Here is a 72089-nt window from a genome sequence, read left to right on the forward strand (position 1 = left end):
TGGCCAACATGGCAAAAGCCCATCTCTACTAAAAATACAAACAATCAGCTGGGCATGGTGGTGCACACCTATAATCCCAGCTACTTGGGAGGCTGAGGCAGGAGGATCACTTGAACCTGGGAGGCAGGGGTTGCAGTGAGCCAGGATGGTGCCACTGCACTCCAGCCAGGGTGACAGAGAAAGGCTTTATCTCAAAATATTTTAAAAAGTAAAAAATAAATAAAAATTTAAAAAGCAATATAGCATCCTGGTTCTTAAGTTTTTTGGCCTGTCCCTACACCTGGGACTTCTCTTGCTCTAGAGATGTCCTTGCTTATCACTGCTCTCCTGAGCTGCCTCTGTTTTTCTCTGGACCCTCTCCTCTCAATCCCTTCCTGCTTCCCATCTCCGTGGCCCTGGCTTCCTTCTCACAAGTTTGCCACCCCCAACTCCAAGTTCCTGTCACTTTGTTGTAAACAAGCTACCTCTGTTTGTGTCTTGCCTTTTCCCACCAGGGAGGTATAGACATGGTTCAAGACACGACTTCTGGCACTGTAAGTCCTCCTTTTCACTCCCAGCTAGGCATTCTTCAAATCCTTCCTATCCCTATTTTATAGCTGACAAAACTGACTTCCGGGGGATTTGGTTTTGCTCAAGGACCCAGGGTCCTTCAGGGGTAGGTAGGAAGGATCTGGGACAACTCCCAGGCCTCTTCCAGGCAGAAGGAGAACTAGGTTGGAGAATGCTAGTTGAGGGCACCTGCAAAAGCTAAATCAAGCCTGCCTGAAGCTTAGGAGGAAGGAAATGTGTGTAGATTTAGTTCCTAGAGGGCTTATAAATAGGACCATTGCTCATTTGTCCTGAAAAGTCGCTGGGCAACCTTCCCGAGGTGAGGGGTGGGGGAGGGGCCACACGCCCTCCTGAGGTCATTTCTAGCTTGATGATTCACATGGCAAAATTCCAGCGTGGGTTCAGCGCCCCTCCCCCACCCCACCCCGTGTACTTTCATTTTGCATTATGATTTTTCACTCAAGCTGATGCGAACCCAAATTGATGTCATTTCCCTCCCAATAAGCTCTTGACCAGAAAACATCTAATTCTCCATCTAGCTGGGATTTTTTTTTTTTCACTGAGTTTCTATAAAATCATGCTGTAGTTTGCCTCGATATTTTCTTCTCTTTTAAAGATAGCATTTGTCAAGGCTTATCTTCTGGTCGTAAAACTAATATATATGCTCAGTGCAAAAGAATCTGGAACACAAGAGGCCTGAAAGAAGAAAATAAAAATTATATATAACGTCACACTCATAGACAAACAGGAAAGATCACAGTATGTTTTCTTTCTATCTTCCCCTTGTATATATATTTTTATCATAATTAGATCAAATGCTTTTAAAAAATCTATTTAAGAGCGAGAGGGAAGAATCATAGATTCTGGCTTCAGTAGAACATGTGTTTTAATAGGTTACATTTATTGAGGGCCGAAAATGTTCTAGGCACTTTACTCAGTGTGCATTGGTGGAATGTCAGCCATTTATGTTCATTGCTTTTTTAAATCCTCACAACAGCCACTGAGAAAGCTATTAATACCATGCCCATTTTACAGATGAGGATGCTGAGGCTCTGAGAAGTCCCAAGAACAGCTGGTTCATAAAGCAACTGGGATGAATTTTAATTAAAATCATCTTGCTTCCACAGGCTGGGCTATCAAACTCTTTATTTATTTACTTTTTATAGAGACAGGGTCTCACTGTGTTGCCCAGGCTGGTCTTGAACTCCCGGGCTCAAGCAATCCCCCCACCTCGGCCTCCAAAAGTGCTGAGATTACAAGCGTGAGCCACCACACCTGGCCAGCTATTAACCTTTATAGTATGTATAGAGTTTGTCACTCCTTAGGGATGAGTGCTTCAATTGGGAATGCCATGAAGGAAATACTGGCCTGCTTCTCATGTAACTGAGAATTTTTTTTTATTTTTGAGACAGGGTCTCACCCTGTCACCCAGGCTGGAGTTCAGTGATATAATCTCAGCTTACTGCAATCTCCACCTCCCAAGTTCAAGCAATTCTCGTGCCTTAGCCTCCCGAGTAGCTGAGACTACAGGCGTGCACCACCACACCTGGCTAATTTTTGTATTTTTTGGTAGAAACGGGGTTTCACCATGTTGGCCAGGCTGGTCTTGAACTCCTAACCTCAAGTGATCCACCCACCTCAGCCTCCCAAAGTGCTGGGATTACAGGCGTGAGCCACCTCACCGAGCCTGTAACTGGGAATATTTTAATCAAAGCACAACATATTCATGGAACAAAGATCATGCTCCATTCTGACCTTCTGCAACCCTTTGCTTTAAAGAATATATAGGGAGAAAGGAAACTGGAGGAAATGGTCATAAGTGTACTCACCAGTGCTACTACAAGTTTGCCCATGCTTTCCTATAAGTGTTGCTATTTTAGTGCTTGATGGACATCTAAAGTGTCCCTGGGCATGGGGGAGCTGACAGGTGCTGGGGCTCAGCACAGATTCTGTAAAGTGACTGCTCATTCTTTCTGTGGCCATTGATTGAGTACCTACTGTGTGTCTCTCAGGTACAGTGTTAAGCATATACTCCAAATGTAATCTGTATAAAACCAGCATGCCCATGGGGGCTTCAAAGTGGTGAAGTGATATCATAATGTATTAGTCATTCTCATAAAGTATGCTCATAAAGACATACCTAAGACTGGGCAATTTATAAAGGAAAGAGGTTTAATTGACTCACAGTTCCACATGGCTGGGGAGGCCTCACAGTCATGGTGGAAGGTGGATGAGCAGCAAAGTCACGTCTCACATGGTGGCAGGCAAGAGGGCTTGTGTAGGGAAACTTCCCTTTGTAAAACCATCAGATCAGGCTGGGTGCAGTGGCTCATACCTGTAATCCCAGCACTTTGGGAGGCTGAAACGGGCAGATCATTTGAGGTCAGGAGTTCAAGACCAGACTAGCCAACATGGTGAAACCCCATCTCTACCAAAGATACAAAAAATAAGCCAGATGTGGTGACGTATGCCTATAATCCTAGCTACTCGGGAGGCTGAGGCATAAAAATCGCTTGAACCCAGGAGGTTACAGTGAGCCAAGATCACATCACGGCACTCCAGCCTGGGTGACAGAGTGAGACACTGTCTCAACAAAAAAACAAAAACCAAACAAACAAAAAAACCATCAGATCTCGTGAGACTTGTTAATCACCATAAGAACAGTATGGGGGAATCGCCCCCAATGATTCAATTATCGCTACCTGGCCCCACCCTTGACACATGGGGATACAGAGACACAGACAAACCATATCACATAATTCATACAACACACATACACACCACACACACAGTGTATCTGGAAATGAAACATTATTTCAAAATAGCTCAAAATATTATACTGGCTATATCTGTGAGGGTGCTTTGATTGCAAGCAACAGAAACTGCCTCCGCTGATCTAGGCAGAACGGGAATTTCTTGGAAGGATATTAGAGAGCATGCTAGAGCAAAGGAATGGCTAAAGAGTCAGGCTTGGAGCCATTAGGCACCCACCATCTCCAGAAGGTTCTTGGCAGCAGAAAATGCTCAACAATCTCACTGAGCTGCTGTGGCTGGAATGAGAACACTCCAAATGTTCTCTGCTTTGGGCCTGAATCCATGATTGAGATTTCAGGGAGGGAGCCCCCACTGGCCTTGCTGGCAGTCATGTGCTGGGGAGGGAGGGCTGGCCTGGCTAACCATTCCACTAGACAATTTGGAGAGCTAGTAGCAGAAGATGGACCAGCAGCTGGGCAGATGACAAACAACAAAGGTCTTTGCATTTCTTGAGAATGATGACAGCCAACTACTGAGGCTATGACAACACTTATAAAAAAATCCCCCTTTCTCTTCTATCCATTTCTCTCACACGCTGAAGCTGCTCCACAGAATCTGTCTCTACAGTTATATGCAAACCTCACCCAGCATCCACTCTTTTATACCCCGGCTGTGCAAAATGTATTCTGAGGACCAGCAACATTTATAATCTCCAAATGTAATCTGTATAAAACCAGCATGCCCATGGGTTCAGCTTCAATGTGGTGAAATGGTATCATAATGTATTAGTCCATTCCTTACACTGCTAATAAAGACATACCTGAGACTGGGTAATTTATAAAGAAAAGAGGTTTAATTGACTTCAACTAGCAAGTTGGGAGCTTGCTAGAAATGTAGAACCTCAAACCTCACCCCAGACCTACCAAATCAGAATCTGCGTTTTAACAATATCCCAGGTGGCTCTGATGCACGTGAAGTTTAAGAATCACTCATTGATACACTCTCCTCTCCTCCTCTCTCCATTTCTTTTTTTTTTTTTTTTTTTTTTTTTTGGAGACAGGGTCTCACTCCGTTGCCCAGGCTGTAGTGCAGTGGTGCAATCATGACTCACTGCAGCCTTGACCTCCCTGGGCTCAGGTGAATCCTCCCACCTCAGCCTCCTAAGTAGCTGGGACCACAGGCACACACCACCATACCTAGCTAATTTTTATATTTCTTGTAGAGATGGGGTTTCACCATGTTGCCCAGGCTGGTCTCAAACTCCTGGGCTCAAGTGATTTGCCTGCTTTGGTCTCCCAAAGTGCTGGGACTACAAGTGTGAGCTACCGTGCCGGCCTTCCATTTCTTTATTATACAGATCAATCTAGTCTCTCACCAGACTAAACAAATCCCTCCTCTTTAGCAAGAAGAAAGAGATGGGCTGTCAATGACAAGGTTGCCTCTGGTGGGGTAATAGAAGAAATATGAACATTTGTAGGCTCATAATTGTCTTGTAAACAAGGGTGAATCAGACACAGTCTGTGACCTCGGTGAACTCAGGTTCTGGAGGGAAAAAGCTGGTCGGCCAGTCCCAATGGATATTGAGGTCTTTCAAGGCAGTATGGCATGGTTCTCAGGGCTAAACTGGCTCTAGAACAGCTTGTTCTAAGGGAGGATACCAGGGACAGAGGGACAGAATGGGAAATTAAGTTTTATTGGGCTGCACAGATCAGTTTGGAGGTCCTGTGGTCCTTTGAGTCCTCTCTGAAATGCCATGCTAGACAACAGTGCCAGGGTACTCAGCATTGGTCTGTCTCCTCCTCCAAGAGAGCAAAGAGGGAGCCAGGCCTAGGCACTCACACAGAGGGGGCTCAGGAGCCAGTAAAATGAAAAACGTTGAATGTAGAGTTCCGAAGAGTCTGGAATCTAGGTATTAATCTGTTGGTCCGTCATCATATCGGTTTTTGCAACATACAAACAAAGCAAGCACGAGATTTCCCCCAAAGTTAGCAATCTCCTGTGAATCATTTCTCAGGAACTTGGTGGCAGCCACTTGGCTGAAGGCAGCTGTGAGGAGGAATGTCCATGGGGGGGTCGGGGACGGTGGTGGCCACAGTCACGGGAGAGGCTGTGTGGGTGTGACCGTAGCTGGGACTGCTGGGCTATGAAGCTGTGGCTGTGTCTGTAGCTGGGAGTGGGGCTGTGGCCATGGCCGTGGCCGCCAGCCTCACAGCAGTAGCTGTAACAAAAGGAGGAGCTGCTAACTGGCCTCATCTCAGTGACCACGTGGCATCACTCAAAGATTCGTGCTCCTGGTCCCTCTACGCCAGTAGAACTTTCGGCAGAGTCGGAGGAAACTGAGCCAAAGGCAGCGACAGGTTGTACCTACTTGGGCCATGGACCCTGAGGAGCCTGAAAAAAGATTAGGGAAGAGGTCTCCATCACACATCTTGGTGTTTTGTGGCTGCTGGTGGCAGTGGGGTCTGGCATGAGGGTGACCTGAAACCACATGTACCCAGCTCCTAGGTTCCTGGAGCTGACAGTGTCTGTAGCAGAGGGGCTTGATGTGAGGATGCCGTCCCCAACTCCTCTGGTCCTACCCAGCATTTTCCTGTAAGGTGGCCCTAACCAACCCCGCCCGCGTCATTCAAATACCTGCTTGAAGGGATGACACCATCTCACCCTCTTCCTCATTTTCTATCTTTCTCAGTCCTTGCTGTTCACAGAATAGTCTCCTCTCTTCATCAGCCAGAAACAAAATGCCTGTGTGAACTGACGCTGTGGTCTCACCAGCATGGTCCTTCCACAAACTCAGGGTTCAGTTTAGGTGCCTCCCCCGCTAGAACACTTTGTCTCAGTAGCCACCGAGTTAACAGTTGTGAAAGCTTTTAGAGAAAGATACATTCTTGTGCTCTTGAAAGAGTATGATTTACATTTCTTTGACATTCTCCAGTTTCAAAAGCCACTTGCAAATGCCAGTACTTCGGAGCTTTATTTCTGTACCTACAAAGAAAGGCATCTTTCATAAAAGAGCTTTTTAAACCATGGCACTCAAGAAGGGAGAACCTAAGATGCACAAAACCGTAATGATAAAGTAAACAAACAAATCAGTTTGTGAAGTAGCTCGGGCCATGGTCCCTACCATTCTAAGGCCTCTTCATCTATGCTGATGGCTGAGGTTTACTGAGCATTTATTTGGTGTCAGGTACTCTTCTAAGCACCTTACCTGAATCATCTCATGTGATACTTACAGGAACTCTAGAACTCTAGACCAGTGATTTTCCTTTCTTTCTTTCTTTCTTTCTTTTTTTTTTTTTTAAGAGACAGGGTTGCTCGCTCTGTCACCCAGCCTGGAGTCCAGTGGCGTGGTTGTGACTCACTGTAACCTCAAATTCTTGGACTCAAGTGATTCTCTTGCCTCAGCCTCCCAAGTAGCTAGGAGTACAGATGTGAGCCACCATGCCTGGCTAATTTTTAATTTTCACACAGAGACAAGATCTCCCTACGTTGCCCAGGCTGGCCTCAAGTGATCCTCCCACCTCAGCCTCCCAAGTCATTGGGATTATAGGCATGAGCCACTGTCCCAGACCAGAGATTTTCAATTAGGGGTTATTTTGCCTCTCACCCAGGGGACATTTGGCAATGTCTGGAGACATTTTTGTGTGTTACAACTAGGCGGGATGCTACTGGCATTTAGTGCGTAGTGGCCAGGGATGCTGCTAAATACCCTATGGTGCTTGGGACTGTCCCACAGCGAAGAATTATTCAGGCCCTACTGTCAATAGCACCCAGGATGAGAAGTCCCGCTCTCAGAGATAGGGATTATTATTCACCCCATTTTCCAGATGAAGAAACAGAAGTACACAGAGGTACTTCAAGATACTTAGGTTTATAAGCAAATATAATCAGCAAAAATGAGTTTTAGCAAAAGATTGAGAAAAGTTTGCCAATACATATATTTTTTAGTTTTTAGTTTTTTGAGACAGAGTCTCCCTGTCACCCAGTCTGGAGTGCAGCGGCCCGATCTCAGCTTACTGCAACCTCCACCTCCTGGGTTGATTCTTTGCCTTAGCCTCCCAAGTAGCTGGGATTACAGACGTGCACCACCCACACCCAACTAATTTTTGTATTTTTAGTAGAGACAGGGTTTCACTATATTGGCCAGACTGGTCTCAAACTCCTTACCTCAAGTGATCCACCCACCTTGGCTTCCCAAAGTGCTGGGATTACAGGCATGAAGCACCACACCTGGCCAAGTTTGCTAATATTTGGAATGAACTAAGAGGAGGAGGAAAAGAGAAGCCATTAGTTCTATCTCTGTCCTGTAATTTTCTGTTTTTGGATAACATTAATCTGTGGATCCTGAACCGACACACTGCAACAGCTCATGCGCAACGGGGAGCTGTCCGAGACGCTTGTAGTGGCTGTAGCGACACTGCTTTCTAAACTCATTGCTTGCCTCCTCTTGACTATCACTCTGTTTTCCAATTTCACTGCCGTACTCCTCATTCTCTTCTCAATTTGCAGCCTGTCCTTCCACTCTGTTAGGTCCATTTGTGATAGTTCAGTGTGTAAAGGAGGGAGGCCTCTGCCCTCTCGACCCAGCGCTTTCTCACATTAGATAGCCCGCAGCTGTCTGGGAGGTTGTGGCGGATGGGGTAGGTGACCAGCTGTCTCCAGGTCTCTCCTGGGTAAAACCTCAGAATCATTGCAAATATTAGCTGACAGCCTATACAAGGAATGGGGCCAAAAGGAATTAAAAAGAGGATAAGACTCCTTCCACATGGGTTAGGATGAAAAAATGCTCATGATATTTTCAGTAAAAAAGCCAATTACGAAATTGAATATATTGATGATGACTTGTTAAAAGCTTTGCATTTTTGGATGTTCCATTTTCTAAATGAACATGTATTACTTTTATGAGAAACAAACATACTTATTTTAGCAAGAATGTTTTCTAAAAAACAAACAAACAAACAAAACATATAACGGCCAGGCGTGGTGGCTTACGCCTGTAATCCCAGCACTTTGGGAGGCCAAGGAGGGCAGATTATTTGAGGTCAGGAGTTCGAGACCAGCCTGGTCAACATGTCGAAACCCTGTCTCTACTCAAAAATACAAAACTTGGCCGGGCGTGGTGGCGTGTGCCTGTAGTCCCAGCGACTCTGGAGGCTGAGGCAGGAGAATCACTTGAACCGGGAGGCGGATGTTGCAGTGAGCTGAGATAGCACCACTGCACTCCAGGCTGAACAATGAAGTGAGACTCTGTCTCAAAAAAAAAAAAAAAAAAAAAAAAAGGGCAAAATTAATCTGGTGACCAGGATTGACTGGGAAGAGGTACCAGGGAGCCCTCTGGGATGGCTGAGAAGGAGTGCCAGTTCCCTCTTGACTTCATCACCCAGCATGCCACCCAGAGGGTTCCACATTTGCATAAACTACTCAGCAAAACAAATGCTCTTGGAAGTGACAGGAACCTGTGTTTCCAGAAGGCAGTTAAGCCACAATTTATTGGCACTCAAGTGTGCTGCTGCCTTGGGGTCTCACCCCCCAACCCCAAAACCATACTTACCTCCACTCCCAGAGGAGTTCTGATCATCACAATTGTATGGGGATCCCATTTCACCAACCTTATGCCTACAAGTAATTTTGCTTCCTACTTTAAACTGTACCTCTTTGCCACGTCCCAGCTCTAGGGCTGAGCCAAGAGGCTTACTGCCTAAGGGAAGGAGAAAGAGCAGAGAATAAAGAGGCCATTGATCAGCATTAGCGTCTCCAGGCTGACATTCTTGACCTCTGTGGAGGGACAAGGGCCTTGAAAGCAAGGCTTTATGGAGGAGAAAAGGTATTTCTCAACTCCCCAGATCCCTTCTAGCAAACTCAAGTTGAAAGCTCCAAGGAGAGCTTTCCCAATCAGAGTGACTCACCACTCCCTGAGAGAGTTGATACCCTCTGTCCTTGAAGCAGCCTGGCAGGATCTGGGCAGTAGGGGATCTCATTAGTCTTCTGGTATAGCCTCCACTGAGGTTCCAGATCCCCTCTAGGCCACAGAGCGCATCATGCCCTTATTATTTTCTACGTTTGCCACTCCATGAAAAAACGTGTCGGCCAGGCACAGTGGCTCATGCCTGTAATCCCAACACTTTGGGAGGCCGAGGCAGGTGGATCACTTGAGGTCAGGAGTTTGAGGCCAGTCTGGCAAACATGGCAAAACCCTATCTCTACTAAACATGCAAAAATTATCCAAGCATGGTGGCACATGCCTGTAATCCCGGCTACTCAGGAAGCTGAGGCAGGAGAATTGCTTGAACCCAGGAGGCGGAGGTTGCAGTGAGCCGAGATCCCATCACTGCACTCCAGCCTGGGCAACAGAGTGAGACTCTGTCTCAAAAAAGAAAAAAAAAGAAAAGAAAAAGGTGTTAAAGAACTGACCGAGATCCTTGACTTTTGCCATTTGCAGGAATACCCCAAACATACTCATGCTACCCTGGGAGGATGGTAGGAAGAAGGAAAATCTCAAGGCCACTCATAAAGTCAGATGTCTTTAGGGAGCTGGGGAAATTTAGAATCATCCAAGAAGTGATGGGGAAAATTTGAGAACATCAAGGTAAGTGGATCACATCGAAGGGTACTGCGTGAGGAAGTCTGCCAGCCCCAGGGGACCTCACCTCTGGCTAAGCACCATGCCTCCCTGGGCCCAGAGCAATGGAATGCAGGTGGTGGCAAGAATGTGGGTAGAGGAATCTGAGAAAGATGCCTTGGCCCTCCATGGTCTGTCCGTGGACTGTGGGGGACACCAGATTTCCCATGGGCCTGGGCTGGGTCCAGGGAGATGCCAAAAGAACGCTGGCCGGTGATCAGGATGAACAGGCTGACATAGGCAGGGAATGCAAGGCCAGAAGCAAATGACCTGGAATCTGGTTGCTGGCCAGGGCCTGCCCCAGCCCATGGGATGCCTTTGTGCAAATGAGGAAAAGGCTTGCTCTTCTGACTCACACAGCCCCATGGGCTCATGGCTTGGATGGCAAAGCACTGGCTAGATTTCAGCTCCTCTGTGGACACCCTCAGAGAGGGCATAACTCCCACACTACTTAGACATGACACTCGTTCCAGGACATCACTACAAAAATCTGGGTGGAATGATAGTCCCCAGTCAGTCCACGGAGGCTCTCAGAACAGCCATTCCTCAGAGCCTGGGTGGATTCTGTTTCTCTTTCCACTTCCAAATTTTACCCCAAATTCGCACATGCCTAGGTACCATCATAAAAAGATGGAGGGCAATTGGGAGGAGATGAGAATTGGGAGATGGGATTCAGAGCTCTGATCGTACTTCTCCCCCTCCTCAGTCACTTAATGACTGGGTGGTCTCAGAGACTGGATACGATTAGCCAGGCATGGTGGTGTGCACTGGCTTCTTGGGAGGCTGAGTCAGGAGGATCACTTGAGTCTGGGAAGTCGAGGCTGCAGTGAGCCGTAGTTGGGCCTCTGCACTCCAGCCTGGGTGACAGAGTGAGGCCCTATCTAAAAAAAATAATAATAATACTTAGAAAATAAGCTACATTTTCTTTTTTTCTTTTTTTGGGATGGAGTCTCACTCTGTCGCCCAGGCTGGAGTGCAGTGGCGAGACCTCAGCTCACTGCAAGTTCTATCTCCCAGGTTCAAGCAATTCTCCTACCTCAGCCTCCCAAGTAGGTGGGATTACAGGTGTGCACCACCATGTCTGGCTAATTTTTGTATTTTTAGTAGAGACAGGGTCTCACCATGTTGGCCAGGTGGCCTGACCTCAAATGCTCTACCTGCCTCGGCCTCCCAAAGTACTGGGATTACAGGCATGAGCCACAGTGCCCAGTCAGAAGCTACATTTTCTTTGCATATATAAGCACTGGGCAAATAAAGCCACATCCCTGCTAAACAATTTTCTCCCTCTTCTTACATTTTTTAGGAGGCGTAGGTACCTCTTACAGATAGGTAGGGTGGCTGAATGCTATTGTTTGTCCTGGAACTGTCCTAGATTTTGCTGATTTTCATGATTATTATTAATAGCACTCCCCCTCTCAGAAATACCTCAGTACGAATAATATGGTCACCTATTAATAATGATATACAGATGTCAGGTCTGCCTGCACAGCCCTTCCTTCTAGCTCTGGTTAACACCAAGGAAGAAGGGCAAAGGCTGAGTGCAGTGGCGCACACCTGTAATCCCAGCACTTTGGGAGGCCAAGGTGGGCAGATAATTTGAGGTCAGGAGTTCGAGACCAGCCTGACCAACATGGTGAAACCCTATCTCTACTAAAAATACACAAATTAGCCAGGCGCCTGTAATCCCAGCTACTTGGGAGGCTGAAGTGGGAGAATCATTTGAACCAGGGAGGCAGAGGTTGCAGGGAGCCAAGATCGCATCACTGCACTCCAGCCTGGGTGACACAGAGATACTCCACCTCAAAAAAAAGAAAAAGTACAAACCTGGTGATGATGCTTAGAGAGAATAGTGATCCCTCTGGGCTGGAGAATCTAAGCCAAAGGAGGAATTTGATGTGAATTTTGAGGGACAGTGATTTGGAGAAGAAAAGAGTAACCTTTTGTAGACAGGAGGATATATGTATTAATTTCTAATTGCTACATAACAAATTACTGCAAAACTTAGGAGCTTAAAACAAAAATAAATATGACCCCCACAGTTTCTATGGATAGTGAATTTGAAAGTGGCTTGGCTGGGTGGCTCTGGCTCAGGGTTGCTCACGAGATTGTGGTCACACTGTTGGCCGGAGCTGTGCTGAGCTAAGGCTTCTCTGGGGCTAGATCTGCTTTCGTGATGGCTCATTGGGGTGGCTGGTGGCAGAGCCTCTCACCACATGGACCTCTCTGCAGGTTGCTTGAGCTTCCTCATAACATGGCAGCTGGCCTCCCCCAGAGCAAGAGATCCAAGGGAGAGCAGGGCGGAAGTTGCAGTGACTTTCATGACTTAGCTTTGGAAAGCACACTCCATTGTTTCTATAACATCCCATTTATTACATAAGTCAGCCCTATACAAATTGCAAATAGAAAGAGGTGGGGCTCGTTGGGGACCATCATGGAGGCTGGCGCCCACACTGAGTGTCACTAAGGCACAGAGGCAGAAATAGGGAGCATGTGCTCAGAGAACAAGTGATTGAGCAGTTTGTCTGGAATGTTTAGTGACTTCCCTCTGTCCTTAGCCCTAATCAGTCCTCTCTAGCCTAAGTCCAGCCATCCAGTCTTGGAGAATAGTGACCCACTGGCACATTTGGCAAAATGAGCCTTTACAAGTTCTTTCCATTGCTGAACTCCAGAGTGAAGTGTGAGGAAACATTTTGTTTTTGCCAGCATGAGAAATGGACTGTATAGGAAGCACATTGTTGCCTTATCTAGGAGATTAAGATTACCACTTTTAATAAGTCTACTCCAGAAAAAAAAAACACACACACACACACACTAAAAAACCATCATTTTAAATTCATTTTCACTTTCGACTTGAAGGCATTTTTCTCATTTTAAAAACTGATATATGGCTTATGTAAGTTTTATAGGATGAAAAAGCATTAAGGAAAAATACACCCTGCTCTGAGTTGCTGCCATTCTCTTCTAACACCTGACTCTTCTGAAACAAAAGAAGATGAGGCTGAGTTTCTGGGAGTCTGTGGTCCTGCTGAGGAATGAAATGCAGCTCAGGTTGGGCCGACAGCATCCACCGCAGTTCCTGGCTGCCTGGCTCCTGGTGAGATCAGCATTTTAAGCAAGTTCAGGTAAGATCTGGGACACTTGGGTTTTGGAGTCACAACTGACCTTTGCTTTACTCTGTGATCCTGGGAATACTAGCCCTTTTCTGGATTTTTCTCCACCCTTAGCTAACATGTTAACAATGTGTAATATCCTTGTCTTAAGTATTGTTATCACTTAAAACTGGCTCGGATGTCCTTTTAGAGAACAGTTCCTCCATGTGTGACATTTTATTTAACAATTATTCCTTGGTAAATTCCAAGGGATACTGTGAGACAATAGCAGGTACAGCCCTGCCCATGGGGACCTTCCATTCTGGTGGGCAAGGAAAGGAATACTGAAATTTCATCCACAGAGAATCCACCCCAAGGAGAGCCTGCTGTCTCTAAGTCTTTCAGGTGGCACTAGAGTGAACCAATTAGAAGGAAGGCTGGATGGACATACTAGATAAAGAGATAAACACCAAATAAATGCAACAAACAGCCAAAATGTCCAGAACCGTTTACATCTTAGGTATATCTATGATTTGCCTCTCTTTCCCCATGTGTATAACAAATAAATGATATCAACTATTTGAGCTCTTAGGAATACATCCTTTCCACATTTACAAAGCTCAGAGAGTGAGTGCTCTGTGTATGCCAGGCCTAGGGCTGATGGCCTCACTTGTTTTATCTCTATTAACATATTTATCTCCCAACACATCTTGGGTAGGTCTTCTTTTTAACCCCAATTCACAGATGAGGAAACTGTAGCTCCAAGTCAGTGTGGTGCATTCAATATCACCCCAGTTAGTAAGCAACAGAACTGGGATTGAAATCCTGTGGATCTGAAACTCTCAACTACCACTGTGTTAGTGCCAGTTACAACTTTTGGCTTTTAGTTGCCTATGGAGTCTATTTTGACATTAGCCAGAACTGAAATTTTGCTGTAGCTCCTATGAACTGCAACGGCAAACTGAAAAAGAGGAAAGAAAACAGCTTGAAACCTGTTTCAGACCCTGCATGAGGCACAGAACGAAGTCAGCGTAAATGAGAAGCCAGCTGGATTCTGCTAGTACTCAAGTGAGGGGGGCAATGGGAACCAACTTAATTGGATGATTATTTCAATTATCTAATTAAGAAAGATTACAGCTGAACAAAGACAGAAAGGGCCTCCAAGGTGATTTAAAAAAATAAAGTATCATAAAAAGTTGATTAGCTGGGTTGGCCTTGGAGGAATTGGGAGGTTAAAGGGACTTCCCATTGGAGGCCCTGACCCTTGGGACAATTAGTCACCAAGGGCCTCTGCTCTCTCTTCTCTTCCCTCCCCAGCTGAAAGCCATCTGCCACCTTAGCTACTACTTAAGACTCAAATGGTCAGTAGCCTCCTTCCTTCCTCCCTCCCTTCCTCTCTTCCTTCCTTCGTTCTTGCCTTCCTTCCTTTCCTTCTTCCTTCTTTCTTCCTCTTTTGTTTCTGTATTCACTTAGCAAACAAGCAAAAAGCAAGAAACAGTCAAGATTTACCTCCACAGTTTAGGACAGCACTTATAATCTAGTTACTGCCTCCTCCCCACCTCCATGCCTGGCTCGTATCTCTTTTAAAAATACATAAATTATTTGCCAGTGTTTAAAAATCAAGGGTTTCACATAAAAGTCTAGATATCCGGTTTTATTAGAAAAATCAGATCTGACAACACTGGTTCAACCTTCCCAGAGGTCGGACTCCAAATCTTTAACACTACATGTGGCTTGGTGTTGTCCAATCAGAACAGATGTCAGGCAGGAACCACCGGGGTGGACACGTCCATGTATCCTGGCTGGAGTCTGGGACCTCTGCCCCTTAAGATGGGCCATGTGCTCTCCAGCTCCCAAGTCTCCATCTGTCCTTTTTCCTTCTTGACACTGAGGTGAAGGTCACCTGCCATTTATCATCACACTTACTTGACCAATTTACATTAAGGAGTGAGGAGATTGTTTCCTTAGCATGGCCTTTGACCTTCAGTTACATCATCTACCTGACTGGAGTTGGCTTGGAGCTTATGACCCTTGGTTCAAGGAGCCAAAAGCTTTTATTCCTTATACAAATTTACCAAATATTGGTTGAGGGACTTCATTGTGCAGTGTGCTCTAGCAGAGCCATTAAGAACCAGACTGTAAGGCTGGGTGCGGTGGCTCATGCCTGTAATCCAGCACTTTGGGGGCCGAGGTGGGTGGATCACCTGAGGTCAGTAGTTTGAGACCAGCCTGGCCAACATGGAGAAACCTTATCTCTACTAAAAATACGAAAATTAGCTGGGCATGATAGTGCACGCCTGTGATCCCAGCTACTCGGGAGGCTGAGGCAGGAGAATTGCTTGAACCCAGGAGGTGGAGGTTGCAGTGAACCAAGATGGTGCCATTGCACTCCAGCTTGGGCAACAAGAGTGAAACTCCATCTCAGAACCAGGGTGTAGAGTCAACAGTTCTGGACTCAAATCCTGACTCTATCACTTACTATGTGACATTACTCAATTTCCTGATTTCTAAATGAGGGAGAATACTTACTTTCTTTAAAATACGGTTGAAAGGATTCCATGAGAAAGCATAAAAAAGGGCTTTGCAAAGTACCTGGTGCATAGTAAACACTCAATAAACGTCCACCAGTTTTGGGAATTAGGACTAGCTAATCATCATGTGTATCTACAATATGATAAGCGCTGTGCTATGCACCCATGTGTGTTATTTCATCCAATTCTCATGAAATCTCTAGAGGTATCTTAGCTTGTTTTGTGCTGCTATAACAAAACACCTGCGACTAGGTAACTCATAAAAAACAGAAATTTATTTCTTATAGTTCTGGAGGCTGGGAAGTCCAAGGTCAAGGTACTGGCAGGTTTAGTGTCTACTGAGGGCCTGGTCTTCACTTTCAAGAAGGCTCCTTGAACACTGCATCCTCCAGAAGGGAGGAACACTGTGTCTTCACATGGCAGAAGACTGAAATAGAGAGAATCCATTCACACAAGCTTTTTACAATTCATGAAGGAAATTAATTAGCAGCATTAATCCCTTCATGAAGGCAGAATCCTCATGATCCAAGCACCTCCCATTAGGCCCTACCTCCCAAGACTGTTGCATTGGGAATTAAGCTTCCAACACATACATTTTGAGGGAACAAAAATATTCAAATCACAGCAAAAGGTAAATAACATTATCCCCATTTTACAGAAGAGAACACTGTTCTTCAGACATTGGATTTTGTCTTTAAGGACCCAAGCATGATAGAGATAATATATGCAGACAAAAAAAATAAATAGGGTTAAAAGAGAAAAGTACTCTACCAAACAAGAAGAAAGGAGTTAACTGACATACAAGATGAAGAGAGGCCGGGCGCGGTGGCTCAAGCCTGTAATCCCAGCACTTTGGGAGGCCGAGATGGGCGGATCACGAGGTCAGGAAATCGAGACCATCCTGGCTAACATGGTGAAACCCCGTCTCTACTAAAAAATACAAAAAACCAGCCGGGCGAGGTGGCGGGCGCCTGTAGTCCCAGCTACTCGGGAGGCTGAGGCAGGAGAATGGCGTAAACCCGGGAGGCGGAGCTTGCAGTGAGCCGAGATCCGGCCACTGCACTCCAGCCTGGGCGACAGAGCAAGACTCCGTCTCAAAAAAAAAAAAAAAAAAAAAAAAAAAAGATGAAGAGAAGAGATTACTTCTTGCTGGAAATATAGCATAATAAATGCTTCTCAAATTTTAATGTGCATACAAAATCATCTGGGGAACTTGCTAAAATACAAATTCTGATTTAGAGTTTGAAGAGAAGCCTAAGATTGGATGTTTTAAACAAGCCCTGAGGTGCTACTGGTCCATGGACCACACTTTGAAAAACAAGCTAGTAGTGGCCAAGGAACTGGTAGCCAATCAGAGTGCACCATTTCCGTAGCCACAGTGATTGGTTCAGGCACAGGTATAAGAACCAATTGGCCAATTAGAGTCTTCTCTGGGATTATATGTAAATGTTAGGGGAGAGAAAACCTGTGTATCCTTCAGGACCGTTAAGTGAGGATGAAGAAATCCTGCGTTGCTTCTAGCCAACCCATACTGTATCAAGAAAGTATCTCTGTAGTAGGAAAGAATGAAGCCACTAGGAAAGAGGAAAGCCACTACAGAGCCAACAGAGAGATGAAGAGAGAGAAAAAGAATCCCGATGACATCATTTAAATGCTTGGAATCCCTGAGGCTAGCTCCATCTCTGGTCTCCCCAAGTACAGGAGCAATATATCTTTTTTTTTTTTTTCTTTTCACTAGTTGAATTGGATTTTTAACACTTCCAACTCAGAGTCCTGAATAAATCAGGTATTAGTTGTCTTAGTGTATTTGCTATCTATCACTGCTTAACAATTACCCCAAAACTTAGTCACTTAACATGGTAACAATAAGCATGTATTATCTCCCACAATTTCTGTGAGTCAGAGATTTGATAGCAACTTAGCTAGGTACCTCTGGCCCATGTTCTCTCATGAGATTTCAGTCAAGGTGTCAGCTGGAGCCACAGTTATCTGAAGGCTTGACTAGGACTAGAAAATCAGCTTCCAAAGTGGCCCACTCATATGGCTGGCAAGTTGGTATTGATTGTCTGTGAGAGGCCTCAGTTCCTCCCACACTTTAAGCCTTCGGGTGGGCTTCAGGCCACCCAGAAGACCTCTTGAATATCCTCAAAACATGGCAGCTAGATTCAGAGAGCAAGAGAGAGAATAAAGGAGAGCGAACACTAGGCAAAAGTTGTTTTCTTTTTATAACCCAACCTCAGAAGTCACATAATATCGTTTTCTCACGTTCTGTTTATAAGAACGAAGTCACTAAGAGTAGCCTATATTGAAGTGAAGGGGAATTACACTCTGCTTTTGAAGGGAGAAATGTCAAGGAATTTGTGGACATATTTGCAAACATAGTTTTAAATTGCCACACTTAGCACGTCACATGGCTGGTTAACTGCAGAACCAGGATCTGGATTCTTGTCCTGGCTTTGCCACCAATGGTCTGGGTGGACCCCGCATGTCAGTCCATATCTCTGAGTCCCGGTTTTCTCATCTGCCAAATGAGGCGGTTGGATCTGATCCATTCAGCCTTAAAATCCTACAGCTGTTTATACCAAAGATACTTAAGGCCATGTATGTTGGTGTCCTTGTAAGAGTCTAATTATCTTCGCCGTAGAGGTCTTCTGCAAAATGACTCTTGTTCATGAGGAACAACGATGTTTTTCATCTGTAAATATAACTTGTCTCATGTTGTTCCAACCCCCAAATTTCATCAAGTGGGACTTGATTCAACCGACCACTTCATTAAACAAATCCTGACCACCTATGAATGCAGAGGAACATGTGTGTTTTACCCAGGGCCATTTGGGCACAATCACCCTGACACAGTGGCTTAATGAAGTCAAGCTTCAGATGGTGAAGATTTCAGGGTGAGATAAAAGATGAACAGAGCACATGACAACACAGTTGGTGAAATATTTGGGGGGAAGGCAGACTTTAATGCTATCAATAATAATAATGATCATGATAATGCCTTTGAGAGCTTATGGTTTACAAGCACTATGCTAAGTATGCCTTTTATCTCTTCAGTCCCCATAATGACCTTATGAGAAGGTAATATTAGCACCATTTTATGGATAAGAAAATCGAGGCTAAGTTGAGTAGAATGAGTTGTACAAGTTTATGCAGTTAACAGAGAGGAGAAATGGGATTAAACCTGGGCCCACTGAATTTATAAGACTGTGTCTTCTACCACTACACTCAACTGCCTGTTTCTTGTAGGTGACCAAACAGTCTCTCAAAACCCAAATAAAAGTCTTAAAAGTAGATCTGATTTTATTGTCATTTTCAAATTCTTTTTTTAATCATAAACTCTGGTCATCCTCTACATTTTAAAGAATGACTTAAAATCTAAGAGATGGCTGGACACAATGGCTCATGCCTGTAATCTCAGCATTTTGGGAGGCCAAGGCAGGTGGACAACTTGAGGCCGGGAGTTTGAGACCACCTGGCCAACATGGCAAAACCCTATCTCTACAAGAAATACAAAGATTAGCTGGGCGTGGTGGCAGGCTCCTGTAAACCCAGCTACTTGGGAGGCCGAGGCAGGAGAATCACTTGAACCCAGGAGGTGGAGGTTACAGTGAGCTGAGATCATACCACTGCACTCCAGCATGGACAACAGAGCAAGTCTCTGTCTCAAAATAAATAAATAAATAAAATCTAAGAGTTGCTCATCATTACAAAACATTCATGAGGTTCCCCACAGTGTGATCCTATATTTGGTAAAGATAGCTAAATAGACTCAGCCTCAAACCCATCTACTTAAAACACTCAGTCAAGGGCAGGCCAAAATGGTGCTGTGAACTAGGTAGGGGATGCCAAGGCAGTTAGTGGAAGGGGAAGGAGAATTCGTTAGAAAAGTCAAGGCCAGATGGGGAGCCAGGAGGCTTGTAGGTGGGAGAGGCAGAGCACGGGACAATGTTGGCAAATATCGTAAGGTCCTGGACTGAGGCTTAGCTCGGGGGTCAAGAGGGTGAGCAGCTGGCACCCTGTTATACCCAAGTCAACCAGCACAGGTGACCCAGTAGAAGTCACAGGGTTAGCAAGTGCCAGGGTCCAGGCAAGTGGAAATCAGGCTGACAGCTTGAAATCAGGAGGACAGCAAATCAAGAATAGGACGAGGGAGTCAGAAGTCACAGGCAAATGGGCTACAGACCCATGGACAAGAAAAAGCAGGCTGGGCACAGTGGCTCATGCCTATAATCCCAGCATTTTGGGAGGCCAAGGCAAACAGGTCACTTGAGGTCAGGAGTTCCAGACCAGCCTGACCAACATGGTGAAAACCTGTCTCCACTAAAAACACACAGAAAATTAGCCAGGTGTGGTGGCACATGCTTGTAATCCCAGCTACTGCGGAAGCTGAGGCAGGAGGATCCCTTGAACCCGGGAGGCAGAGGTTGCAATGAGCCAAGATGGCACCACTACATTCCAGCCTGGGCAACAGAGTGAGACTCTGTCTCAAAAAAAAAAAAAGAAAAGAAAAGGAAAAAGAAAAAGCGAGCATGAGGACCCCAGAGATAAGGTTTAGGCAGTAGTGGAGAAATTCATGATGAGACAAAGAAAAACTTCCGCTTCCACTAGTGGTGGATTAGGCTGTTTGGACCAACCCTCCTTCAAGAAACAACTAAACACGCTGAACGAATTGAACATCTTAAAAGCACGTAAGAGTTAATCATATAGTAGGATATTACCAGGCCAAAACGGAAAGGAAAACAGGAACCCAAAGAGATAAGCAAAGCTGGGAAGTCACTTTGGAACCAAGGCCATTGGCCGAATCCAGTAATTTGAACTTTTGTTTTGATGGCCTTGTGGGATAAAAGAGGCAGAAATCAAACGTGTAGTCTAATTGGAGACCCTCTCCATAATAACAGAGACCCCAAAGCCCTACATTCTCAGGAAAAAGGTGAACCAAAAATAAACTAGACCTAGCTGGGCTCAGTGACTTACATCTATAATCCAACTACTCTGGAGGCTGAGGTGGGAAAATTTTTGAGGCCAGGAGTTCAAGACCAGCCTGGGACAACATAGAGAGACTCCTGTCTCTAAAAAAGGACCCAGCTATTCTGGAGGCTAAGGCAGAAGAATTGCTTGAGCTCACAATCCAAGACCAGCCTGGGCAATATAGCAAGACCCCGTCTCAAAACAAAACAAAAAGTAAACTAGGTGTATCAGATTTGTGGCCCAGATTCAGTGTTTGGTTGTCCAGGCAACCTCGAACTTTGAACCTGGTTTAAGATGGTCCCCAGACAAATGCAGACATAGATCATCTCTGGAGGAAGGTACCTTTTCCCTAGACCTCAGATTACTCTTGTGAGTTATTTTTTCGGTATAATGAGCAGCATACAATAAAAGATAACCAGGGATTAAAAGAAATAAGGAACCATGAATAAGAACAAGCAAGAAATAGCAGCCAGCAGAAATAGTCCTACTAAGACTTTAGATATTGGAGTTATCAGGCACAGATTAGAAACTAAGTGTTGGTAATATGTTTACAGAAATAAAAGACAAGGTCGGGAATATATACATGGAACAGGAAATGATCAAAAGCCACCTAGTAGATTTGACAAAGAATCAAGTAGAACTTCCAGAAACAATACAAATCAAAGAAAACTTTATTTTAGAGGCAAAATTAAATTCCAACATGGAAATTTCTTGGAAACAAGTGCAAGGCATACTATTAAGATGATTTTTGGTTGCAAGAAAACAAGCACCCCACTGCATATGTCTTAAATGATACAGATGATTTACTATCTTATATAACAAGAATCTAGTCTTTGGGCTGTTCCAGGATTATTTCTGTGGTGAAATCTAGGTTTCTGTGGTGTCATCTAGGATCTTTTGCCTCTTTCCCTGCCACAGTCCTCCGTGTGTTGGCTTTTATCTTAGATTTGTTCCCTCATGGTGGCAAGATGGCTGCAGCAGCTCCAGCCATAACATCGTTATATTACCTCATTCAAAGGCAGACATAAAGAAGGCTTTCCCCTATGTATCTCTCTTTTATCAAGGAGGAAAGCCTTTCCCAGAAGCAACTCCACTTCCCTTCATGTCCAACTAGTCAAGAGCAGGTCATGTACTCTAGCTACAAGACAGGCTGGGAAAGTGAGTTGCTGATGTTTTCAGCCTGTAAAGTGGAGATGGAATCTGAAAGCCAGGGAGAAGAAGGAAAGAATGGCTGCTGGGTCACCAGCCCTGATTCTGTGTAGGAACCCTTAGAAGGGGAATTTGGGGACAGAGAGAGAGGAAGATTCCAGTATTGGAGCAGTTTGTCTTCAGGAGCGTTGAGCTCCTCTTTCAGTACCACTTTTCCTCTTTTAGAACCATTGCCACATTCCTTCCCTTCTCCAATCCATTCTCCTACGATACCTGAAGACCTTTCTTCTCTGCGTCTTCTCCTTCAGGAGGTAAAGAGGATCTTAAAAGTAATTGATCTGATAGTTTAAATTAGTTGTCTGTATTACTACTCCCATAAGAAGCACAAAGAGAAGAATCCAGGCTGGGCACGGTGGCTCACGCCTATAATCCCAGCACTTTAGGAGGCTGAGGTAGGTGGATTGCTTGAGCTCAGAAGTTCAAGACCAGCCTGGGCAACATGGCAAAACCCTGTCTGTATCAAAAATACAAAAAAAAAAAAAAATCGCTGGCTGTGGTGGTGTGCATCTGTGGTCCCAGCTACTCAGGAGGCTGAGGTGGGAAGATTGCTTGAGACTGGGAGGTGGAGATTGCAGTGAGCTGGGATCATGCCAATGCACTCCAGCCTGGGCAACAGAGTGAGACCCTATCTCAAAAAAAAAAAAAAAAAAAAAGAAAAGAAAAGAAAAGAAAAAAGAAAACGAGGAGAATCCAAAGGGATCAATACCATGGTGGTATTTCAGACACTGTTGGCTCATGAGAGATGGAGCCAAAGTAAAAAGAATTTGGGAGCAGTAGTAAGTGTGGGGAGGCAGCATTCGGACTCAGGTATTATACATGCAAGACAGCCCGTGAGTCACCCGAGTGGCGATGGAACACTGACGCACCTTGGTTGCCATGGAGCAGGAGCAAGAGCGCTGGTCTTGGAGTCTGAAGCCTGGGATGCCTGTCCTGACTTAGAAGCTGCATGACTTTGGAGAGTGGGTTGCTTCTCCTGACCCCATTTTATTCATCTGGAAGACAATAAAACTTGACTCAATGACTTTTAAGGCCCCTTCTTATTCTAAAATAATAACAAAACCAAAATCAAAATCAAAAGTAGCAACAGTGACAGAAGAGAATTCAAAAGAAATGGAAATAATGCTGGTGGGACTCTCTCCTCCTCTCCCACGTCTGCTTCTGTCTTTGTGTATTGGCTTTACTTTCGCCCCACATCAGGACAAAGGAGAAGGAGGAAGGGGGCAGGGGATGGAAGGGGGGCCAGCAGTCACCGCTACCTAGAGCTACAGGCTGTCGTCATCATCATTGGTTCAGCAAAGGAACAAAAGAAGGTGTGTCTTCCAGCATTTGTGCCTAACATCTTAAGGAAGCACCTTGCCCATTCACATGCCCATGCTTTATTAGCCAGGCCTGGACCCCACTGAGGGCATGGTAGGGGCAGGGTGGGTAATGGATATTACTGTGATGGGTGCCCCCACCAGAACCACAGGAAATTGAAGATGCTATTACCAGAAGATAGAAATTTTCTGGGCAGACGAAAAGAAAAAAAAATCTGCATAGTATGATTTGCCGCATTTATAACAATAAATAAATTGAGGCCCAGAGAAGTTAAGCACCTTACCCATGACACACAGCAAGTAACCGCTGCAGTGGTTCAATCCCAAGTTTTCTATGTCTGAGGCCTAGGCTCCTTCCACTGTACCTTGGTTCATCTTTGAAATTATGAAACCATTTTTTTGCTTTACTTTAAATGACAATTCTCTATCTTTATTATCTTCTGAACTAGATCAAGAGATAACTTTTATTCATTTGTAGGTCACTTTCTATTACTGGAAAGCTCTTCTAATTAACCAGTAATATGCTCAACAAGGCATGGGAGGGGCAGAGATGTGGGGCAGGGCAGCCACTGAGCAGATATTGCCAATGGCATCACTTCATACCATACTTTAGAGGAGACAGAAAGGATGGAGAGGGAAAGGGGGGCTTCCCAAAAGAGGCCTAACAACCTTTGGTTTTGTAAAGTGCCTCAGTGGTCTGGAAATCAGGGAGTGTGATGATGAATGGGGTTTTTTAGTGAAGACACTTCCCAAACCTGGTAGATGATTAAAAGGTTGGGAGGTGCTTCAGGGTAATGACTAAGAAGTCTCTACTAATTGTGCTGAAGGCACAGAACTTGTCACCATGGCAGAAGGTGTCAGAGGCAGAGAGTATGTCCTGTGTGCCCATTACAACAGCTGCTCACAAAACAAGCATCCACGTGCTCCCATTATTGCTAAATGTCTGTTCAGCCAACACTGACTCTGATCTGGAAAACTGCCTCCTGCTTGCATTCAATGTTCCCACCTTGGTCACAACCTCTTGCCCTTGTCAACAAAGTCAGCCTTGGAGCTGGTCCTTTCTCTTGGCAAGTGAGAAAATTTTTTGCAAGGAGGAGAGAGTGCAGGTGGAACACGGGTGGTCTCTGTTCTGGAAGTGAAGAGAGAACAGCCCTGGTTTAGCCCACAACATCCTTTAGTTGGTCCACACTTCTTCAAAAAAAGGATTTGAAGGTTTTGTTAACCAGGTAGCTCCTGCAGCTCTTCATGGACATGGGAAGTTCTATCCCATTTAACCAGGCGTGGGAGAATCAGACCTCAGAGAGCTCTGTGTGCTCCTAGCTCAGAACAGTTGGGCTAGGATGAAGCTCAAAGAGGAACATTTCCTGGCCTCCTACAATGTGTCACGTGTTACTCCCTCAGTGCCCCAAACTTTCATGTCCAGTCAACCTGAGAGGACCCTAAAGGGGAGGACAGCACAGTCAGCTTGGCTCCTCAAGGCTTCTTAACTTGAGCTATCCAGCGTCACCCTTCATCCCAAAAGGCTCCTTTCCTTGTGTCTTTTTTTTGAGACAGAGTTTCGCTCTTGTTGCCCAGGCTTGAGTGCAATGGTGTGATCTCTGCTCACTGCAACCTCCACTCCCGGGTTCAAGCAATTCTCCTGCCTCAGCTTCCCAAGTACTTGGGATTACAGGCATGCGCCACCATGCCTGGCTAATTTTGTATTTTTAGTAGAGACAGGTTTTCTCCATGTTGGTTAGGCTGGTCTCAGACTCCCGACCTCAGGTGATCCACCAGCCTCAGCCTTCCAAAGTGCTGGGATTACAGGCGTGAGCCACTGCGCCTGGCCTTTCCTGGTGTCATTTTAAGTCAAATCCCAAATTCCAGGGTTGGAACAGAAAACTAGCACAACTTCCACAGCCTGAAAGGACAAAGCCCAGCCCCCCTGGACTGACACGAGTCTTTCACTTTCCTCTTCATTTCCCTCAGTCCCTTTTGATCCCTCACAGGGTTCTCTCCACATTCCTGTCCCTTGGGCATCCAGCCTCTGTTTGCATCCTGCCCTTAATGAGGAGCCCACTACCTCCAGTAGCCCAATCTATTTTCAGACAACTCCAATTGTACTTTTTCAAAGGGTTTTGTCTGGCAAACTAATTTCCAAAGATGCCCTAGGGGTGAAGAAAGAAAAAGATTGGTGGATAAATACATTTGGAAAAAGCTGCTTGTGATAACATCTTCCTCGAGATTTATTCCACAACAGTATGTTCTGAGTTATGAGAAATACAGCAATTGAGAAACCTGTTTAACTTTGCTCAGCTGAGAATTCCCAAATTTATTTGATTACAGAGTACTTCCTTCAAGAATCATCTACCAGCAGGCTGGGCGCAGTGGCTTATACCTGTAATCCCAGCACTTTTGGAGGCTGAGGCAGATGAATTGCTTGAGCTTGGGAGTTCAAGATCAGCCTGGGCAATATGGTGAAATCCCGTCTACACACACACACACACACACACACACACACACACACACACACAGGTACAAAAAATTAGCCAGGCATGGTGATGCACACCTGTAGTCCCAGCTACTCAGGAGGTGGGAGGATCCCATCTCAGGAGGTTACAGTGAGCTATAATCACAGGCCACTGCACTCCATCCTGGGTGACAGAACAAGACCTTGTCAAAAAAATAAAAATTATCTACCAACCCCCTGTACGTCTTAGAAGTGCTGTGTCCGAAAGTTTTTCTGGGGTGGCAATCACTATTCCTGAGAGTCCCACCTACTGACTTCCTTTCTAAGTTCTGGGGTACAAAGAACAGGGCTGGTCCCTTCACGGACTGGAATATTAAGATTTAACCCTTATTGAGCACTTAGAAGGAGCCAGGCACTGTGCCGAGAGCTTTTTACAAGTGACCCCACACCTATTGTCTAACAGATGGAGAAACTGAGGCTTAGAGGGGTGAGGTGACATCCCATAGCTAGATAGTGGCAGAGCTGGAAAACAAACTCAGCATCTAATACAAAGTATATAAAAACAGAAGAAGGCTTAGCACATGGCAAATATTCGATAAATGTTATCTGTGTTGTTGCTGTTATTGCTGTTAACTATTATTATTATTATTTTCTTTTATCATCCATCTGACTCAGAATACTGTTATTATCTGACTTAAGAGTAAGTGCTCTTAACCTCGTGAAAAAGTTTTCCCATGTTTAGACGATGTCTGTCTCCTATCCATTTCTCCACACTGTGCAAACCAGGAAGAAGGATTGAACACCCAGGACATCTAATCTTTTCCAGCTGAAAGCAATCTTCCATTTGCTGGTTCCTCGGAAAAAGGACTGTCTAAATCCTCAGAAATACAGTGAAAATGAATCCTTCAAAAAGATCACCAAGGGAGAGCAGAGAAGAACAGGGGACTGGGGAAAATCCATCAGGAGGAGGAGAATCTTCCAGACCAAGGTTGGCAAACCACAGTCCTCAGCCCCAATCCGAACCAGCCCACTGTGTTTGGTAAATAAGGTTTTATTGGAACACAGCCACAGTCATTCCTATATGTATTTATTACCTATGCTGCTTTTTGCACTATAACAACAGTTAAGTAGTTGCAAAAAAGAGCTAAAATATTTACTATGTGGTCCTTTACGGAATCAGTTTGCCAACCCTTGCTCTAGGCTGTGGAGAGGAGAAATGTGGGCTGGAGAGGGTTTGTGATCAGCTGGGTGTCTATCTGTCTTTTATTGTTTTCTGGATGCTCTAGGAAAATCCAGCTAAGAGTTGCTGGGGGCCAGAATGAGACACCTTACAAGAACTTAAGTAAGGAAGCTACGGCTCTCCACCAAAGTTAAGCTTTATGTCTATTTGTGATGGCTCAGAGCTGAGACATGCAAAGCGCTCTGAAGGTCACTGCATCACTCCAAGGTGAGATGTATGTGGCTCTCAGTGGATCAAGGTGATGGCCTATCTCAAGAGAGACTGACTAGTCAACAAAGTGGGGTTTGGTCAGCCTTGTACACTGAGACAGGGCAGAGGTTATTGTTGGCACGGCACCATTTGGGCACTGGTCCAGGTGAGGGGAGGCCTCCAGTGGATGGAATATCTCGAGTGGGAAGACCATTTCTACAAGGCCTTCCATGTTGAACGGGCTCTTAGCCTATTGTCCTTATACAGTCAATTCACCTACACAATGCCCTTGTTGCAACTCCACGATCTCAAAGCAACCTTCTGGTTATGACTTGGCTCCTTTCCATGTAGGCCTGCCAATACCCCATATGCCTGGATGGGTTTTAGGGAGACTGAGAACTCCTGAAATTGTGTGTGCAACGTTGGGTATATGTGAGAATGCACATTATTAAGGACGAGGACCCTCATGTTTGTTAGAGTCTCAAAGAGAATGAAAGTTCAGAAAAGAGACCCAGCGTTTATCTGTGTGAATGCTTTAATCAGGGCTTCCTTCTACCCTCCAACTGAGGGCAGGAACTCTGTCTCAGACACCATTGTTCCTCCAGCACTCAGCCCTGTGCCAAGCTCCTAAGACATGCTTACTAAGTATTTGTTGCAGCAAGAACGGAAGGAAGAAAATAAAGAGGAGAGGCTAGGGAGAATGGACAATGGGAGGGAGGAAAGTTGGGGTTGGTCAATACAAACATGAGTGTTTGGGTCTCTGGGACAGAATTTTCATTGTAAATTAGGAAACTGACCTTCTGATTTATGTAACAGTCTCCTGAGCATGGTTAATGGATTTTCCCTGGGGCATAGACCTGTTCCTGGTGTGCTGTCAAATCAGGATTCTTAAGCCTGAAAAGTTTATGGCCAGAGCTTAGACCTGGGTGAATGCACAAGCAGGGCTCCTTGGGAGACAGACAGCTGGCTTTTCCCCAGGTGGAGAAGGAGGGCTTTAGTTTTCCTGTAATTGTATTTCTACTGCAATAATAGTGTCTACTGTCTTCTCGCAGTGCTGGGCATATTTAAAGCCAGTGTGCCAGTGCCTAGGACAGTGCTGGCACCCAGTGGATGCTCAGCAAACATTTACTGTGCAAAGGGATGTTGTACTATTTGGGTAACTGATAAAATATAGATTGCACAGTTGTTTTTGCTATTACATCTAAAAACATGATTGAATAACCCACAAGCTATAGTCTTCAACTACAGACATTCTAAAGTAATAAGGCTAACAGGAATTCAAAAACACCAAATCATTCCTAATTTTGAAACACAGTGTCCCTAAACAGACACGAGAGCCTAATGCCCAAACCAGCCCTCTCGCCTATGGGGTCTTCCAGGACTCGCTTGGCACATTCTAGGTGGTAGCAGTTTACAACTTGGTAGGCAGCAGCATGGAACCTTAAAAAAGAACAATTTCAATTTAAGATTTGGTTGAGGATTTCTAGATACTTAGTGAAAATTCATAAAGCTGCAAAGTACTGCTCCATGACAACTGAAAGATGTTCACGTCTCCCATTGGTGACTTAGGTAGATCTGTATCTTATTCTCTCATTCCCTTCTCAGGGCACACACACACACTCACACACACACACAGGCACACACTCTCACACACACAGGCACACACACACAAGTGCGCGTGCACACACACACACACAAGCGCACACACACACTCATACACACACACAGGCACACACACAGCTTGATTGCTTCTGAAAAAAAGGAATACATGTGTGGTGCTATATTACTTATCTATTTCTGTGTAACAGTTTACCCCAAAACTTTGCAATGCAAAGCAACAAATGTTGATTATCTCAAACAGGCTCTGGGGGTCACGAATGCAGGAGCAGTTTACCTGGGTGGTAACGTCTCCTGAGCTCTCATGAGGGTGCAGTCAAACTGTCCGCCAAGGCTGCAGTCTTAGCAAGGTTCAACTGGGGCTGGAGGAGCTGCTTCCAAAACTACTTATGTGTTTGTTGGCTGGCCTCAGTTTCCTGCTGGCTCTTAGCCTGAAGCTTTAGTTCTTTCCCGCATAAGCTACTATATAAGGTACTTACACGTGGTTGCTTGCTTCCCTCAGAGAGGAGAAACAGACTGACCAACAGACAGACACACAGATAGACAGGGTCAGAGAGAGGAAAGAGAGAGAGAAGTTGCAGCTTTTTATGACTTAATTTCGGAGGGGCAGATCATCACTTCTCTATAGGCCATTAGCCACACAGACCAACTGTGATACAGCACAGGGGGGAAATACACAAAGGTGTGTCTATCAGGAGAAGGGGATCACTAGGGGCCGTCTTGGAGGCTGGCTACCACAGGAAGTTTTAAAATATATCTACAAATCCCTTGACATTCCTCCCTGCAAAAAGTAGAAAACAAATTTCCTTCCCTTTGAATAAGAGCTAGACTCGGTGACTTTCTTGTAACAAATAAAATGGAGTGGAAGTGATTTTGCACAGATAAGGTCATAAGAAGCATTGTGACATCCATTTTTCTCTCCTGTATCACTCTTTCTGGGGGAAGACAGTTTCCGTGTTGTTAGGACACTCAGGCAGCCCTATGGAGAAGTCCGTATGAGAGGAACTGAGGCCTCCTGCCTTACCAACTGGCTGGTCAGAAATAAAACATCTTAAAGGGGATTCTCCAACTGGCCAGGCATAGTGGCTCATGCCTGGTAATCCCAGTGCTTCGGGAGGCAGAGGTGGATAGATCATTTGAGGTCAGGAGCTCGAGACCAGCTTGGCCAACATGGTGAGATCCTGTCCCTACTAAAATTACAAAAATTAGCTAGGTGTGGTGGCACGTGCTTGTAATCTCAGCTACTTAGGAGGATGAGGCAGGGGAATCGCTTGAACCTGGGAGGCAGAGGTTGTGGTGAACTGAGATCTCGCCACTGCACTCCAGCCTGGGTGACAAAGTGAGACTCCGTCTCAAAAAAATTTAAAAAAATAAATAAAAAAATAAGCAGGGGGGGAATCCTTCAGCCCCAGGCAAGTGTTTAGATGACTGCAGCCCTGAATGCAACCTCATGAGAGACCCTGAGCCAGGGCCACCCAGCTAATCTCATCCCAAATTCTTGACTTACAGAAAATGAAATGATAAATAATTATTTTTTTTTAAGTTATTAAGTTCTGGGGTAATTTGTTATGCAATGATAGATAATACAAAACGCTCATTGAATTTTAGTGTTCTTAGTTGCAAATAACAGAATCTGCCCTAGTTAATTTAAGTAGACAAGGAATGTGTTAAAGGATCTAGGTAGTTCACTGAGTTCCTGGGAAAACTGAAGGACGAGGCTTGGAGCTACAAAGCCATGACTCTTCCAGTGGAGACCCTTCTGCTGCCATTGCTGGGCACAGACCCCATACATTCTAGTGACAGAGTGCTGCCATTTTGCTTCTGTAAGCTGGATGTCTCCACCACCACCACTTGTGAAGAATGAACTCCGCGTGGCACTTACTTCTAAACCAAAGCCTGTATAAGGATTTGGTCACATATCTGTTCCCTGGTGCAATGGTTCATTTTATGTGTCAACTTGGTTGGGTCATTGTGCCCAGGTATTTGGTCAATCATTATTCTGGGTGTTTTTGTGAGGGTGTTTTTGAAGGAGATCAACATTTAAATCAGTGTACTTTGAGTAAAGCAGGCTGCCCTCCCTCATGTGGGTAGGCCTCATCCAACCAATTTGAGGCCTTAATTGAACAAAACCTGATCTCCTCCAAGCAAGAGGGAATTCTGCCAGAAGACTGCCTTTGGACCTGAACCGTAACATTGTCTCCTTCCTGATCTCCGTAATTGCGTGGGCCAAGTTCTTAAAACAAATCTCTCCCTCCCTCTATCTACACATACTATTGGTTCTGTTTCTCTGGAGAACTCTGATTACTACACCTAGTTACAAGGGAAGCTCATTAAGGGAGTTTCTGGCTTAAGCATGTTCAGATCCAACTCAAGAGAAATTCTGCAGATATTGGAAAGGTGTTCTAATTGCTAGGTGGCCACAAAGCCCAGCTAATATCCACTATACTCGTTATGTTAATAGTCAAACCAGCAGGGTACAGTGGCTCAGGCCTGTGATCCCAGCACTTTGGGAGGCTGAGATGAGCGCATGGCTTGAGCCCAGGAGTTCAAGACCAGCCTAGGCAATATGGTAAAACCCCATCTTTACAAAAAATTACCTGGTGTGGTGGCACACGCCTGTAGACCCAGCTGCTCAGGGGGCTGAGGCAGGAGGATTACCTGAGCCTGCTAGGTCAAGGTTGCAGTGAGATGCGATTGTGCCACTGCACTCCAGCCTGTGCGAGTGAGATGCTGTCTCAAATAAAGAAATAAATAGTCAAACATCATAGCAATCTTTTATATCAAATTAAACTTATCCCTCAATACCACTTCTTTCCCCAATCCACAGAGAAAAGCAGATCATCATTTGATGTATATCCCTCAAGCTATTTTTTTCCAAGTTGTAGACTTTAAATATGTGTTTGGGGCGTGTGCCTGGTGAGATCCCAGGGAGTTCGCCTGAGATTCAAGCTCTTGCTCTTCAGACACTGTGGTCTTTCTTCTGTATACACCTTCTTCCTTTAATTACATGCATTTGTAAATAATGAATAACATTTCCCTCAAGAGATTTTCTGATTTTATCTCTTGATCCAAATTAAAGTGTGACCAAAATTTCTTCTCTAGAGAATGATATCGTGTACCTGTAAGTAAAGTTATAAGCATTGCAGTCCCATGGGAAGAGGGTCCTTTCCTGGCTAAAATTTCGTGAAGTCTCATTAATTCAGATTCCTTAAAATTGGAATTTGTGATCATTCAACCTTCCCTGGGTTGGAGTTTGCTTTTCATTTTCTCTGGGCAAAGCAATTAAATTTTAAAAAAGACAAATTACAAGAGGAATATTTCAGTAGTACAGTTTTAAAAGGTTTTAGTATCGAACTTATTGAGGCCCAAGTGGAACCTGCTACACAGAAGTAATAGATGCAATCTCTTTTTTTTCTGTAAGCTAAAAGGAGCAAAGAGGAAGACTGATTCTATCATATGATCTTTAAATTTTCAAACAAGATCCCCATACAATTTGGTCTCTTGCTTTAAACAACAGCAAAGCTGGAATGTATGTGAGACTTTAGATTTTAAAAGACAGCATTCATCTAGGATTCAGGAACAATCTGTGATCAAATGGAATTATCCAAGAGAAAGGAAGTCCCAGAATGATCGCCGAAGTGGTCCTCTAAAACAGCAAATCTGACCGGGCATGGTGGCTCATGCCTGTAATCCCAGCACTTTGGGAGGCTGAGGCAGGTGGTTCATGAGGTCAGGAGGTTGAGATCAGCCTGCCCAACATAGTGAAACCCTGTCTCTACTAAAAACACAAAAATTAGCTACGCATGGTGGCATGTGCCTATAGTCCCAGCTACTTGGGAGGCTGAGGCAGGAGAATCGCTTGAACTGGGGAGCCAGAGGTTGTGGTGAGCCGAGATGGTGCCACTGCACTCCAGCCTGGGCAACAGAGCGAGACTCCGTCTCAAAAAAAATAAATAAATAAATAAAATAAAATAAAACAAAATCTTTTTAATAAAGCAAGCAAGCAAAATTCAGGCACAATAAGAGTATAATTATGAGTTCCTTGAATGTTTTAAAATAAAATTAAAAGCCTGTAATGATGCTAGTTAAGTTTCTGATGTTGAGGTGGACACAATTCCCTTGGCATGAAGCAGAATGACACTTAAAAATCATGCTTTTTCAGTAGAGAGAGCCTCTGACCGGTAATCTTGGCCTGCTGTTTCTTGGAGAATAGTTTCTGCTTAAAGAAATTGATCTCCTCCGCCCTTGGGACACTGGGCAGCATCTGGGGCTGACAGAGAGCCCAGGAAAAAAAAAAAATTCTGGCTTCCCGTGGTGCTGTTTCTGTACCCCAGTGAGCCACACAGACGTTATCATCTTCCAGCTGTCCTTACATGAAAAACTTGGGAAGCTCTGCAGGGAAAAGAACAAGAGAGCCTCTCCTTTGTACCATTTTCTTGGCAGCTGTGAGTAACTTTGAGTAACCATCCTCTGACACCTTATTGAACGTGGTGTAGGGACACTGTTGGGGACACAGTCCACTATTATCCCATAGGCCTCTGGGTCCACATCCAGATTCATCATTTAAAAAAAATATTACACACGTGATTCATGTTTGTTTTTAAATGGGAGCATTACAGAAGGTGATGATTAAAAAGTGGCATCCTTTTGTTAACTGTGTTAAGAGTTGGATGTATATCTTTCCAATCCTTTTCTCCAGGCATGAGTAAACACTAACTTTTATTTGTTCTCTATCAATCAGCCTATCCAGCGATCTAGCTGTCATCGGTCTATTCAGTCATCTGCTTAACCAACTGAAATGTACACGTACCTGCCAGAAATGAAGGAGGCATATAGGCCAGGCAGCCATTTGATTGAACACTCAACTGTACAATAGAGGATTCTTCCTGGTGCAAGTAACATAAAACATGACTCAAACCATCTTAAGCAAAAAATGAAAAAAAAAAATGTACAGGCTTTCTTTACACAAAGTGTAGGGGCAGGTCCAATTTCAAGTACAGCATGATGCAAGGGTCCAATGACATCATCTAAATCCTGTGTGTCTCTGTCTCCCCCTCTTCCCTCTTTCCCCGCATTGGCTTCATTCTCAAGCTCCAATGCCAATGGTTGCTGGCCCCATGTCCCTTCAAGTTCAAGTCCAGGGGAAATATGAAGAGCCCCAGCACAAGTCTCACTGCGTCTCATTGTTTCAGGCCACCCTTTCTGAAGGAGTCGATCCCCTGTCCCTTGTTACTCCTATTTCCCATTGCTCTGTTTTATTTTCTTCAAAACACTTATTGCCTATTGAAATTATGCTAAGTATTTGTTACTTGTTTATTGTCTGTCTGTTTCTCACTGGAAAATAAGCTTCCCCAGAGCAGCATCCTCATCTGGCTTGATCCTTGCTGTATATCTCAGCTCTTCTCTATAAATATTTGTTGAATGAATGAATGAGTGAGTGAGTCACCAAGGCCAGGGAAATAGCATGCAGTGACTGGCCAGGCTTGAGTCACATGACCCCTCTGCAAAATACATGGAACAAGAGTTGGGGAGAAGATGGTACCCCAGAGAAAAATCAGGGTCCTGCTAGCTGAAGAAAGGTGACTGGAATGGATGTTGATGGGTAAAAACCACAAAGATCCACCACATCAGCTAAGCTTAGACATGGGTTTCCCACATGTGGGATCAAATACTGTAGTGCTATGTTTGAATGTTGGCTTTGCCACTTTGCTTCTCTAAGGTTTGGCTTCCCTCATGAATAAAATAAGAAACAGACCTAACTCTTCATGTGACAATTAGAAATAATATACACTAAGTGACAAATAAACAGTGGAGACTCAATAAATAGTAGCTTTTACTATTTCTGTAGCCCTGGTTATCTATTCCACATTCCTAGTGATCATATCTTTTTGGTGTTTTAAACAAATCCAATGCAAAGCACACCTGGAAGTCCCCAAATATAAAGGAATTAAATGTTGTTTAAATGGTCACTCTACTTTTTGAAAGCAAAGTTATCAGAAAATTTGGCCCTAGTGTAGCATCTCTCTGATACTGGAGGCTGCCAGTAAATGATAATTTGAGGGGATTCCCAGCCAGGGTGATTTTTAAAATATTTAACAATTGGCCCAACTGGGCATTGACCTAGGCAGTGATCTGATGATCACTGGATCAATCAGAACAGATATTGTTCTTACATTGCATGTCTAGCTGTCATCGGATGCTTTCATTGGAGGCCAGTCTAGCCAGGAATCACTTTTGGTCAACCCAATCAGCATCTGGTCACAGAGCTTCACATAAGGAGTGGCCAGGGGCTATGCTTCACCACTATCCAGGAAGATCTTTTCCACCCCAATTTACGACCAAGGTGTCACTTGGTATGTGTGATGCCAGGGGTGATGGCAGCCCAACCCAAGAGGAAGCTCCCGGGCTTTCCCACATTAAGCCACAGACTCTGACCTTTATATCATGCCTGCTCTGCTAATATAGTCACACACGCATTCCTTAATAAGCTTCACTTTCAAACCTGTCCACGTTGTTTCCCTGGCACAGCCAATGTTTGCTTACAAGTCTCGTCTCATCAGCACGAGAAAGGCAATCCTTAACTTTTACCTAAATCCAGAGAAAGTTTCATTGGGTCAACAGTTTGATGATAAGAGATAAAAGGGAAGAATCTAGAAATGGATAGCCAGTGGAGAAATATAATTTTCTATTTTATACTTGTTGATATATTCTGCCTTGTCAACAATGGTCTTGTATCACTTTCCCGATTTAAAAAGAAAGCAATATAGGTTTTCTTTTTATTGGTTTTAAAAACAAAGTCATGGCAAATACATTTCCTTCTAAATGAGAGGTCAGCAAACTTTTTCTGTAAAGAGCCAGATAGTAAATATTGCAGGCTTTGCAGGCCATATGGTCTCTGTTACAGCTACTCAATTTTGCCTTTGTAGAGCGCAAGCAGCCAGAGGCAATACACACACAAATGGGTGTGGCTGACTTCCAGTAAAATTTTATTTATTGATGCTAAAATTTGAATTTCATGTAATCTACACTTTCTCAATCAGTAGTAAAAATCACTCACAATTTGTAGGTTACACAAAACAGGCAGCAGGCCAGATTTGGCCCACTGGTCATAGTTTGCCAGCCCCTGCTCTAAAATAATAAAATACCAGAGATGAGATAAAAAGTCCCCTTTAAACTTGTGGAAAATTTCAGACATATACCAAAGCAGAGAGAATAATGTAATAATCCTCCAGGTATCCATGATCCTGCTTCAACAATGACTAACTCGGCTGGGCGCAGTGGCTCATGCCTGTTATCCCAGCACTTTGGGAGGCCAAGGCAGGTGGATCACGAGGTCAGAAGTTCAAGACCAGCCTGGCCAACATAGTGAAACCCCATCTCTATTAAAATACAAAAATTAGCCAGGCATGGTGGCATGTGCCTGTCATCCCAGCTACTTGGGAGCCGGAGGCAGGAGAATCACTTGAACTGGGGAGGCGGAGGTTGCAGTGAGCCGAGATTGCACCACTGCACTCCAGCCTGGACGACAGAGGGAGACTCTGTCTCAAAAAAAAAAAAAAAAAGACTAATCATGTGACATCTATAGCCCCACCCACTCACCCACTACCCTTTATTCACAGTTTATTTATCCAGACATCATATGTATCCATAGTTATCCATGTGTATGTTTATCCATAAATCGTATTTAATTTATCCATAGTCAATGTATCAATTTATGATATTTATCCATAAATATTTTTATAGACGGTTTTAAAGGTAACACAGTTGACCCTCAAACAACACAGGTTCAAACTGCATGAGTCTATTTATCTGTGGATTTTCTTTTGCCTCTGCCACCCCGGAGAGCAAGACAAACTCATCCTCTTTCTCTTCCTCATCAGCCTACTCAACATGAAGGTGATGAGGATGAAAACCTTTATGATGATCCACTTCAACCTAATGAAGAGTAAATAAATTTTCTCTTTCCTAATAACACTTTCTTTTATCTACCTTACTTTATTGCAAGAATACAGCATATAATACATGTAACATACAAAATACGTGTTAGTCAACTGTTTGTTATCAGTAAGACTTCTAGTCAACAGGAGGCTACTACTAGGTAAGTTTTCAGAGTGTTAGAAGTGATACATAGGGTTTTGACTGTGTGGGGTGTTGGGGTCCCAATCCTTGTGTTGTTCCAAGGATCAACTGTACTTCATTTTAAAACACTGTTATCAGCCGAGTGCAGTGGCATACACGCCTGTAATCCCAGCACTTGGGAGGCCAAGGCAGGAGGACTGCTTGAGCTCAGAAGTTTAAGACTGGCCTGGGCAACACAATGACACCCTGTCTTTACAAAAAGTATTTAAAAAGTAGCTGGGTGTAGTGGTGCATGCCAGTAGTCCCAGCTACTCAGGAGGCTGAGGTAGGAGGATCACTTGAGCCCGGGAGGTCGAGCCTGCAACACTGCACTCCAGCCTGGGTGACACAGTGAGACCCCATTTCAAAAAACTATAAATTAAAAAATATACACACACACACACACGCACACACACACATCATTATCACACCTAAATAACAAAAATTTTAATTTAAAATGTGTTATGAGCAGAATTTCACAAACTCCTTAATTAACACATCACCCATGCCTCCATTACAGGGTAGTGGTTTCTCCAGCCAGACAACCTGCTCTTGAAATATGGTGTCACCACTTAGTAGTGATGGGGTATGGGAAAAGGCACTCAACCTCCCTGACCTCAGTTTTCTTATCTGTAAAAATGAGGATGTTAAAAGTATGTGGCTCATAATGTTGCTGTGAGAATTAAATGCCTTAAAACCCATGAAGCACTTAGAACAATGTCTGCCACATAGTAAGTGTAGCCAAGTGTTAGCAAAACCATTAACTTTTGGCTCCTGCTTATGTTCTGTTCTTGGTGAGTCCTCATGGTTGCAAGTACAGAAGCACCCTGGACAAGCCCAAGTGAAAGGTATGTTGGGGAGTTGGTGTTAGTCTACAGGGACCTCACAGACACTAAAAACAGGAAGCAGAGATCAACTAGCCCTATACAGGAAAACAGGAAAGTCAAAATCGGGGCTATTTGGGAGGCTGCACCTCCTTCCTCTCTCCCAGTCAATCCATTTGCCATTCCCTCACAGTGAATGTCTGCTTTGCTTTCTTTTTTTTTTATCCCTGGTCCCGCACAGCTCACAGTCCTGACCATCCTTCCTGACCTCTTAGCAAAGCTTCCGCCATGAAGTGCCAATCATCTCTGTGTTTCTTAGAGTTCAAATCCTTGAGGAAGAATCGATAAGCTGACCTTTGGTCAGAGGTGAAGTGTCCATCCCTTGGCCTACAATGGGGGATAAGGGCTCAAAGTCATGGTATACCACGTGACCATTTCAGAAGCCCTGGTGAGCAGCTGAATCAATCCTTGAGGAAGGGCTGGGTTATGCTGTGCCACAAACAGTTAGCCTGAAGCAACAGCAGTTTATTTCTCATCCATATGCACATCTATCAAGAAGGGCTGAGGGTCTTGCTCCTCCAGAACCCAGGCTGCTGAAGCAGCTCCCACCTGGGACCCTGGCAGGGGCAAACAAGTCTCTGGAGAGAAGCCACATTAACTCTGAAAGCTTCTGCTCTAGGCTGGTCACTATCTTCAAGTGGGCAGGAAAGCACGATCCTACTGTGTGCCCAGGAGAGAGAGCCGAAGTATCTGTGGACCTCCTCATGTAAAACACAGCGGCGATGATAAACAGCTACCATCTGTGTCCTCATCATATCAGTCTGATCCTGTACATAAAGGCCCTCAGAGAAATCCGTGCAAACATGACTGTGAAAGTAGACGATCACTTTCTTCCTGGATTGAAATGCCCATTCTAAGGGTAGTAGAGTTTTTTCTTAAGGCAAAAACAGCTGTAACACCATTAACGTTTTCACCCTGGACTCATTTTTCATCTCTTAAGTCATCAAGATTATTTGAGAACCTCTCCTGGTGCCTCCCATTTCTCTTAAGATAAACAAGTTGAAATTAGTCAGAGTAGTTAGAACAGACCTCGACCCCTGGTGGGTGAGTAATTGTGCACCTTTCTGAATGAGGCTGGTGTTTTCTTTGACAATCATTGCTCTGCCTACTCAAATTCTGTCCGAGATCTCGGTGTCCCAGCCATGCTGCCCCATTAGAAGTATTCACTCAGATTTTCCACATCTTCTGAATATTTCCCCCAGAAGTCATCCTGTTTTTGATGTACCACTTCTTGAATGTGTGTCTTCCAAATTTTTGGTGTTTTAACCAGTAAGACAACAACTGTTTTATTGCCTGAATAAGCCTAAAGCTAGCTCTGTGCACCATTTTTCTTATGAGAAAGTCACACCAGCTCATTGCCTGTGTAGCAAGGCCAAAAGTTACACTCCTCACCTCAGATGTGCAAAAAATGTCATTGAAAGAAAAATGTTCCATTAACTGGCTCATTTAGCTCTGGAGTCCCCATTCCTGCTAATGGTGGGGAAAATGTAAACTAGACAATTGGAGATCATTCTGCTTCTTCTGGCTTAAAATGGTCATTTTCAGGTGGCCAATTCCAGTTCAAATTCCCTATGGGGTCTGTTTCTCTCATCTGAAGAGGTTTCCAGGACGGGTGCTGTACTCACCCCTGTAATCCCAGCACGTTGGGAGGCCAAGGCAGGTGGATCACTTGAAGTTGGGAGCTCCAGATCAGCCTGGCGAATATGGTGAAACCCCTTCTCTGCTAAAAATACAAAAATTAGCTGAGCGTGGTAGTGCACATCTGTAATCCCAGCTACTAGGGAGCCACGAGAATCACTTGAACCCCAAAGGCGGAGGTTGCAGTGAGCCCAGATTGCACCACGATACTCCAGCCTTGGGAACAGAAAAAAAAAAAAAGAGAGATGTTTTCATCCTTCATATTATTTCTCAAGATGGCATCTGTGAACAACCCAAATGTCCATCCACAGTAGAGTAGATAAATAAATTGGGGCATAATCACATAACGGAATACTCCCCAGCATCATGGGGAAATGAACTGCTACCCACAATGGCATGGATGAATCTCAGAGGTATAATGTTGAGTGAAAAAATCAGACAACAAAGACTAAACACTGTAGGATTCCACTTCTATGAAGTTCAAAAACTCACCTATCATGATTGAGTTACAAAATGGTTATCTTTGGCAGAGGGTATTGACCGGAAGAAGGCACAAGAGAGCCTTCTAGGGTGCTGGTCTGGCCTATATCCTGATTTGGGTGGTAGGTACATAGGTGTACACATAGGTGCGCACGCATTGAGCTGTATGCTTAGCATTTGGGTACTTCGCTGTGTGTAGCATCTCAATAAAGCAGCAACCACCACAAACACAGCTTCTGGATACAGGAAAGAGCTTAACCAGCTTTGGGTGCTGGAGGAGGAACCGCTCATCTATGGAAATCCACTGGCCTTCCTGGAGAGGTCTTTCCAAGTGGTCAGTTTGTCCTTTGACGGCACCGCTGAGGAGTGTCTGGTTCCCCTGCTCACGTCTCCTTTGCTTTAACCTCCTGTGGTGAGGTCCTGGGCTCCACTCCAGACCTCTAGTTCACTGGTCCTCTCAGCCTTTTAGCCACTACCCTCCTCAAGCTTGGAAACCCTTGGGGTCCTAAGGGCCTATTGACCTGGATGTCTCTCTCAGTCATTTCTGCTACCCTGGCCTAGCAGCCCCTCCCATCTGGGCCTTGTGAAGGAGGGGCTGTGCCTCCCCTGTGCCAAAAGGGCTTTCTGCTTACCCCTCTTGTCTGACAGCAACTGCCTGTGATGTTTCCTCTCTGGGGGCTGATGTCCTCCCGTTTCCTGGAGCAATCCTGGGGGAAGGGAGAGAGGGAAAGAAACTGTATTGACATGCACAAAAATAAAGCACACTGAGAGGTATTTTAAAATCTATTATGTCCCTTACCCTTGATTTATTTTAGGTAGAGTCTGGTTTCTTTTCATTATGTGACTTGGGTGATTCAAATCAGCATGGTTAGGATAGAATCAGCAATGAAGAGGTTCTTAATCATCATTTCATATTCTAAGAGGGACGATTTCCCATTGTGTGGTCCTAAGTATATGAATACATTTATTTTCCTGCTTCCCACCCAGCCCCCAACACACATAAACGTCACTCATCAATCATTATGATCGCCAAGAAGATGCTTCCAGACACATCCACAGTTCTAAATGTGCCAAGGCAGGGTTTTAGCCTCATTTATTTATTTTGCAGATAAGGAAATTGAAGCCCAAAGCAGAAAAATGACTTATCCAAGCCCCTGACAAAACAGGGCCTGATTTCCAGTTCCGTGAGATTTGTATGTCACCCTGTTAACTTTTGGTGTAAGTTTGAGGAACTAAAATGAGGCACTGCAAGGGAACTTCTGTTTCTTACTGAATTTCTGCTTTCCTTTCTGGCAGTAGAAGCGGTCCCATGTCACTTCCTCTTTCCCTCCCTGAGAGTTAGCAGATAGTGTGGTGCCAGAGCCACTGCTTCCCTCTCAAGCAGAGTGACAGTGGAGGCATGTCTGAGAACTTGCTGACAGACACACCCAGCATGGACCTGCCCTATTTATCCACACTCTCCACCCTGACCACATTAGACAGACATGCAAACACTCAGTATCCGGCAAATCCCCCACCACCCTCCCCGCCAAGTCTCATCACGGATCCATAAAAGACAGTGAAAATACACCTAGGTCTGATTTATTCTACTTTAGATGCAAAGACTGTTCCATCCTAACACCCCGTGTCATTCACATACAGGCAACTTGATGCTGGCAGCATGTGGAGCAAAGTAAGTGAGGAGGAGGTTCAGCACAGTGGCTGGGAACACAGGAGTGAGAGCCATTCGTTCATGCATTCATGTAAGCACTCATTCATTCATGCATGCAAGCATTCAAGCGCTGGTCCATTCATTCTCCATTCCAGTGTTTATTGAGCCCTTACAATCATTGGGTTCATTCTGGGCATCAGGTAACATGCTGGTAAACACAATAGATGTGTTCCAACCTTGTGAACTTACAGTCTTTAGATTGAGCTCAAAACCTGGCCCTGGCCGGGCACGGTGGCTCAAGCCTGTAATCCCAGCACTTTGGGAAGCAGAGGTGGGCAGATCACGAGGTCAGGATATCAAAACCATCCTGGCTAACACGGTGAAACCCCATCTCTACTAAAAATACAAAAAATTAGCCGGACGTGGTGGCGTGCACCTGTAGTCCCAGCTACTCGGGAGGCTGAGGCAGGAGAATGGCGTGAACCCGGAAGGCAGAGCTTGCAGTGAGCTGAGATCGCGCCACTGCACTCCAGCCTGGGCGACGAGCAAGACTCGGTCTGAAAAGAAAAAAAAAAAACAAAAAAACCTGGCCCTGCCACTGAACACCTATGTGGCCTTGGGTGAATTGCTGAATCTCTCTGAACCTCTATCTCTTCATCAATAAAACAGGAAAATCGAAATAGAGTTGTGAAAAGTAAGTGTAAAAAAGTATGGGAAGGAACTAGCCCAGTTCCTGGTATATAATAAGTGCTAAGTAGGTCACAGTTACTATTATTGCTAAAAATTTAGCATTCCATAGGAACAATCCCTAAATCCCTATACCTAAAATCTAGATGTGAAGTTTTGGCTAAGAATTCTACGTTTTACCAAAATTATGTATAATAAACCAGCTTTTTTCAAAGATATATAGTTGTATATCATAAATACATACATATGGTATATATTATAAACAAACAAAAATACCTATGTGTGTATAGTATGTGTGTGTATTTTATCTGCCCTGGTATCATAATTTCCATATTCTTTTTTTTTTTTTTTTTTTTTTTTTGAGATGGAGGTCTCACTCTGTCGCCCAGGCTGGATGTGCAGTGGCGTGATCCTGGCCTGGCTTACTGCAACCTCTACCTCCTAGGTTCAAGCGATTCTCCTGACTCAACCAACCAAGTAGCTGGGACTACAGGTGTGTGCCACCATGCCTGGCTAATTTTTATATTTCTAGTAGAGACGGGGTTTCACCATGTTGGCCAAGCTGGTCTTGAACCCCTGACCTCAAGTGATGTCCCCGCCGCCAACCAACCTCGGCCTCCCAAAGTGGTGGGATTACAGGCATGAGCCACTGCGCCCAGCTGAGAATTTCTATATTGTAAGGTAAGACAATGATACTTTGTATAGATATGCACTTTGAAAAGAGGCTTGGAACAGGTGCAGTGGCTCTACGCCTGTAATCTCAACATTTTGGCAGGCTGACGCAGGTAGATTGCTTGAGCTCAGGAGTTCAAGACCAGCCTGAACAACATGGTGAAACCCCATCTCAAATACAAAAAAATACAAAAAATTAGTTGGGCCTAATGACACACACCTGCGGTCCCAGCAACTCAGGAGGCTGAGGTGGGAAGATCTCTTGAACCCAGGTGGCAGAGGTTGCGGTGAGATGAGATCGCACCACTGCACTCCAGCCTGGGGAACAGAGCAAGACCTCACTTCAAAAATAAATAAATAAAAATAAAAATGAGAGATGCTTGGATAAAGAAAACATGACATAAGCCATGAGTCTTTTAATATTCTATTCTCTTCCTGGGCCTCCACTCTTGACAGACACTTTACCTTATTTAGCCTCTGCTGCCTGGTCTTGAAACCTCTAAATAGATGGGTTATTTCAGGCTGGCCAAACCCCCGAAATTATTTGCCAGCAGCATTTTGGAAACATATCCCCTTACTGCGAGAAACAGCAGCCAAAGCGAAGGACTGTGTGGTTACTCCCAGCCCCCTTCCTTCTGAGCCTCCGCTTCGGCTGCTGGGTTCAGCTCACAGAAGGCGCTGCAGGCAAAGGAACGAGTGTGGCTTTGAGCTCCTTGCCAAGTGCGTGACCCAAGGAAAGTTACAAAGCTACGAGAGCCTCAGTTTCCCCATTGGTAAAGGGGGATATAAATGTCACTTTGCAGGGTTATTGGGATAATTGACTAAGTCAGTGATGAAAATAGTCACTCATAAATGGCAGCTAAGGGTCCAGCACAGTGGCTCACACCTGTAATCCCAGCACTTTGGGAGGCCAAGGCAGGTGGATCACTTGAAGTCAGGAGTTCGAGACCAGCCTGGTCAACATGGCGAAACCCCATCTCTACTGAAAATACAAAAATTAGCCAGGTGTGGTGTCATGTGCCTATTATCCCAGTTACTTAGGAGGCTGAGGCATGAGAATCTCTTGAACCCAGGAGGTGGAGGTTGCAGTGAGCCGAGACTGTGCCACTGCACTCCAGCCTGGGCAACAGGGCGAGACTGCATCTCAAAAAATAAATAAATAAATGGCAGCTAAGGACTAGATAAAACTTTTCATTACAAACTGGGGATTAGCCTCAATGTACAAACTTCCTGGGAAGGGTGGTGGGCTTTACACATGGTGGAAGTCCGTGACGTTCCTGGGCCTTTTCCACAGACCCTTTACATGAGGGAGGGAGGGAGGAGCAGGAGACAGACTCCTCCAGACTTCAGGTGTAGGAAGGGCCCGGGGGGAAGGGAGGCACAACACAGGAGCTGACCAAAGCACCGAGAAGATATTTCTACCACGGTTTGGCCTTGTCTCCCTCTGGGTTTGGCAGTGTTCCTTAAAGCTCATCACAAATCGACAGGACAAGGTATGGTTCTAAAAAGATGCTGGTCTCATCAAAGCTAAACGTTTTAGGTGCATCAACTTGCTGATTTCAACTTGCAGACTTTTCACAGGGTCTTTCAAATGGCCCAGAAACTGCCTACGCACACAAATGGCTTATGACTCCAGGGTTCTGTATACTTTGAAAAGGCTTTCCTACACTTTTTTTTTCTTTTAACACTGTTTATCGAGAGTCTAGAGTCTGCTATGTTCTAAGTGTCATCTCTGGAGCTGGGAACCCAGCAGTGAAGAGAGGGGGCCAAGTCCTTGCCTTCTTGAGCTTGATCTCTTGGGAGCATTCAGAGTAAACGGTGGTGCAGAGGCCCAGAGGCAGGCCAGTGGCTACAATTCCTGCTCTACACATGAAGACATTGAGGCTCTAGAATAGTACATAACTTACCTACAGCCACCCATCAGATAAAATGAAGATCTAGGTCTTGAACTTTGTCACTCATTTATTTCAGAACTCTTAGCACTCATGGAATGTTTCAGATATTTCACTCTCAAAAATATTTGTTTATTTTTTAGATGCACTCTCACCCTGTTGCCCAGGCTGGAGTGCAGTGGCACGATCTCGGCTCATTGCAACGTCCACCTCCTAAGTTCAAGAGATTCTCATGCCTCAGCCTGCTAATTAGCTGGGATAACAGGCACATGCCACCACCAGTTGCAAAGCTATTTGTTCCAGCTTTCCCCCAAACCAAGGGTCATCAATTACTGGTTATAAAATCATTAGTATTAATGGCTAATATTTATGGAGTGCATGTTACACACCAGGTGCTATGTGAGAGTTTTATGAGGATTACTCATTTAAATCTATCAAGAAATCTATGAGTGAGTACTGTTAATATCCCCATTTACAGATGAGGAAACTGAGGCTTAGAAAGGTTAAACTTATCCAGGGACACATAGCTAGTGAGCAGTGGTGCAGGAGAATAGAGATGAGCAGTCTGACCTTCAGCCACTAAACGACTTTTTTGAAATGTAATGCCCAACAGAAAATAATTCTAGCAATAAATGAAGATATGGCTTCTCGAAACTGGCCCCATGCAGGGGCACAAGCCTGGGGCTTTCCACCAAAACTGAGCTCCAAGAAACTTTTCCAAGGCCCAGGATTAGGGCCAAGGTCAGCAACAAGGAAGACAGCAAAGACTGTTCAGAAGGAGCACAGGGAGAGCCAAACAGATGGCATCACCAAGGCCAAGTCGCAGAGTTGGACATGGAGGTAACTGGATACAAGGTTTTAGAAAAGAACTAGAGAACCAGGATCAAGCAAACAACGGGGATGGTAAAACACCGAGGTTGGGAGAGAAGTGCTGAGAAACCGGAGTGAGGAGGTGAGAGGATGTGCAGCCTCACCTGGGCTGCAGGGAGAGCCAGGGAGGACACAGAGTCCCCGTCACCTTTGGGCTCTGAAATTTACAATGTGCTTCCCTATGTGTACACTTTGCTCTTCCTTTCCACCCTGGAGGGAGGCTTTCCTCAGTGCCAGCCTCTTTGGAAGCAGGCTTTCAGGGGTGCAAGAGGAAAGTTATCTTTATTCAAGAGGATTCCAAGAAGCAAAGGCAATGACACACGTTTGTAAAGTCTCTGTGAAACCTTTGGGCTTTGAGGGCTTGATATAGCTGTGAAGAACAAGGGCTTTGGATTGAGACAGACTTGGGTTTGAATTCCAGTTCTACTTGGGAGCTGTGGGGACCTGAGCAAGTCATTACTCTGTTGGTGCCTCTATTTACTCATCTGCATAGTGGGAATTAAAAACATCTACCTTATAGGTTATTAGGATTAAATTAAGTATGTTATCGTATGAGAGATTTTTAGCCCAGAGCAAGTACTCAACAAATAAACGGTATTACTATTGTTAGGTGAGTTTTATTTTGTTTGTTTTTAAGATAGGGTCTCACCCTGTCACCCAAGCTGGAGTGCAGTGGCACAATCATGGCTCACTGCAGCCTTGATCTCCCAGGCTGAGGTGATCCCCCTACCTCAGCCTCCCTAGTAGCTAGGACTACAGGCACACAGCACCATACCCGGTTAATTTTTGCATTTTTTGTAGACATGGGTTTCACTATATTTCCCAGGCTGGTCTCAAGCTCATGGACTCAAGCGATCTGCCCACTTTGGCCTCCCAAATTGCTGGAATTACAGGCGTGAGTCACCATACCTGCCCTGTCATGAGTTTTAAAAGCATCTGCTGCAGTTTGGCAGTTTCTTACAAAATAAACATACTTTTACCTTATGATTCAGCAACTGGGCTCCTTGGTACTTACCCAAAGGAGTTGTAAACTGTAAACTTAAATGCACTCAAAAACCTGTACATGGATATTTATAACAGCTTTACTCATAATTGCCAAAGCTTGGAAGCAACCAAAATGTCCTTCAGTAGGTAAATGGATAAACTGTGGTATACATCTATAATACCCTTCAGCATTAAAAAGAAGTAAGCTGTTAGACTATGAAAAGGCATGGAGGAACCTACATATCACTAAGTGACCACACCAATTTGAAAAGGCTACATACTACATGGTTCCAACTATATGGCATTCTGGAAAAGGTAAAACAATGCCCACAGTGAAAAGATCAGTGGTAGCTAGGGGTTGTGGGGAGAAAAGAATGAGTAGGTGGAGCACAGAGGGTTTTTAGGGCAGTGAAACTCTTCTGTATGATACTAAAAGTGGGTGCATGTCATTATACATTTGTGCAAATCCATAGAATGTACACCATGCCAAGAGTGAGCCCTGCTGTAAACTATGGACGCTGGGTGATAATGATGTGTCAACACAGGTTCATCGGTTGTAACACATGTGCTACTCTGGTGGGGATGTTGATATTGGGGGAGGCTGTGCATGCCTGGGGAGGACAGTGGGCATATGGGAACTTTGTACTTCCACTTAATCTTGCTGTGAGCCTAGGACTGCTCTAAAAAATAAATTTTTTTTAAACTCCAAAAATAAAATAAAGTAAACCAAGGCTATAGTTGCTAATTGAGAGCGGGAGGAATTTCCCAACGTCATCTTCTCCCTGAATCCACTTCTGATCACCCCAAGCAAATTATTATTTCTATTTTTTTATTTTTATTTTTTGAGACAGAGTCTCCCTCTGTCACCCAGGCTGGAGTTCAATGGCTCGATCTCAGCTCACTGCAACCTCCGCCTCCCAGGTTCAAGCAATTCTCATGCCTCCCAAGTAGCTGGGACTACAGGTGAACACCACCACACCTGGCTAATTTTTGAATTTTTCATAGAGACAGGGTTTTGCCATGTTAGCCAAGCTGGTCTTGAACTCCTGACCTCAAGTGATTCACTGGCCTTGGCCTACCAAAGTGTTGGGATTATAGGTGTAAACCACTGTGTCCAGACCCCCAGCCAAATTATTTAAAATGTCTTTCCTTACTCAGGATTCTCAGTGCATTGCAACTTATCCGGTAATCATTTTGATTACATTATTAGAGGACTGATCTTACTTTCCTTACTATAATATAATGGAAGGTTCTTATAGGAATGACAGTGCACTACTCAGTTCTCTATCTTGCAGTACCTTCACCAAGTCTTGCATATGGATGGTACTTAAAACACATAGTTTTGAATTTAACCAATAGATTTTACTATAAATTTCTGTACTGGCCAATAAGGTAGTCAGTAGCCACATGTGACTATTTAAATATAAAATTAATTTAAAGCTAAATTTAAAAATCAGTTACTCAGTTGCACTGGCCACACTCCAAGGTCTCCATAGCCACAAGTAGCTAGTGGTGGCCATATTGGAAAGCTGAGATATGGGACATGTCCATCATTGCAAAAAGTTCTATTGGACAATACTATTCTGGAACATTCTTGTTCAACTTTTTCATGTGGCTCTTGGATTTAGGTTATCTTTGCAATGTTTAAACTTTATTTTTAATTTTTTTAAAAAAATATTTTCTTAAACACTGTTTGAACTGCCCAGATTGTGCTCTCTAAATATCATGTACCACTCAGAGAAACCAGGGTCTTTAGATAAAGTGATTGATTCCAATCTAAGGCAAGAAATGTATAAGATAAGCCTCTCTACCTAGTCATATAAGAAAGCTATCAAAGACTACTGGGATCACGTCAAAATGACTCAGGGGTCAACTTACAGAAGCTCCCATTGGACACCAGTGGGACAATCTGAGCATCAATAAGATTCACCACAAAGGATTGAGTTGTATTGCATAAGTAAAATTTCATGACTTCATAATGGCAGTGAAACAAAAATAAACAAACTCTCAATCCCTTTGGAAGATAACAATTAAGTTGTTTAAAACTAGTAAGTAAAAGGGAAAAGTCAAGCATTTATCCTGCCTTTCCTATGTGAATTGTTCCTCAGGGTAACCATAAATGGCTGAGGAGAGACCATTTCTGTCTATAGAAGTATTTCAGCTAGTAAACAGAAAAGGAATAAAATAATTAGAGTATGGCATTTTGTGAACCATACTGAAATAACAGATCTAGCAAATGATCATCAATGTCTGCTAACATCACAGAGAGATGATCAGACATAAGGGACCTGCTATGGTAAGAACATAAACCTGTGAAGCCAAATCTAACCTGAGACCAAGCCCAAGGATCTATCAACCAATCATGAGGAAATGTGGGGGATGGAGGAACATGTTAAATAACACTACTGGGATGAAGCAGAGAATCCAGACCTTGGGAAACTTTATGGAATATAAAGGAAAAAAAATAGGTGAAGAGGGAACTATAGATGAAAAGAAACTGAAGGGACATCTGATGTAGCAACCAAATGCAATGCATAGACCTCGTTTAGATTCTGTGTAAACAAATCAATTGTAAGGAAGAAAGAGGGATGGGAAGAGAATTGGAGACATTTAAATACTGACTAGATATTCGGGTATATTAAGAAATTATCATTGATTTTAAAGTATGGTTTTATATTGTGGTAATGTCTTTTATAAAGAATTCTTATCCTTTTCTAATTTAAATTTTTATTTTTTTAAATTTATTTTTGCAGAGATGGGGTCTTACTATGTTGCCCAGGCTAGTCTTGAACTGCTGGGCTCAAGCAATCCTCCTGCCTTGGCCTCCCAAAGTGCTGGGATTACAGGTATGAGTCACCGCACCCAGGAATTTTTATCCTTTAAAGACACATATGAAACATTTCCAGATAAATAGTATGATACTGAGATTTACTCAAAATAATCCAGGGTGAAGGCACAAAGTAGGTGAGGAGTACAGATAAGATCGGCCATGAGTGGTTGACTGCTGTAGCTGGGCTTATTGTACATGTGTTACAATTTTCATAATAAAAAGTTCATCTCTCTGATTTAGTCTCAGTGTCTTGCTTGGCTCAACTGTGAGCTTTTTAAAAATAAATTCTCCAGATTGGCATTGTTCTGTTCTAATTTTGACAAGTGGAGGGGCTTAGGCATGAATGTGCTGAGGAAAAACCAGTCTCTGAAAACATCCGAGGGCTGTTTAATGAGAAATCTTAGCAAGTTTTTCCCAAATGGCAACCAGATTACAAAGCCTCACTTTGCGCTGAGGTTTTCTTCCTTCTCAGGTATTCAAATCCACTAACCAGATTATCATTCCTCAAGAAATGTGCAAATTACATTACATTTTTCCAGAAATTTGTAGGTCATCCTAGAGGGGTTTTGAAGTGCAAGGGGAAGTGTCTTCTCCTCATCTTCATCTTTCTCCTTCTCCTCCTCCTTTAACAAAATGTAGAGAAACTCCTCTTTCCACTGCGCCACTGACCCCATGTTTGAGAAACACCTCTTTTGAGGAACAACCGATGCTACCTTCTGGGAGAGCTTCCTCTGGCCTCTTCCCCTTTCATCTTCCAAACGTGTGTCAGGATGAAGACCTAGAAGCTCAAGCCTCTGGGTTGAAGGAAGCTTTTCTTATGGGTCAGACTCTTGGGCACAGGCGAGCATTGTTTTCCAAGACTGCGTCTTTCGAAGAGGTTAAAAGGTCTCTGTGGCATGGGACCAGTGTCTATCTTCACTTTTTCTCCCAGGAAGCCTGACTACCTCTTTTGATTCCTATTAAGTAAGTTCCAGTCACTTTCCAGACCCACTCCTGTGATTATCCCCTGTGAGCCAGCTGGAGTCCTGGATATTCTGACACTCTTCACTTATACACCTGCAGACACTCTCATGGAATGTCTCAAGCTGTTGTGGTAGACTGCTAGGTGTCCCCCATCCCCGGCCTCCTCTCTATCCTCTCCTCCTTTCAGTGTAAAGACTGCCCAGTAAAGACTACATTTCCCAGCTTTCCTTACAGTAGGGTGTAGCCATTAGACTACAAGCCAATGGGCAGAGAGAACAGCCAACGGTTCTAGCTAAAGGGCTAAAGAGAATAACGCTGGTACCATTTCTGAATCTTATCCTCAGATAAAAAAGCTCCCTGTCCCCCTCCTACTGGTAGGGAGATGGTGAGAAATTGGCTCGCAAGCAGAAGCCTTGTGGTGAGAACAGTGATCCCACCAGCTCTGGATTGCTACCTCTGGACTATGACAAGAGAGAGAAATTATTCGTATCTTGTATACGCCACCACAGCTTCAGAACTCTGTAACAGCAGCTTACCCTGTATCTCAACTGATACAGAGGGCTAACTACAATCACCGGGTGTGAATTTTACCTGGGCAACTTGGACAACTCTAAGCATAGCTTTATTTCCATTTACCTGAGGTAGCCCCTCTCCATCACCTTGTCCCAATTTGGTGTCTGCACATCCACTCAGTGCAGTCGCTTTGATGACGTGTCCATAGCTATAAACCCAAGGATCACTTCTTGAGGCAGAAATTTCCAACATCTTCTCTTAAAAATCAAGTGACAAGGAGGGTTTTGAAATACCTAGCAGCACTGGGCTCTATTCCTATTTTCTCAAGTCCCTAGGGCTTGTGTCTTTATGGCTTTCTTAGAAAGAGCATTTCCTACCAAGAGCCAACAGATTGGCCAAAACCGGCAGATGTACTCCATTACAACTAATAATGGGACTCAAGCACTTTAGAAGCTTTTACTAATTGAGCCACTGAATATCCCTATGAAGTAGGTAACTATTATTGTCCCCAATTACTGTCAAGACGCTGAGCTGCAGAGACATTAAGTGGCTTGCCAGAATCGTGCAGTGGAGTCCCAGGCAGAGCAAGTTCCTGTGTGGAAGATGAATTTCAGCCCCAATCAAAGGAACCAGGATTGGCCAGAAAGTCAATCAGGAGACCTGTTGTCCAGTGGCAGCTCTGTCATTAACCACCAAGTGGAAGTCATTTCCTTTTTCTGTGTGTGTGTGTGTGTGTGTGTGTGTAGAGTGTGTGTGTCTGTGTGTGAGAGCGTGTGTGCAAAAGAGAAGATATGCCTGTGTGTGTGTGTCTGTCTTTGTGTGTGTGCCTGTGTGTGTGTGCGCCTGTGTGGTAGTGTGTGTATGGTTTTGTGTGGGTGTGTGTGATTGTGTATGTGTGTGTGTGGTTGTGTGGGTGTGTGGTTGTATGTGTGGTTGTGTGTGGTGTGTTGGTGTGGTTTGTATGTTTATGTGTATGTGTTTGTGTGTGTGGCTGTGTGTGTGTATGTGCGTGGTTGTGTGCATGTGGTTGTGTGTGTGTATGTGTATGGCTGTGTGTGTATTTGTGTGGTTGTGTGTTGTCTGAATAATCCGCCCTCCCTTTGGGATTTTTCCCACTGAGGGTGGAAGTGGAGCTTCCCCTGAAAGAATAGACATTCCCACGCTGATCCTTTGGGGAGAAGTTAATCCTGAGACAGGAAACAAAGATTTAAAGAAGAGAAAAGTTTTTATTGGGCCAACACTCCAAGGTGAAGAAAGGCCTGGAGTGAGTGGTTTCAGAATGGAAATGGGGGAGAATGGCCTGAGTCTGGTTGAAGCATGGTCTGAACCAGAGACCATGAGGAGTTTGAGGAGTTGGGAGATGGCTCAGGACACAGAGTGAGGGAGGACAGGGAATTCACTGCTCCTCTCTCGGCCAAGGTGCAGACCTTGATGAAGGTAGTGATCACCTAAGGCCAACGCAGGAACGTAGCAGGACCAGCAGCCTGGAGAAGGAAAATGTGAGGGACTGTGCCCAAAAGTACAAACCAGTACCCTAAGAAATGTTCTGAATCTACAGGGAACCTGAGGAGAGGAAATTTTTCACCATGAACCCACTGTGGATGATGCCCTAGCAATTTGGGAACAAACAGAAGGCACAGGCTGTTGTGGCCTGGGACACAGGGGTGCTCTGTACAAGGAGACTGAGTACAAGTGGATGCCTTTCAAGGCTCCTTCTTGCTGAAATGTATACTCCAGAGTCCAGTTGGGCTAGAAATTCTGTCCCTAGGCCCCTGGGAGGGTCTGACCAAGGAATTTCACCCAGATGTCAGTTCACTCTGGCCCTGGCCATTGTCTACACCCACCCTGAGTCAAGTATGACCAGCTAAGGTTGGGCTTAGGGCCTGCATTTTTGGGCAGATGAAAATGGCCAGGGGTTGGGGGGTGAGAGTCTGTGGTCTCTCCCTTCTGTTCCCAACCTTTTTTTTTTTTTTTTTTTTTTTTTGAGATGGAGGGAGTTTTGCTCTGTCACCCAGGCTGGAGTGTAGTGGTGTGATCTCAGCTCACTGCAACCTCTGCCTCCCAGGTTCAAGCGATTCTCGGGCCTCAGCCTCCCGAGTAGCTGGCATTACAGGCACACACCACGACTCCTGGCTAATTTTTGTATTTTTAGTAGAGACAGAGTTTCACCATGTTGGCCAGGCTAGTCTCGAACTTCCTGGCCCCAGCACACCCCTCAAGTGATCCTCCTGCCTCAGTCTCCCAAAGTGCTGAGATTACAAGCATGAGCCACTGTGCCCAGCCCCAACTTTTAAAAATGAATTAAAAATAATTGTCTAATTCACTGTTGTCTACAGTTCGATGGATTTTGACAAATGCCACCACCATCCCAATCAAGAACATTTTCATCCACCTCCCAAGACCTCTCATGCATCTTTCCAGTTAATCCCCTCACCCTTCAACAGAAAACCAATATTCTGATTTCTATCACCTTAGTTCAGTTTTGTCTGTTCTACAACTTGCTATAAGTGGTACCAAACGCTGTATCCTCCCCCTCTCTCTCCACTTTTAACATGCAAATGATGCAATTACTTTCCATGAGTAAGCAGGTCACATGAAGAACATACACTGCCTTGATCCAGTGGCTCTGCGTCTCCCCCAACACACCATACTGTGCAGTAGCGGGTGTGCTAAGTCTAACCACATGAAATGTCGTTTTTGGCTTAGCGGCAGCTGGGCCGATCTCTCCCTTCCCTGCTTCTGAAGTCCTCCAATCTCAGGGCCTGCTGACCCCCTGCTTCCTGGCCCCAGCACACAGCAATTGCTTTACCCTGAGAGTCCCAGCATCCTGAGAGGTTCTATTTTTGGCTGGAATAACAATCTCCAGTGCAGGCACAGAGCTGTTCAGCTTAATAGCTAATAATATTAGCTACCATTTACTGAAGGCTCTCTCTTCAAGACACCAAGCTTAGTGTTTGCATACATTATTCCATGTAAGCCTCCCAGTGAGGCATTATCTCCATTTTACCCACTAGGAAACAGGCTCAGAGAGGTTAGAAAGGGGCTTCGAAGCTTTTTGTGGGCAAACGACTCACCTGGGGATCTGTTAAAATGCAGATCCTTACTCAGTAGGTCTGGGCTGGGCTGAGATTCTGCATCTAGTAATAAACTCCCAATTGGTGCTGATGTTGCTGGTTCATGGATCATACTTGGAGTAGCAAGGGGTGAGATAATCCCTCTAAGGTCAATTACCAGCAAGGGGACATTGGACAATATGAATGTCTTCTTTCAAACCCAATGTTTTTTAAGTCTATTTATGTAGTGGGGAGAAGAAAACAAACAAACAAACAAACTGGGGCAGAATTCCTTTTCCAGGAGGCAAGTGCTTTTGTTCAGCAAAACCTCCTCATGAGATACTTAGGTTGTGGAAAGCTCTCCCTCCAGGCAAGGCAGGAATGGGCTACAAATTAGACAAAGAGATAAAGCACTCTTCGAGGGAGATGAATAAGTAACTCTAGGGACTGGAAGCTGGGGAGAGAGGAGCAAGATGGTGGTGGGTGCTGGAGCCCACAAGGAGAAGAGGAAGATGAGCTATCCCTGGAGGTGGGAAGGCTGTATGGACTCTTACAGTTTTAGGTGTTGGCTCCGTTGGGCTAGAAGCCTTTGATGTTGTTAGGATCGTTCAGCCAAGTTACACACCATAGCCTTGAGATGGTGGAAGTTTGAAAAGAGGAGAGTTCGGGGTGGGGTTTGAATGACCCTTGAAAATGGAATGCGCATGTGCAGTGGGCAAAGATGGACGCCAACCTAAAAGGAAAGTCAGAGGCAGTGATGAGAGAGGAGCCCCTCCCTCCGACCCTGCCTCCACCCTAGTCTCCTGAGAGAAACACAGGGTTTTCCCTGTTCTTGAGCTCAGGGTTCAAGCCCAACTTGTTTACAATTTTAAGGGCAATTACCGTAAGATTTTACATCTTTTATTTCATTTATTGCATGTGACAACCTTGGGAGGTGAGAGGCTAGGAGTCATCATCCCCATTTTACAGTTGCAGAAAGCAAGGCTGGGAGGGTGAGCTTTGGCACTGTTCCCACAGCCACACAGCTGAAGGGTGTCAGAGATGGGGCCAAAAGTGTGCTCTGAACCCTCCCTGTGAATCAGAATCTCCTGGGGAGATTTTAAAAAGTACCAATTTGCCTAGATCTCCGCCAGGCCATCTGCATTCTGTTTGTGTGAGTTGGGCCCAAGCATCAGGATGTTTCAAAAGATCCTCATTGGTTCCAGTGTTCAGGCAGGAGGAGAACCCTGCACTAGATGATTCATGTAAAGTGCATAGCTCAGCACTGGGCTTAGAGCCGGGCAGTAATCAGCCCAGTTAGCATCAGCTGCTGTGGATATTTTTACTAGGCAAACTCAAGCCCTATGACACCATGCTGTCGCCCACTGGTTCTCAAACTTTACCAAGCATCAGAGTCACCTGGAGGGCTTGTGAAACACAGAGAGCTGGGTTCACCCCCTGAGCTTCTGGGGTCTGGGATAAAAATCCAGAAGGTGCCTTTCTGACAAGCTGCCTTTCTTAATACTGCTGTTCCAGGGATCACACTTTGAGAACCAGCTCTGTAAACAAAGCAAGGCAAGATGACTCAAAAAGGCACACGATTTTCAACCTTTCCAACTTGGGATTAAGTGGCCAGACTGAGTGGTGCCCTTCCAGTGGCCTGCCATGACAGATGGCAGGACTGGGTGTTGGGCGACCTTTGGCAGGTACATCATCTAGCAGGTGTGACTAAGACATTGCTGGTTCGTGGCCGACATTCTGGGACCCGGTCCTACATTCAATGGCTGACAGGAGGTTGAAATGGATAGAAAACACCTGTAGCCTAGGCAACACAGTCTGGCTCATACAATGACAGACTACTTGAAAAAGAGAACAGTGAGGAGGAAGGGAGGAAATGAACATGTGTAAGAAAAGAGGAGCTCAGCGTCAAATGTTCTGTATGCTTGCATGCTCATACATGCTCTCACAGACACACGTAGACACTACTGCATATTATACATATTCTTTCAACCTGGGATGGGAAAGAGGAACCAAGACAAGGGTTCTGGAACCTACTTTGGCTTTTCTGCTCTCAGGCAAGAAGCCAGACACTGTCCCATTTAAGTTGCCATAAATTGGGTCATGGGACCACCCCCGTCACCGTCACCCTGACCACAGTCTGGTCAGATCTGCTAGCCTCAAACTGCCATGTGTAGACATAAGGGAGCCTGGCAGCCAATGAGGAGGCCTGGTGCAAAAACTCTCACTGACAGAGAAGCCCTGCAGTAGACAAGTGGGAACCATCCAAGTTAGGGCTCACCCTCTGGGGGACACATACGGCAGAGGGAAACAAGCCGAGGTGGCAGAAAGGGAAGACAGAAAGAGTAGGAGGGGCTGAGTCACCACTCAACAGTCTTTTTTTTAAAAAAAATCATGGTGGTATTTTTTCTACCATAAGCATTTTTATTGATTTTTATTTTTTATTTATTTATTTTGAGACAAGGTAATGTTGCCCAGGCTGGTCTTGAACTCCCGAGCTAAAGTGATCCTCCCTCTTTGGCATCCCAAAGTGTTGGGATTACAGGTGTCAGCCACTGCATCTGGTGGTGGCTGATGCTGTATTTTTATTTTTAAATTTTAAACAAAATTTAATTTTTAATTTTATTTATATTTATGTACTTATGTATTTAATTTTAGAGACAGGGTCTCATTATATCACCTAGCCTGGGTTTGAATTCCTGGGCTCAAGTTGTCATGCCGCCTCAGCCTCCTGAGTAGCTGGGATGATAGGCGTATGCCATCACATGCTGCAAGGACGGTCTTAGAGTAGGCAGTCCCTTCTGAGGGAGTGACAAGATGGCCAGGTCGCTGGAACTGCTGATATAGCCTGACCCACATTCTGTACTGGCTTCTTGACCTTAAAGCTTTTTGAATAAGCAGAGCTCATTACCTCCTTTCATTCCACCCCATGGAGCAGGGGTGAAGGTTTGGGTCTAATTCAAATGCTCTGGTGGGCCATCAGCCCCAAAACAGATAGAACACTCATTGAGTTCAAAAAGTTATGCACACATGGGGGTGGTATCTCCTTGTCCCCTTCTTCTATGTGGCTGAGCAGGAAAAGCAAGGACCACCCCAGTCATTTCTGCCTCTTTAGATGATTCCTGTTCTGCTCCCATGTAGAACCCCCCTCACCCTACCTTTGCACACATGTTCTTTCTCTCTCTCTCTCTCTCTCTCTCTCTCTCTCTCTCTCTCTCTCTCTTCTGATCACGGATGGGTGGGTTCTGCGCTTTCCCCTCATTGCAGTGGTAAGATGGGGAATTCGTATATGGGCTGCTTTGGTTCTAGATCACAAGTGTTGCATCAACTCAGATAAAAAGGTTCTATATCAGAGCTCACCAGTCTGCACTGAAGATGCATAGGGAGCCCCAGTTAAATAAAAATGTATTTCATTCAGGACTCTTGGTTGCCAACAAAAAGAAGCCCAATTCAAATTGGCTTAAAAATTTAAAAAAGATGGGAGAAGGGAGGAGGGCACACTTGCTTCAGTGGCTTCTGATATAGCTGAGTCCAGGAGCTCAACAATTGCATCAAGACTCACTGTTTCCCCACTTCTCACCTCGACTTGCCTTTATTCCTGAGTGGTAAGCACCACTATCGGCTGCTCAAGGCTCACACTCTACCAGTAGAAACAATTCTCTTAGATCAAGCCAGAGTCCTGGAAGACCTAGGTCGGCCAGGCCTGGGTTGCAAACCTATCAATGCACCCTCTGCTGGACTGGTCAGACCTGGATTCTGTGCCCACTCCTGGACAGAGAGTGGGCGAGGGCTGGCTCCCAAAAGATAGTCAGGGTCCTGTTACCAGAAGAATGGAGAACAGATGCTGGGAAGGCAAAACCAACAAATGCTGACCACAATATGTTTCATAGTTTCATTCTCCACATCTTTATCTTTTTCAAGGAGAGATGTTCTAAAGCAGGATTTGGGTGTGCCAACGTCCTGACCAAAACCATCTCCTTAACACCATCCAGTACCACCAGTTCCCATGAGCCTGGCCATGTGTTTGCTGGGATGGTATATTTCATGTCCTCACTTCTTCCTATAAATTGTAGGACTAACATATCCTTGTCAGTTTCTTCTCTCTGCTTTGTAAGATGGCACTCAGCTTCATGACATCTCTCCAAAGGGCCTGAAGGCTGTGCCCCACATGCATCGCCTTAGGGCAAAAGCACATACAAGACAAGTCACTCCTGGAAGCTGCTTCTTAAAGCAGAGCATCTCAGGTAATTCCCTGAGTCCCTAAAAACACTGCTTCCTTGAAACCCAAGGTTCCAAACCTACAGGAGCATCCCAGATCTAATTTCCTAATAATATCTGTCTTTCTATTCTTTGCTATAAAATAGCTTAGAACAAAAGCAAAAATATAGGGGCTCCTTTTTGGTAAAATTTTCAAGGTAATACCTATCCAGAAGAAAGTAATCCCGGATATATGAATAAAAGCATATTATACTGACTTCTATGCACAAGCACATGGACACCTATGTCATTTCTAATGAAAAAAAAGTGGAAATCATCTAAATATACAGCCAAATGAGATCAGTTAAATGGCTAACAGTTCATTCACACAGCCATTCTGCAGCATTACACAGGAACACTACGCAGCCAACAAAAATATTGAATAATGTGAGAATACAGTCAGGATATGTTGCTTAGTGAAAAGAGAGTAAAATCCTACCTTCAATTTTTAAAAACTTGTACACACATTGCTATGGATTGAATTGTATCCTTTCCACCACCACTCAAATGCTGAAACCCTAACCCCTAATGTCACTGTATATGGAAATAGGGACTACAATGAGGCAATTAAGGCTAAATGAGGGTATAAGGATGGGACTCTGATAGAATAGGATTGGTATCCTTATAAGAAGAGACACCAGAGAGCTTACTTGCTCTCTCTCTTCACGTGTGTGCAACCCAGGTGTCAGCTGGGGCTGTGGTCTCATTAGAGGTTTGATTGGGGAAGGACCCGCTTTCCAGCCCTCTCAGGCTGTTGGCAGAATTAAGTTATTTGTGGTTTAGGACTGAAGGTCTCAGTCACTTGCTAACTGTTGAACAGAGGCCACCTTCAGCTCCTACAGGATATCACTGGGGTGTCCTTGCTGTGTGGGTTTCCTAAAAATGATGCTTGCTTCTTCAAAGTTAGCAGGGGATGTAGAAACCACACCAACATCTATGTCATGTAATCAGGTATATACAACTGCACACATTCTGTCACCTTTCTGTATTCTGTTGGTTAGAAGCAGGTCACAGTTCTATCCACACTCAAAAGCAGACCCTCACAAGGGCATGACCACAGGCAGATCGTGGGGGCCATCGTAAACTACTGTCACAAAAGCTGTAAATAATTGTATTGATCAATGTAACACATTTAAAATGCTAAATGATGAAAGTTTTTTTACATCCTGCCCTAGAGACTTATTTTCATAGGACTTCAATTTTCTCTCATTTTATTTTTGTGACTGTCACTCATATCCTTCATATCCTATTTGCTTTACTATGGACACATTTTTTTTTTTTTTTTTTTTTTTGAGATGGAGTCTTGCTCTGTCACCCAGGCTGGAGTTCAGTGGCACAATCTTGGCTCACTGCAACCTCTGCCTCCCAGGTTCAAGTGATCTTCCTGCCTCAGCCTCCCAAGTAGCTGGGATTACAAGCATGCACCACCATGCCTGGCTAATTTTTTTTTTTTTTTTTTTTTTTTTTTTTTTTTTTTGAGATGGAGTCTCACTCTGCCACCCAGGCTGGAGTGCAGTGGTGAGATCTTGGCTCACTGCAAGCTCTGCCTCCCGGGTTCACACCATTCTCCTGCCTCAGCCTCCCGAGTAGCTGGGACTATAGGCACCTGCCACCACACCTGGCTAGTTTTTTGTATTTTTAGTAGAGACGGGGTTTCACCATGTTAGCCAGGATGGTATTGATCTCCTGACCTCATGATCCACCCGCCTCGGCCTCCCAAAGTGCTGGGATTACAGGCGTAAGCCACCATGCCCGGCCTTTTTTTTAGTAGAGATGGGTTTCACCATGTTGGCCAGGCTGGTCTCAAACACCTGACCTCAGGTGATCCGCCTGCCTCGACCTCCCAAAGTGCTGGGATTACAGGCATGAGCCACTGCACCTGGCCTATATACACTTTTTTTACATTTACTTTTATGTTTATTAGAGATGAGGTCTTGTAGTGTCATTCAGGCAGCAGTGCAGTGGCATGATCATAGCTCGCTGTAGCCTCAAATCCCTGGGCTCAAGTGACCCTCCTACTTCAGCCTCCTAAGTAGCTAGGACTACAGGTGTGCACCATCATGCCCAGCTAATTTTTAAATTTTTTGTAGAGACAGGGTCTTGCTATGTTGCCCAGGCTGGTCTCAAACTGCTGGCTTCAAGTAATCCTCCTGCCTCAGCCCCCCAAAGTGCGGGGATTACAGGCATGAGCTACTGCACCAGGCCTATGTAAACTTTTTAATAAAGTATAACATACCCACAGAAAAACAAATCAGAAATGTATACAGTTTGATGACTTTTCATAAAGTGACTGCACCCACATAATCAGTCCCCAAACCAAGAATCAGCACATTTCAGGCTCCTGGAAAGCCCCCTTGTGCCTCCTGGCAGTCACTATGCCCCGCACCCCCGACCCCTACCAAGGGTGTCCATGCTCCTGACAGGGCTACATATTTTAAGCTATTCTCATCCTCCTCTAACTTTTTCATGCCTGTCAATCTCACTTACAAAGTTGTCCTGGAATAAGGATTGAGGATTTAGATACCAAACCTGCTCAGCCAACCAGGACCAAAAAGAACCTTTGCTACAGACCCAATTCTGATAGAAATGATGCTTTGGCTCAAGTAGGATTGAATTGCTGGAATTTGCTGGGTGATGGCATCCTCCCCACCAGAGAAATTGGAAGGGGAAAAGCTTTATTTAAGGGAATTGAAGGCAGAGAGAGGCAAAGCTACTGTTAGGTGCTCATTCGCTCCTTAAAGTACGTCCCTATTTCCACACCCAAGTGAATTACTCCCCAGGGAAGTGAAGAAAACTGCAGATGTGATTGAGAAACTGTTAGAATTCTCTAAAACAGCACTGTCTAGAAGAAATATAACACAAGCCACATTATGTAATTTAAAAATTTCTGGTGACCTGGGCCTGGTGGCTCATGCCTGTAATCCCAGCACATTGGGAAGCCCAAATGGGAAGATCGCTTGAGGCTAGGAGTTTGAGACTAGCCTGGGCAACATAATGAGATGCCATCTCTATAAAAAAAAAAAAAAAACAACTAGCCGAGCATGGTGATGCACACCAGTAAGTCCCAGCTACTCCAGAGGCTGAAATAAGAGGATCCCTTGAGCCCAGGAGTTCGAAGCTGCAGTGAGCTCTGATCACACTGCTGCACTCCAGCCTGGGCAACAGAGCAAGACCCCATCTCTCCAAAAAAATAAATCAATAAAGTGAAATACATAAAAAATTAATATTTTTCTTGTAGGCACGTTTAAAAAGTCAGAGGAAACAGGATTTCATAATTTTAATAATCATTAATAAAAAATAATGGTAATTTAAACAATGTTTCATTTTCATATCCAAAATATTATCATTTTCACCTATAATCAATATAAAATTATGAATGAAATATTTTAAATGCAATAAGATATTTTACATTCTTTTCATTCTAAGTCTCTGAAACCCAATGTTTTACATCTAATATTTTACATGTCAGTTCAGACTAGCCACATTTCAATTGCTCAGAGGCATGTGTGGCTGATGGTTACCATATTGGCCAGAGCAGTTTTAAGGAACCAGGAAGAAGTATCAGGAAATGAGCAAAAAAAAAAAAAATCCAAGTTTTCAAATGGTCCAAGAGTGGGTTGCAATAATACCCAAATAACAAATACGTATTCACTCATCAAACATGTTTGATATAGGGGACTAAAAGAAGAACTCAAAGCTTCTGCCCTCAAGAACCTCATAAGGGAGACAGTAAGGGAGACAGATGTATAGACCATTACAACATCAAGTGGCAAGTGCAGTACCAGAGACAAGCAAGAAGCAGCATGGTGATGGCCCATCAGCTGGGAGGGTGGAGGGAGAGTACACATTCTAATACTACCCTCCATTACAGCTAGTTAGGGTGCTTCAAATGCTCATCATGCAATGAGTTCTGGGTCATGAAAACAGTCTGGTTAAAATGCAAATACCTACTCACACAGGGTGAACACATAAATGTATGCATGCCCATTTACATTCATTATTTTTTCAAAACCAGATTTATTTGTGTTCTTTAGTGGAAAACAGAGCTGGAGGTATAGGGGAGAGATCTGGGACTCAAGGCTGAACTGTGGCGCACTCAGGCCCTGAAGGCTTCTGAGAGGAGACCTCGTCAAGGAGAAAGAGCATTGAAAGTGAAGATTTAGGTGTCAAAAAGAGGCTGAAAACTGCCTGAATTTGCCCATGGAGAAACCAGTCCAGACCAATGCCTTTCTTTATCTAAACACATGGCCCTCAGACCTCCTGCAACAGACTCACCTGCATATATGGTCAAAAATGTGTAGCCCTTGGCTGGGTGCGGTGGCTCACTACTGTAATACCAGCATTTTGAGAGGCCGAGGCATGAGGATTGCTTGAGCCCAGGAGTTCGAGTCCAGCCTGGGCAACATGGCAAGACTTCATCTTTATTAAAAAAAACTTAGAAAAAATGTTTAAAAATGCATAGCCTTATAGCCCTGGGCCCCACCCCAGACCTCTTACGGTAAACAGTATTACAGTTCCCAGTCATTTGCTCCTTCTTTCCTAGAAGACGATGATACATGTTTTTTGTTTTTTGGGGAGTTTTTTGAGAAGGAGTCTCACTTTAACACCCAGGCTAGAGTACAGTAGCACGATCTGGGCCCACTGCAACCTCCACCTCCCAGGTTCAAGGGATTCTCCTGCCTCAGCCTTCCAAGTAGCTGTGACTACAGTCATGAGCCACCATGTCTGGCTAATTTTTTTTTTGGTAGAGACGGGATTTCACCATGTTGGCCAGGCTGGTCTTGAACTCCTGACCTCAGGGGATCCACCTGCCTTGGCCTTCCAAAGTGCTGGGATTACAGGCTTAAGCCACCATGCCCAGCCTGATGATACATCTCTGATACAAGTGTATGTCCCCTATGGGGCTGTTCCTTCTGTGTGAGTCCTTAAATGAAGAAAGCGTGGCATATCCGATACACAGCCAATATAAAATGTCAGTAAAAAACAAACCTTTTTTTCATTATACACCACTGAGATTTGGGGAATCATTTGTTACTGCAGTATAACCAAGCGAGTGCTGACTGATACACGTACTGAATCAACATTTCTTGCAGAGAAGGTAGATCCTGTGAATCTCCATTTTTCCCCATGGGACCCTTATTCTCACTAATGTCACCCAAGCAAACAAATAAGATACATCTCCTTTGAAAAGTGAGCCTTTCATCAGACTGAAAGTTGAATGCTGGCCACAAATCAAATAGACACTTAGAGTTTCGGGTTTCCATAAGGCAGAGTTCTGTGTAAATACAGTCTTTTTTTTTTTTTTGAATCGGAGTCTTGCTCTGTGGCCCAGGCTGGAGCGCAGTGGTGCAATCTTTGCTCACTGCAACCTCTGCCTCCTGGATTCAAGCAATTCTCCTGCCTCAGCCTCCCAAGTAGTTGGGATTACAGGTGCACGCCACCACACCCGACTAATTTTTGTATTTTTAGTAGAGACGGGGTTTCACCATGTTGGTCAGGCTGGTCTTGAACTCCTGACCTCGTGATCTGCCTGCCTTAGCCTCCCAAAGTGCTGGGATTACACGTGTGAGTCACCACACCCGGCCCATAAATACAAGTCTTAATTCCTCAGCCCATTATAAGTCTTAGAAATTAAGGAAAACTAAAGCTAGACAGAAGCAGCCTTGCTAGCTCATCTGCAAGCATGGAGTTCTTATTCTATGCAAGGCCCTGGGCCTGGCCCTGAAGGGAGCTCTGTGCAGCAAGCCCGAACATCCCTGTCCCTATGAGGCTTTCATCCATGGTTCCCTGACAATCAGGATTCTTGTTTTTTGAGTTGGGCAGTGCTATGATCTGCATGTGCTCTCCAAAACTCATCGGTTGAAACTTTCTGGGTTTTTTTTGGTGGAGTCTCACTCTGGAGTGCAATGGCGCAATCTCAGCTCACTGCAACCTCTGCCTTCCAGGTTCAAGCGATTCTCCTGCCTCAGCCTCCCAAGTAGCTGGGATTACAGACACCCACCTCCATGCCTGGCTAATTTTTGTATTTTTAGTAGAGACAGGGCTTCACTATGTTGGCCAGGCTGGTCTCAAACTCCTGACCTCAAGTGACCTGTTCGCCTCGGCCTCCCAAAGTACTGGGATTATAGGCGTGAGCCACCACACCACCCAGCCCATATGTTGAAACTTAATCAACAATGTGATGATATTATTAGGTGGGGCCTTTAGGATGTGATTTAGTCGTGAGGGTAGAGCCCTTGTGAATGGGATTAATACCCTTATAAAAGGGCTGGGAAGAATTGTCTAGGCCCATTTTGCCCTTCACGTGAGGACACAGCCTTTGTTCCCTCTGGAGGAAGCAGCAACGAAGTGCCATCTTGGAAGCAGAGGCCAGGCCTCACCAGACACCGAACCTGCCTTGATCTCAGACTTCCAGCCTCCAGAACTCTGAGAAATAAATTTAATAAGATAGGCAGAAGTGGTTTTCCCCATACTTTGACCAAGCACGGGTTCTAGGTAGGAGGGTGAAGGCAATTCTACTTAGAAGGTCAGCTCTTGTTCCAGAAGGGGAGGCTGGCATTGCTCACCCAGGGTAACCATCCATTTCTAACAGACATGGCAGTCACCACGTTCTTCTAAAAGGAAGCTTGGGACAATGTAGCACCCCTCCCTGCTTGCCATCCTTCAATTGTTCTCCATTGCTTTTAGGAGTACAGCCTGACTCCTTACTGGGGCATAGAAGGCCCTTTGTGAACTGACCTTGGGTTACCTCACTGGTCTCTCCTTCTCTCTCTCTCTGCACTCTAGCCACTCAAATATTTCTACTGTTCCTCAAAGTCATCATCCTTTCTTTCTCACCTCTGGGCTTTTGTATGTACTGTTGCCCTGCCTGGAATATGCTAGATTCAACTAACTCTGGCGCTCAGCATATGTGTGACTTCTTTCAGAAAGACTTCTCTGACAAATACCTGTCCCCCAAAACAAAACAAAACAAAAAAACCCACTGGGCAGAAGGACTCCCTTAGGGGCTCAGCTACACTCTGTTTCTCCAGCCTTGTTCTTAGCCCAGTGGATGGAGTCCACCCCATTAAACGTCCACTTCTCTAGCCCTGAGAGAAGGGACTCTATCCTGCTTCCAGTATCCCCTCAGCCAACGCAATGCCTGCCACATGGCAGGTGCTCTCTATATATTTCTTGCATGAATGAACAAAGAAGAAATTTAAAAACCATTAGCATAGCTCCTTTCTGAAACTACCCTGGCCTGGGATGCAGGTGATTCTTAATAAATTTCTCACTTTCCCATGAATTTGGCAATAACTCATCTATCTCTGCCTCACTCCACTGCCAACTGCCACTCCCTCTTCTCTTTTATGTTCTTCTTAGAGTTCTGAGCCTGACCAACCACTGAGCTCTCCCTTGGCTGAATAATGACCAGGGAAGAGCCACCCCATCCCCTGTTCTTTGAGCACCTACTGTGTGCAAGGGCATCAGATGCATATCTGAAAGAATGCACCAAGAACCCTGGGAGGTAAACTGTATTATTTTTGAACATTTCCAAAGTTGTGAAACACATTTGTATTCGGCCGGGCCCGGTGGCTCACACCTGTAATCCTAGCACTTTGGGAGGTTGAGGCAGGCGGATCACCTGAGGTCAGTCTCAACCAGCCTGACCAACATGGAGAAACCCCGTCTCTGCTAAAAATACAAAAAAAGAAAAAAAAAAATTAGCCAGGCATGGTGGTGTGCACCTGTAATCCCAGCTACTTGGGAGGCTGAGACAGGAGAATCACTTGAACCCAGAAGGTGGAGATTGCAGTGAGCCGAGATCATGCCATTGCACTCCAGCCTGGGCAAAAAGAGTGACACTCCATCCCCCCCCAAAAAAAAATTGTATTCACAAACACCAAAAGCATAAACACAGAGCTTAACAAAGTATTATCAACTAACTTCTGCTTCCTCACTGCCCAGGTCCAGGTAAGTTGTCCATATCCCACAGGTCTCACATCCTGTCCAGGGCATCACCTCTTCCCTCCCAATCGGTAATAGCTTCCTTGCTTTGTTGAAGACACCTAAGCAGGCACCCCTAAACCACAGAGTGTTGTGCTTTTGAAAACCTCTTGATTAAAGTGTACTTGACATATCCCAGGGCCCTACACCATCGGCGACGCAAATGGTGGCCTGGGCAAGGCTGGGATGGTGGCGTCCCAGGTTGGCAGAGAGACTCAGGGCAACTGGCATGAGCTCCAGTACAGTTCCAAAAAAGTCTGGGGGAAGAGCAGAAAGGAAGTAAAGAAGTAAGCTCACGCCTGGGCTTTGTTTCCCAGACATTCCCATCACGGTGCGCTAAAACCTCTGCCTTCCCACTGCTTCCCTTCGCCCCTCCTTAGCCCTCCTCAGCCCTCCTCATGGAGATAGATGGGTGTAGTTGCTATGAACGGAGGGGAACTCCTGGGAAGCCCAGGGAAGAACAATTCAGCTCCTTATTTTCCCAGCTAACAGCTTATAAAAATCTGTTGTCATTTCACTAACGAGTGTGTGGGAACGCATTGGATGTCAAGGACCATCCTCATTCAAGGCATGCGCACAGAGAGGCAGCAGAGCACAGAGGTTACAGGGCAGCAGAGCACAGGGGGCAAAGGGCAGCACTTGGGGTCACATTCTGAGCCTGGCTCTCGCCTTCCAGGGTCCTCAGGCAGGGTCTTTTCCTCCCTGATCAGCGTCCGTTTCTCGTTTTAATGTGGGGTCGCAGCAGGCGCATCCGTGAAGACGATGCCTGTACAGCACTTGGTACTGCACCTGGCACAAAAGGAGAGCTTCGGAAATATTAGCTATGGTGGTGAATACAAAATAACATGGCATGGCAGAGGCAGAGAGCAAGAGCCTTGGTCTTTGTAGAACCCCCAAGGATGTGCCTTTGTTCTTGAGCATTCGAGGCGGAGACTCTGATGGTACCAAGCTTCAGAGCGGGCCACACAGCCCTTGGTGGGGCTCATCAGCACTTGGAGAGGGTCCCAGGGGACCTCTGCAGTGAGGTGGAGGGATGCAAGAAGAGAGGAGCCACCTGTCACCAGCGCGCCCTCCCCATGCATCCCATGTGCACTGCTGGCAGCAGCCGCCCCACTGGGAGCCATCTGGCCTCAGTCAGCGTCCCTGCCCCTGTCCCCAGGGCCAGCCCAGGGCTGCCTAGGTGGCAAAGGCTCAACTGCAGGGCTGCATCCCTCACTAGGGGCGTTGCTAAGACCAGGGTGTGAGGGGTAGACACACTCAAGGAAACGGGTGGAGGGTGGGGAGGTAAATGTCACAATAGGCACCTATGGCCAGGTCCTCAGGTCAACAAGGAAGTCCAGGGGCAGGTACTCTGGGGAGGAGCAGGCCGCAGTCTTGCCTCCCTCTGTGTCTCTGCTTTGCTTTTGTCTCTCCTCTTCCTTCCTGCTTTCACTTTTGCTTTCTTCCCTTGCCCTCCCTCCTCCTCCTCTTGTCCTTTCCCTCTCTCTTAGGATGAAATAGATTCCTAGGGCTACCATAGCAAGTCACCACAAACTGGGTGGCTTCAAACAACAGAATTTTGTTTGCTCACAGCTCTGGAGGCTTGAAGTCCAAATCAAGGTATTGGCTGGGTTGGTTCCTTCTGGAGGCTCTGGGAAAGAAGCCTCCGTCGCCCGCCTCCCCCAGCTTCTGGTGGCTTCAGCAGTCCTTGGCATTTCTTGGCTTGTGGCTGCATTACTCCAATCTCTGCCTCCATCTTCACACAGCCCCGCCGCTGTGTCTCTGGGTGTTACATCTCCCTCCTTTCACATATAAAGACACCAGTCATTGGATTGAGGGCCCACCCTAATCCAGGACTATCTCATCTCTAGATCCTTAACTCAATGACCTCTGCCAAGACCCTTTTTTCCAATAAGGTCTTTTTTCTTTTTCTTTTTAAATTTGTATTTTCTTTTTTTTCTTCCTAGTTCTTAGTAAGTGTGCACCAAATAAGGTCTTATTCTGAGGTTCTGGGTGAACATACCTTGGCGGGGAGCACTATTTAACCAACTAAACTCTTTCACTTTCTCTTCACACCCCCACTCCTCATTCCCCACTCTGGACCCATTTCTCTCCCCCTGCTTTTCCCTCCCCTTCTTCCTTTGTCTCACCCTCTCCCCTTTTCCCTCTTGCTCTTCCTCTCTTTCTCCTCTCCTCTTCCTCAACTTATTTATTTTGTAAACTTCTGTTTTGTGCTGCCTCATTACTTAGCTTGCGCTGATCATAACCCCATGTGAGTTTGTAGCTCTGGCGCCCAGCAACAGCAAGTCTAGAATTTTTACTCTTATTTAAAATTCCGGCGAGAACAGATTTGACTGGCTCAGCCTGGTCAAGTGTCCAACCAGCTGTGGGTGGAGGGGTATCAGAAAGTAAATACTGGGTTACAAGCCACCAACTGTGTCTGCTGCATCTTCTTAGGGGCATTCATCAGTAGTGTTTTCTTCTGTTTAATTTTCATGACAGAAATGTTCAAATATACAGGAGAGAATAACACAATGAACCCCATGTACCATTGCCCAGCTTCAACAACCATATTTTGCCATTCTTATTTCCTCTCTCTCTCTCTGTCCCTCTCTCTTCCCCAGCCCCCTTTTTCCTCCCTCCTTGGATCATTAAAAGCAATTGGCTGGCAGATCACCTGAGGTCAGGAGTTCGAGACCAGCCTGGCCAACATGGCAAAACCCCATCTCTACTAAAAACATAAAAAGTTAGCGGGCATGGTGGCGGGTGTCTGTAATCTCAGTTACTTGGGAGGCTGAGGCAGGAGAATGGCTTGAACCTGGGAGGCGGAGGTTGCAGTAAGCTGAGATTGCGCCACTGCATTCTAGCCTAGGGGACAGGGTAAGACTCCATCTCAAAAAACAAAACAAAATAAAAGCAATTGTGTAATATACTTTATTTTTTAGAGTAGGAATAGCTTCAGGTATGCAGCACACTTGAGCATAAAGTACAGAGAGTTCCCACATACCCCGTGCTCCTACATGTGCACAGCTCCCCCAACTCTCATCATGTACCAGAGTGGCATATTTGTTACAGTTGATGAACCTACATTGACACAGTGCCATCACCCACAGCCCATTTGGGGCTGGCTATCGACAGGTGATCATTTCTTTTCTTTTCTTTTTTCTTTTTTTTTTTTTTTTGAGACAGGATCTCACTCTGTCACCCAGGCTGGAGTGCAGTGGCATGATCATGGCTCAGTGCAACCTCAAACCTCCAGGCTCAAGCTATTCACTCACCTCAGCCTTCCGAGTAGCTGGGACTACAAGTATGTGCCATTGCACCCGGCTAATTTTTCTTTATTTTGTAGAGACAGAAGTCTCACTATGTTGCCCAAGCTGGCCTTGAACTCCTGGCCTCAAGCTATCCTCCCACCTCGGCCTCCCAAAGTGCTGAAATTACAGGTGTGAGCCACTACACCTGGCTCATTTCACTTTCAAATACTACCACGTATATCGGTGACAGATACAACCTGATATTATGACATCAGAAACCTCCCGATGGACTGCAATGGAAAGTACAGTCACCATTTATAAAAGTCTTGCCACAAATACTGAACCTGAATCTCATCAAGCCTCTGGAGCTCATCACTAGTTTACAGGAAATACCACAGACTCACAATGATAAAAATGCCTTCCAATTCCATAGAGCTACTTGACTTTTTAAAGCACATTTACATGGATTATGGCCTCCTTTTATAACCATAGATCACCCTAGATTTGGGTTGACGAGATAAACATTCTGATTCCCATTTCAGAGACTGAATAATTAAGGTAACAAGGAAGTGAAATGAGAACTTAATTGAGGGCCACCAGGCTTGGTTTCAAGTCCTGGCTCTACCACTAATCACCTTTGTGACCTTGGGCAGGGCTGGGACCCCACAAGGCTACAGTTAATGCATCCAGATTTGCCCAGGACAACCCTGGTTTACACCTGCTGAACCTGTGTGGTTATTATCTGAGACTTCTTCTTCTCTAAAACGTGTTCCAGGCTGGGTGTGGTGGCTCTGGCCTGTAATCCCAGCACTTTGGGAAGCCAAGGTGGGCAGATCACTTGAGGCCAGGAGTTCAAGACCAGCCTGGCCAACATGGTGAAACCCCGTCTCTACTAAAAATACAAAAATCAGCCAGGAGTGGTGGCGGGCGCCTGTAATCCCAGCTACTGGGGACCTGAGGCAATAGAATCACTTGAACCTGAGAGGCGGAAGTTGCAGTGAGCCGAGATCGTACTGTTGCACTCTAGCCTGGGTTAACAGAGCAAGACTCCATCTAGAAAATAAAAATTAAAATATAAATAAAATAAAATGTGTTCCAGCTTGGACAATAAATCATATAGTTCCCTTACCTAAAGCCCTAGATGATGAGGAGTATGGACCAAGCCAGTGGTTTTCTATTCTGGTTGCACAACAGAATCACTAGGGGAGAGTTTCTAAGCTTCCAATGCTTAAACTCCACCCTAAACCAATCAAATTAGATTTACAGGGGTGGGACCTGACATGGAATTTGGTTGGAGCTCCCTATGTGATTCTAATGTGCAGCCAGGGTTACAGCCACGCCATTGGGTGCTCCTGTCACTGAGCAGCAGCCAGCTACTAACAGTGACAAGCATCACCTGGCAGCTTGTACAAATGAGGAAGCTCAGATCCCACCACATTCCAACTGTCTTAGTCTGTTTGTGTTGCTGTAACAAAACACCACGAATTGGATAATATACTAGCAATATAAACTTATTTCTAACTAGGCGCAGTGGCTCATACCTTTAATCCCAGCACTTTGGGAGGCCAAGGCAGGTGGATCACTTGAGGTCAGGAGTTCAAGACCAGCCTGTTCAACATGGGGAAACCCTGTCTCTACTAAAAATACAAAAATTAACCAGGCACACCAGTTTCCCAGCTACTTGCAAGGCTGAGGCGCAGGAATGGGTTGAACCCGGGGAACGGAGGTTGCAGTGAGCCAAGATCACATCCACTGCACTCCAGCCTGGGTGAGAGAGCAAGACTCCATTTCAAAAAGAAAAAAAGAAAAGAAAAGAAACTTATTTCTCACAGTTCTGGAGGTCAGGATGTCCAAGGTGGAGGTGCCATCAGTCTTTGTATCTGGTGAGACCTTGAACACCGTGTTCTTCAGATGGGAGGAATGCTATGTCCTCACATGGTACAAAGGATGGAAGGGCAAGAGAGCATCCCTTTCAACCTTGAGCCCTTTTATAAGGATGCTAATCCCATTCATGACAGTGGCATCCTCATGACTTAATCACCCCCCAAAGGCTACACCTGTTAATACTCTTGCTTTATGGATTAATTTTATTTGTTTATTTATTTATTTATTTATTTATTTATTTATTTATTTATGTTTTGAGACAGTCTCGCTCTGTCGCTCAGGCTGGAGTACAATGACATGATCTCGGCTCACTGCACCCTCTGCCTCCTAGGTTCAAGAGATTCTCCCACCTCAGCCTCCCAAGTAGCTGGGATTATAGGTGCCTGTCACTATATGCTCAGCTAATTTTTATATGTTTAGTAAAGACAGGGTTTTGCCATGTTGGCCAGGCTGGTCTCAAACTCTTGACCTCAAGTGATCCACCCGCCTCAGCCTCCCAAAGTGCTGAGATTACAGTCATGAACCACCGTGCCTGGCCAGATTAATTTTCAACATGAATTTTGGAGGGGACACCATCATTCAAACCATAGCACCTACAGACTGAATCAGAATTTGCATTTGAACAAGATCCCCTGAGGATCTTGCACTTTGAAGTTTGAGAAGCACCTCTCTAATAGCCCTAAAATCTGACTGCTTCTAAATGACTTGGCCAATATCACTTGGCTGGTAAGAGTCAGACCTTAACCTGAGCAACTGGCTCTCGGTTTCTTATTTTGTTTACTTTTATCTTTGAAGATGGGGTCTCATTCTGTCACCCAGGCTGGAGTGCAGTGGCAAAATCATAGCTCACTGCAGCCTTAAACTCCTGGGCACAAGCGATCCTCCCACCTCAGCCCATTTTACAGATGAGAAAAGTTGAGGCTCAGAGAGATTAAGTCATTTGCTGGAGGTCATGAAGGAGCCAGTT

At 44.9% G+C, this 72089-nt stretch overlaps 1 long non-coding RNA gene across 1 annotated transcript; it reads right to left on the reverse strand.

Annotated features, from left to right (window-relative positions):
• Positions 1 to 21533: 21533 nt before the first annotated feature.
• On the reverse strand, positions 21534 to 29760 carry LOC105479587 (uncharacterized). Its single transcript, XR_011620187.1, has 3 exons — positions 28808 to 29760; positions 22586 to 22711; positions 21534 to 21961 (listed from the first exon to the last, which is right to left on the reverse strand). It is a non-coding gene; the product is annotated as an uncharacterized lncRNA (long non-coding RNA).
• Positions 29761 to 72089: the final 42329 nt, after the last annotated feature.

The sequence above is a fragment of the Macaca nemestrina genome, chromosome 2 (assembly GCF_043159975.1).
Source record: "Macaca nemestrina isolate mMacNem1 chromosome 2, mMacNem.hap1, whole genome shotgun sequence".
NCBI lineage: Eukaryota > Metazoa > Chordata > Mammalia > Primates > Cercopithecidae > Macaca > Macaca nemestrina.